General features: G+C 41.6%; 3 protein-coding genes across 4 annotated transcripts; 2 read left to right on the forward strand and 1 right to left on the reverse strand.

The window, feature by feature from the left end:
- Nucleotides 1-7,259: 7,259 nt before the first annotated feature.
- On the forward strand, nucleotides 7,260-13,558 carry nr2e1 (nuclear receptor subfamily 2, group E, member 1; the record flags this gene model as incomplete). 2 transcript variants are annotated; one of them, XM_079180833.1, is made up of 9 exons in its annotated part: nucleotides 7,260-7,317; nucleotides 9,941-10,086; nucleotides 10,806-10,893; nucleotides 11,283-11,518; nucleotides 11,988-12,134; nucleotides 12,471-12,567; nucleotides 12,678-12,827; nucleotides 13,038-13,143; nucleotides 13,396-13,558. In XM_079180833.1, 9 exons carry the CDS (start codon nucleotides 7,260-7,262, stop codon nucleotides 13,556-13,558), a joined length of 1,191 nt encoding a protein of 396 aa, XP_079036959.1. The 2 variants fall into 2 exon arrangements, with proteins under 2 accessions (XP_079036959.1, XP_079036960.1); XM_079180834.1 differs by having other exon boundaries at nucleotides 7,260-7,284.
- A 1,546-nt stretch (nucleotides 13,559-15,104) lies between these two features.
- snx3 (sorting nexin 3) lies at nucleotides 15,105-26,428 on the reverse strand. The gene is made up of 4 exons (XM_079179813.1): nucleotides 26,232-26,428; nucleotides 18,810-18,905; nucleotides 18,392-18,516; nucleotides 15,105-15,932 (listed from the first exon to the last, which is right to left on the reverse strand). The coding sequence occupies exons 1-4, from the start codon at nucleotides 26,391-26,393 to the stop codon at nucleotides 15,827-15,829; spliced, it is 489 nt and encodes a 162-aa protein (XP_079035939.1). The 5' UTR covers nucleotides 26,394-26,428; the 3' UTR covers nucleotides 15,105-15,826.
- A 4,670-nt stretch (nucleotides 26,429-31,098) lies between these two features.
- Nucleotides 31,099-52,116, forward strand: afg1lb (AFG1 like ATPase b). Its single transcript, XM_079180826.1, has 10 exons — nucleotides 31,099-31,189; nucleotides 31,447-31,574; nucleotides 35,287-35,386; nucleotides 38,136-38,194; nucleotides 46,924-47,006; nucleotides 47,807-47,877; nucleotides 48,264-48,364; nucleotides 49,168-49,308; nucleotides 50,640-50,747; nucleotides 51,111-52,116. The coding sequence occupies exons 1-10, from the start codon at nucleotides 31,102-31,104 to the stop codon at nucleotides 51,255-51,257; spliced, it is 1,026 nt and encodes a 341-aa protein (XP_079036952.1). The 5' UTR covers nucleotides 31,099-31,101; the 3' UTR covers nucleotides 51,258-52,116.
- The last annotated feature ends 2,769 nt before the right edge of the window (nucleotides 52,117-54,885 follow it).

Raw genomic sequence — 54,885 nt, forward strand, 5'->3', positions numbered from 1 at the left:
GAGTGACTCCAGGTGAAGTGCTGCTGACGACAGCCATTCTGTGGTTAATCTGTCTGACGGCCGAGACCACTGTTCACACCGCTGCTGCTTTTTAAAGACATTTAGAAACTGTGTGTGCATGGAAGGCACATATACATGAAACTCTCTTTTTGTGTGCCACTGACAGGCAGCAAACTGTTAAAGTACCCCTCCAATCAAAAATGTTTTATTTGCCTATCTCCACTTGGATGTTTGACCTTTGACCACTATGCAGAGTTTTAGGTTTTACACTGATCAATGGTGTCACAAAATGGTGTGCTTTAGATAAAGTTGATAAATGTGAGGTATTTATGTTTAAATATCTAATACAATAAAGGAAAAAAGTGATAAATTGCCTGTTCGGGTTAGAGTTTTGAAGTTACTCCAACATTAATATTCAAAGCAAGAGCTTAATGAGCGTCCATGTTCTACTGAACATGTATAAATAATGTAATTATGTGCATGCAGACGTAGAAAAGTATGAATAAGTTTGAATAAAGTAACATTACAATGTGTTGTATTTGCTTTATCGTACGCTGTTCTTAAGTTTACCCATTGTTTACCTTCTGGCACTGTAGATTAACCCTTGTTGTGTAAATTGTAACAAAAGTTGTTGTTGTGAAATATTATCATCATTATTGGAGGGTGTGATGGAAACAACATTTAAGAGGATTACCAAGAAAAGACATAAAACATGTAACATGAAATTGACCTGTAGTCTTAAAACTCAAACTCCACCAGTGCAAATAAAATAGACACACCAATTTACATAAAATAATGGATTAATAGCCCAAGTAAGTGTCACCTCACTCCATACATAAACTAACCTGACCCCGAAATATAAATGTTGTTTTCGTCAACTTCATTGTCAATGAAAATGAAAGCTTTCGCTACCTTATGCACATTTCACCTACACATCTAGTCAACATAGTCACCTCTGCAAGAATAAAACCTGTTTTTTCAACTCTGGCCAATCCTGGCATTTTCACACACCACTTGCAGGCAGAATATTAAATGAACTGTAGATACATTGATCACATTGCAGGCTCCTTGGCTCTCACAAGTTTGTCTTTGCAGTGTGAACAGACTAAGCCCCTCTACTCAGCTGTCATAATTTGTTAACGAGCCTTTTCAGGGAGGGAAAAAAGAAAAAGAGAAGACAGAAAAAAAAGAAAAGAAGGCTCTTCACGAGTGACTGAAAGCAGAGGTCCATCCAGAGGGAACCCAGGGGCGACATCAGACCGATTTCAGACCAGCCCGTGATGGCATCTCTGTATATTTTAATATTAATGATCCCGGCCGCAAAGCCGCCTCTAAGCCTCCAACAGGTGCCCCAGTCCCACTCGAGTCTGAAAAACCGGGATCATTCAACACCCCACTATCCGCCACCACCACCGGGAATCAAAGACTGCAAATGAGGAGGATGACGGCGCAGAAGAGGGGAAAACACATTAAAAAGTGGAAGAGCAGTTAGAGAGTCAGCCATCTCTTGCAAATAAGTTTTTGAGTCACTTTCCCCAGCTGAAACACCGGTCGATATTCCCCCCACCCCTTGAGAAAGAGATTGACTTTTGTTTGGAGTTTGTGAGAAGTGGGAATCAGAAGCGGGACAATGGGACTCCCCACAGTGAGAGGCTGAGAGGAGCCATCTCAAATCAGTCAGCCAGAGGACTGACTAATCCGTCCATTGTCCCTCCCCAGCCACCGGCCGCACATCAACACATTCGCCCCCCATTGTCCCCCACCCTCATGCAGCGGGATTTGCTCTCCCCAACAGCCAGTTTTGTCCACGGCAGTTCGAGCGGAAGTTTCTCACTGACAATTTGCCCCAAATAGATTTGTCAGAGCGTCCAACTGCACCGCACCGACTTGTGGGTTTCTGGGTTTGGGTTCTGGGTCTGTGTTTTATTGGTGGAACTCTTCCACGGAGAGGCCTTGGCGTGTGTGTACATGTGCACGAGTTTGCATGTGTGCGTGCAGAGGTGTGTCTGGGCGTAGATTACGCCCAGAGATGGTGGGACTGGGGTAAAGTCACTGTGGTGTTCCTGAGGGACCGGGATCTCTCCTCACTGGGTGCACTGGGATTACTAAGAACATCTGACACCTCTGTAAACTTCTGTATGGCATTCAACAGCCACTGGGCCACCAGCAGCGTTGGGAGAAGTTTTACAATCTTTTATTGAAGTAAAAGTATAAAATCACACACTGAAAATATTCCATTAAAAGTCATGCATTCAAAATCATAAGTGAAGTGTGAAAGTATAACCAGGAGAATGAACTTAATGTATCACAAGTAAAATGTGAGATTTGTATTGTTATATATCACATCATTAGATTATTATACCTCTTGCATTCAAATTGCATCTGTAGCTGCTTGAAGGGGGGGCTATGCATTTCGGACTTAAGCTAATGATTATTGTCATTATGGATCAATTATTTTCTTGATTTGTTAGCTGATTCATTTTTGGTTTTGTAAAAAAATCTGAACATAGTGAACAATTACAATGCTTGTATTTTCCAACCAAATAGTCCAAACCTCAAAATCAGTAAGAATACATCAGAATTGAAATAATCAAAACCTCAAATTTGAGAAGAACCATGAAATGTTTGAACTGGAATAATTGAGTAAGAACGTAGTTATACCACCACAGGCCACCAGAACTAAAAAAAAATGAAAGGCCATTCATCAGTGAAAGCATGTAATCACACATATGTGTTATCATCAGGTGTGACTGCTGCTTATGACTTGAAAGTAAACAGTTGAAATGTTTATACTGGACAATGTAGTCTGAGTTATTTCTTGGGTTGACTTAAATGCATTTGTTTATTCACTAAAGCCAGAGTGTAAAGACAAAAAACAACACGTTCCACTTGTTTATCTTAACTCAGTGGAAGGTAGGTAAATGAAAAACAAACATTCAATGATACATCTTTTTTTTTATTATTGGATCCAATTAAAGTCAACTTACTTTATTTCACATGGTCAATCCACCCAGTTAATACTGCTTTCCATTGAGTCCTACACATAACAAACAATAAACACATCAAAAGGTCAGTACAGTCTGTTGATGGTGTCCAGATTTCAGGTTCCATCTGAAAGCCAGTAGTTTACTTTGTTTCCTTGTCGAACAAATGTCTGATATATGTTCATGATTTAGCTTTCAAGTAAAGGCTCCAATTGAGGAGAGTTCATCTTAAAGTTTTGATTAGTCTTATGTAGTTAAAGGCTTATTATGTTGCATGGGAGAGCAGTCACCAAAAGAGCGATTACTGGATTAGGAGACTAAGTCAAGATCACACCCAAGACACATTTCTCCTGAGGGAGAAATAATAAAGGCTCATCTATCTATCAGCTCTGCAACACTGACTGCATGAGGCAAAGATGGATTGATTAAAATACAATGATTTTACATATAGACTCATGTAAACATAACACAATTTGAACTGCATCGTCACTGAATATCTTTGAAGAACATTTTGAATAAGCACGCGGACAGTTAATTGAATGACATTTTGAATAAGCACGCGGACAGGTAACCTGCAATGACTCCTGTTGTAGAACTGTCCGTGGTGCTGAAATCAGGCTGCCTATCTTCCACTTATTTGGAAAGAGTAATCATATTTTAAGACTGTCAAGTATTCGTATTATGTTGGAGAAGTTGTTTCTGTTATTTTGTTGTAGCTTTGTTGAACAAGACTCTGCGCACTCACGTGTTTCTTATCTGTCATCAAAACAGCTGACGGAATGATTCTGAAGACAATTACCACCTGAGCTAAACAGCAGCGGTCTGTGCGCTATAAAATGACTGACTATGATCCCCCCGGTCAGTTTTAAAGGATGCATGGCTGCGTGGGTCTTTGGTCGCCTTGAATTCTCCCCATTATTTGCTCTATGGAGCTTAGTGACTTCTCACTAAAGCCAATTGGTTTACGCCTGGTCGGTTAGGGGCCTGATAGCGGTGCATAAAAAAGATGGTAAAACTCGGAGACGACTATAGGAACAACAAGATCGTACTGTAAATAGCAAAACTGGTGTTTATCATCTTAATGGACGAGCGCTATTGTTATTATAATTTTCACATCATTAAAATGTCAGCCCGAGTTGGAAAAATAAGAAGCAAAAGGTGAGCAACATGTTGTTTACACCGCAGTTGTGTTTCTACAGGTGTTTCTCATTGTTCAAAGACCACAACGGATGTCAAGACATTTAGAGCCCACGTATTGTTTTGGAGTGACTTGTTGGACTCTCACTCGTTTCTCGTTGTTTAAGTCTATCCCATAGCATGTCAAGTATCTGCATACTGATGCTGAGCTCCCCAAAAAAACAGATACACAATCCACTGGCCCCTTTGTTAACGTCATTTCATTGACTGTTGGAGGAGAAGAGAGTCACTAATACAAAAAAGTGAAAGAAGGCAACCCCGGCAACCATGATGTTGGTTATATTTGTGTAAAGGCTATCAGTGAATGAGGAGGATTAGGACGAGTTAAGGAGATTATGTCACACATTCACCATTCACCCCACCCCGGCAGCCACCCACACACATGCGCACACTTAGAAATAACTAGAAATGGTATTGATCTGTGAGAATGTACACACGATTTCCAGTGCTAAAATTTAAGACACGTTGATTCTGCCTTTTGGCATGTGTAGTGTTTGATTTCTTAAATTAATTACCAGCAAAAGAAGTGGTCGTTAAGTATGATAAATAATCCTTAAATCCGGAAAATGGTCACTTTGGAACAACACACTCCTCTCCACTTGCTTTCTATTTATTAACAACGTTTCGGTCACTACACTTTCATCAGCTTGCTTTTTTTGTGGCCCCATAATAAAGGTGTATTGTAGCCTTTATTGTGTGAACTATTTATAAAAGGCATAAAAACACGATATGTGGCCATAAACTTCTAATGGAGGACGAGGCTCTCCGTGGGTCCCTGCAGGGAAATCAAAGGAATATTATAGAGATTTCTCCTCAGGCTTGTTAGTCTCCAGCCTCGGCTGTTCGGCTAAAGGGAAGGCTGAAAGACACAACAATAGCTGATTGCAATTAACTACGCCTCTCCGCCTCGCCCCTGTCCGCTTAAATCGACACTTTGTGAGTCCATATGGCCTTTAGTGTACCGTGGGAATGAACACAATTAAAAGCAGAATATGGATTTCTGGAGTTACCCGGCGAAAGCACAGCAAGCTGTCAAGGTCAGGGTGTCAGTGAGCGGGGCCCTGCAGCCCGGCCCGGCCCCGACCCACCGGACCGCCGGGCACGGGTATGGGAGGTGTGCACCATTAGTAACTGTAACCATTTTCCTCAAGACAGTTGGTAAATTGATTGCTTGATGTGAAGGCATCATTACAAAAGAGATTCGTATGTAATTATTTATTTTATTAATACTACTTATTAGTAATATTATAATATTGTGTATTATCAAAGTGATTTTTTCTGCACAAGATGTTATCTTTTGTTATCTTGTTGGTGGCCAAAGTGTGAAGAGTGTTAAAACAACAGCATAGGTCTATGCAGGAGAGAAGTCAAATGGATAAACAATAAGTAAAATATTAGGTGTGATGATGTTAGAACTGAAATTCACTTACTATCTTTATAACTGCTAAGTAAGAGGTTATTATGAGTGTTGTTGTATCGTCACTTCTAAAGGCAGGATTATTTATTTATTTATGTATATATGTACTGTATATGTATTTTAGTTAACGTTTCCTTAAGCCATAATGTTTAAAACGCAGAAGAGAGAGTGCATTTTCTGTTTGGATATAGATTGTTTTTTAACTATATTGAATAAATTGCGTCTCTCGCGCAAAAAAAGCTTTTTATTTATCATTACATCACATGCAGGAGCCTCAGGTTTAACACGTGCAGGTTGAAAAACACTGTGATTAGCGAAGCTAGAAATGAGCTTTAAATTAACACATTGACAAAGGGAAAGACAAATTGCTGACATGCAGCAACCTTAGAAAATTAAAATTGAAAAGTATTCTTTATCAGTTATATGTATGTAGCAATATGTTATTATAACAAACATTCAATTAATCATTAATGTAGCCAAAAGAAAAACAATTTATTCCTCAGCTATTTGACAGTTGTGACTGATCAGTGTCTAGTGGGCCAACACATTCCCAAGCACTTAGCCATGAATCTTAAGGACTGCATGTGTAACCAGACACACTTATGGAGGAAATGAGGAGCACTGACACTTTTCTATTATTTCTGAGCCCCATAACCACCCCACCCCTCTAGTAGCCTCTTAGTAATCAAACAATATAACTCAGCATTCCTGATATTGTTTATGGTCATAACTGCAACTTGTCTGAAGCAACGTCTTGAATTCAGCTCCATTTGTGCTTTTATTTCGAATAGACCATGCATACTGTGATATTTAGAATTGTGTTTTTAGATACGGTTTATATTGGCATTATTAATGCTCAAGTCTTTTGAGTTGGTTATTGGGAGAAGTGCCCCCTAAATGAATGAATCTGGAGCTAAAACAAATCTAAATGTAGCAGAAATGATGCGTGCAACACGTGTTTTTTTGCTTGCAATGCCTCTTGATCCATGAGCAAGGCACTGCCCATAACTTGCAAGCGCATTCACACGATCACTCACACATACACAGACACACTCGCTCACACGCCAGTGACGTCAGGCTGGAGTTTGGAGTAGAAAGCCAAGTGGATGAAGGAAGTGGAGATCTCCACCCTCCAGCCTCCCCCTGACACTTCTCATAAATATTACCGAGGCTTATTTGAGGATCTCGTACCACAAAGTCACACCGTGTCCTGGTTTTAGCAAGCTTGCGCCCGTCAGAATATCCAAAAATTGCTTTTTCTTTCTCCACATCGGGTTGGCACCGTCGGAAGCGCTCCGGGCTGCGTTTTTCCAACTCCAACTTTATGCACCGGCTGTTGCTCCCAGAGCTGGAGGGCTACTGTCGCCGTTAACCGGTCGCTACAGTCCGGTTCTCCTTCCGTACAGGGACCCTGCACATCGGAGGCGAAGATTGTCTGATACAATGTGCAATCGTGTGTCTTAATTTGGGCTCGGCGTTCGGCGATCTACTTTGTCAAGTTGGGCAATTCGGGACATTGACTTGCCGATCTCATCGCCGCCGGTAAAGACGTCAAGGAAAGTGCTGTGGTCTCACGAGTTTGATTGTTTTTGTCAGCAAGAACAAGAAGAGAAAGAGGACATTTTTCATTCTCAACTTTGTTATTAAGTCGAGTGTTCACGATGAGCAAACCCGCGGGCTCAACAAGTGGCTGTCTGGATATTCTGAATGTCAAATCAAGTAAGTGTTCTCTTTCCTGATGCTCCTGTAGAATATTGAGTAGCCCGGTGTGTTAGAACAAGTGGTCTATAATGGACCTCTCTCTGACATGTAAAACATGAACATAAAGCATGCTGCACACTGACTGCACGCACCCGAGCTTCACTACAATAATGAAGTCGGCTCGTTCCTCACGGTGTTGCAGAAATGCGAGAAGTGATCCGTGGGGAATAGCTGTTTCTTTTCCCGAGTAGGCTACATACACAGTTGGCTGCGTAAACTCTGTGTCCATGACCGATAATTACATCACTTAAGATGGAAACATACTTTTTGTGAAGTTGACCAAGTTTTCAGAAGGAAAAGAAATAATAGCCATGCTCCAAGATGCCACTTGTTGCCGGTAACCTAATTGAGCAACTTCTATAAAAGAGTATAAAAAGCGAGATATTTAATCACTGATAATATACGATTTTAAAGCCTGTAGATTCTTCTCTTACTGCATTGCTGGTTTGCTATTTTAGATAACTTAATCAACTGCGCTTATCTGTCTGCTACCGTGCATTTCTGTACTACTATAAAAACAAACGTATCTATATATTAATCACAAATGCGTTCAGTGGTTTTTAATGCAATTGTTGTTGCAATTTTTTTGTGGTATTGAAGATTTTCTAGTGGTTTAAGGTTTGACATTAAATGTAAGGTTTTTTTCTTAACCTTTGCAGTCTCTGTTAGGCCTCACAATACATCTCAAATTAAATTGCAGTTAGCTATAGGCCTAAAGTATAGATTATTCTTGTGTTTCAAAAGATAGGGCATTTCTATAAATTGCACATTTGCCTGTGTGTCTCTTTCAGTATCGTTTACCTTGTTCACACGTGTTATTCACGTCAAACTGTTGCTTCTGTGCTTTGTATCCTGCAAGTGGTTAAATGTGTTCAGATTTGGCTGATCATAACCAAAATGTTTAAAATTTCAATAAAAGAAAGAAAACTACAACATTACAACCACTGTCATCTCAGTTCTCACCCACATTATGGGTGGTCAGTAAAAACATTTCCTTCAAACTTTATTTCCAGTTCTTTTGGCCATGATGGTGATTACGTTAATAGAATATGCCATATATCTTCTAGCAATTACTCAACACAATGGAGACGAATTGGACCCCCACAGCGGGAAATTAAATACATTTCCCCCCTTCACAACAAAATTATGCGCCATTTTATTTAATTGACTCTCAGCAATCTACAGTTTAAATAAAAGAAAATCTTTTGAATTTACATTTTGGGCACGTTCATTTATCTTCAATTTGAATACGTTTAAAACTTTTATTTTGGGGGTGCGCAAATGAACTTGACTTGCTGAGCTTTGGTTCATTAAATATCTGTTAATCTGAAATTTACTCCAATAGTCAACATTTTTATCATTCATTTATTCAATTATGGATTCTACTTGGCCTATCGACAACTACAAGTGGGGATATAACTTATTCAAGCCTACAGCAGTTGATTTTTTATAATTACTCCCGTGATGAAAAGATGACTTTTAACATGCCAAATAAACTCTTTCGAGGCATAAATGCTACATAAAAAGGTTCTTTATATCTTATTGCAATTACACGGCTGTGGCCAACAGTTAAATAGCCAACATGGCCTTCTGATTCTTAATAATCTGGCAATTGAAGCCCTATAACTCTCCTCCTGAAGTCATTGTTTTTGCTGCTCAGTAGTTATTCCCATGCTACCCTTTTTGACGGGTCACTGGTGAATCAATGAGCAGGTGGCAAAACGTCAGTGTAATTACATAGACGGCTTTTCCCTCCAGAATAAAAAAAGACTCTCTCATTTGCATACAAATATACTTCTTTTTAATAGATTTGAATACAAAATCTTCACACAAAAAAATCACATTTTTTCATCTACACCGGGGTCGATTTACATACACTTCATTTGAGTTGGTGAAACGAGTTGGTGCGCATTATTCTCATGGTGCAGTGTCACTCCCTAATCCTGGGGCCTATAGACCTGCGGAATAAAGCAGCTGTCGAGTCCCATTATGAAGGGGAGTTGGCAGCTTGTCGAGATCCAGGCAGTCAGACGAGGTTCAATGGGGGAAAATCATTAAGTTAACACTTTCCCCTAATGTCTCCATTGTGCGCCCTGGGGCCATTGTTTTAGAGAGCTCAGATATGACGCTTCCCACCGGACTTTATTCTTGAAATGTGCGCCGTGAATTCCCATGCTCGGCCGAAGTGCGGGGCGCTGTCCAGTGTGTGTGTGTGTGTGTGTGTGTGTGTGTATGTGTGTGTGCGTCAGACAAAAAAAAGTAATTTGTAGGGCGATTTGTCCATAGCTCCACAGTGAAAAGTCTAAAACGAGTTCATTTTGTGGGATTACTGTATACGTCCACAGGGCCAATTTAAGCAGCTGGTCTCACTTTACTGAACTACAGAACTCAACTCCAAAACTCTGTAAAGCAACCACCTTCTCAAGTTTTGTATCAACTTTAGAAATTGTTCTTGCAATTTATCCAGATGTTTAATATTCACTATAAGCAATAGTCACAATTTGACATGACATTTTATTCATTTAAATGTAAGGTTTTGTTCAGGGAATGGTGTCTTATTTAAAGTTTGGGCCTTTCTCAGGTCGGATTTTGGACATCCCATGCAAAGTGTGCGGAGACCGCAGCTCGGGGAAACACTATGGTGTTTACGCCTGTGACGGCTGCTCGGGATTCTTCAAGAGGAGCATCCGCAGAAACAGGACGTACGTCTGTAAATCTGGCTCTCAGGTGAGGCCTCCTCCTTATTTCTTATATATCCTAATGTATGTCCTATAGGCTGCGTTATCCTCCTTTCCATGTATGTGCGACAAAGGTGCAGACTTTATAAGTTAGTACATTTTTGATTGTGTCGTTATGCACTATTTTGGGGAGAATCAAGCAAGTTGAGATGGAAGCAATCACAGACAATTGTAGTGATCTATGCCTATTAATACACTCAGTGATATTTAATCAGAAATCTACATCCACTGCACTTGTACCAAGATATAATTGTATTCTCACTGTTATCAGAAGCAGGATTTAAGTGACTGGACGTTCCTGATCCTCATCACAAAAAAAACATTACGAGCTTTACGCACGGAATGCGTATTTTACGCGCATATTCTATTTGCTTTTCCCTTCTGGTGCCGTATTAAGTCTCATTTGGTGAGCCTAATTGTGTCATGCCTGGACCATTAAGTATTGGGCTAAACATCGCGCTGCTATAATATAACAGATGTAATCCAATCTAATGTGATGACTCGAAGGCGAGGATTTAGGCAGCAGAGGGCGGGATAGAGTACTTATCCTCCGGGATGAGGCCGCACTGGAGCCGCAGGGGAGCAGGTCGATAATAGCTCGATCTCTCACCTGGAGATTGGCCTCCCAGGAAGATAATAGCAAGAAGCCTTCGGTCGTGCAAGATGAGAGAAATTCAACTGATGGATATTTCTCCCTTTCTCTCTCAGGGTGGCTGTCCCGTGGACAAAACTCACAGAAACCAGTGCCGAGCGTGCCGTTTGAAAAAGTGTCTAGAAGTGAACATGAATAAAGACGGTAAATGGGTGTAATTGAATTATCACTTTGGCCATTGACACGCCATGCAGTGACCTTTGGTTTGGAGTCGGGCAACCCGCATGGAAAAGTGTATTAATGCTGTTTATGAAGGCTAAAAATAAGTAACAGGTTGATAATTAGGCTACCTTATCTTGTTATCTTGTTTTAAACGGAATGTTATTACACGCTGTATTGATAGATTACATCTTTCAAGCAAACAAAACATGCAATTTAACTCCCTAATTTCAGGAACACTTATATTTAGTTAAATAAAATAAACTAGTCACTATAGTTTTTGAAAATATATATAAAATATAAAATTCAAACAAGCCATTCACTCTAGCAGAGGTCATTCCTTCACGTTGTGTCCTCGCTGTCCCGTTTCACAGCTGTTCAACACGAGAGGGGCCCCCGGACGTCCACCATCCGCAAACAAGTCGCCCTATATTTCCGAGGCCACAAAGAGGTGAACGGATCATCGACCCATTTCCCGGGATCCTCTCTGGCCGGCCCTCCCTTCTTCACCACGGTCACGCAACTGGAGCCTCACAACCTGGAGATGAGCGGAGTAGCCACCACACCGGAAAGACAAGCCATCGTGGGTCTGGCACAGCCCACCCCGAAGGTATATTTTGTACGTTTTTTTCTTTCCTTCCAGTTTTACATAGCTATACGTTATAAGTAGCTTTCTACCTCCAAATATTTAGTTGCAGTGTACCAATAAATCTGTGCTTTCTTTAGAGTTTTCACTTGAAATGTAAAGCATTTCATGTAATGTTTTGAATTATCAGAATATAACATTCCTTTAATAATTTTTCATGCTCCGTGGATATTTGTTTTATAGCCTTCCAAAATGTTATTATAGGATTACAGTTTTCTCCGTCAGGGTTAGAAGTTGAAATTCTTGTCCTGATTTAGCAGCAAATCCGCCTATTTCGTATTTAGTAATCCACCACAAGTAACACTAATGATTATAAAACCAGGTGCTGGGGCTTGGAATTTGACCTTTGTTGTTCACCACTCTGTAAACTGTGTTTCATTCTAACATAAACTGATGATGGTGATGATGACAATCTCTGTTTTACTTCCTCCAGTATCCCCATGAAGTCAGCGGCACCCCCCTGTACCTCTACGAGGTGGCGACGGAGTCTGTGTGCGAGTCAGCGGCGCGCCTCCTTTTCATGAGCATCAAGTGGGCAAAGAGTGTTCCCGCATTCTCCACTCTCCCCTTATCTGACCAGGTACGCTTTGGAGCCCACATATTATTCCGTAGGGCCTTTTAACACGAGCCACAGCCAAGACAAAAAAAACTGGCAGGAGTCGATTCGGTCCCCAACTGACGTTTAAGATATTTTGATTTGATTACATTTCAGTTTCAAATATTTTACGTAAAATGATGTTAAAAGCTGGGGTATTCCCAAGCATTACCAAACGAACTATCCTATGCGCAACATAAATAAATACCCATCATTACGCACAAGTTACTACTGCATTGGTACCTTATAAGAAAGGCTTGACATCTATAATCAATATCTTCATTGTGGTGTGCAGTTTAACACAACTATTCCTCTCTGCAGCTGATTCTGTTGGAGGACGCTTGGAGGGAATTGTTTGTTCTGGGTATCGCGCAATGGGCCATTCCGGTGGACTCTACTACTCTTCTTGCCGTTTCAGGTAAGGTTATCAAGGCACAAAGCTTATCCGACTACAGATCACTGACAGGTCTCACTGACTGCATATCATTTTGTCCTGCATAATGACATTGTCTCCATATTTATTCGTAGGAATGAACACCGAAAACACAGAGTCTCAGCGGATGAATAAGATCATATCTGAGATACAAGCACTTCAAGAGGTGGTAACCAGATTCAGACAGATGCGTCTCGATGCCACAGAGTTCGCCTGTTTGAAATGTATCGTGACATTTAAAGCCGGTGAGTGCTGCTGTCTTAACGGGCATTTTACCATTTTCTCATTTACCGGAAGTTGTTATTTCCACTCAAATGCCCTGAAGCTTCTGCTGCCTAAACTCAACTCTGGAGAAGGAAGAGGAATTGGAGCAAAAGTTATTTTAGCAATTAATGCATGTCACTATTCGTGTAATACACCTTTTTGATAGCCAAAACCCTTCCTCTGTCTTATAGTTCCGACCCATGGCAACACAGAGTTAAGAAGTTTCCGCAACGCCAGCGCCATTGCTGCACTACAAGACGAGGCACAGCTCACTCTCAACAGTTACATACACACCAGGTAAAATCAATCAATCAATCAATCATGTCAGGCCTATGTTGAACCGCCTCCTGCAAGTATTAGCAGCCAGAGTCATTATGAAGAGAATAAGGCAATAAGCCACTGTAATTGTGAACAGGTGCGACGGCTGAACATCGTTTTTAATTAGCAGCCATTTGTCACAGGTGTGCGTTAATTGGATAGGCTTTATCATATACTCTGCTTATAGAACCGGAGAGAGGCGCTGTTCTTGACCCCAGTAATGTGTTTCAGATACCCGACTCAGCCGTGCCGCTTCGGAAAGCTGCTCCTGCTCCTGCCGGCGCTCCGCTCGGTGGGTCCGTCCACCATAGAGGAGGTGTTCTTCAAGAAGACCATCGGCAACGTTCCCATCACCAGGCTCCTCTCCGACATGTACAAGTCCAGCGATATATGAATTCTCGCTACCTGGAAAAGACTTTAACTGAAGGCCCAGAGACCCACACAGCAGTCGGCAGAACGTCAAATCATGGCGGGTGTAACCGTGGGTTGAATTATTGCTGAGCACACAATCTATTAGGCTGTCTTAAAGTAGCCTATTGAGGCCTATGCTCTGACTGCAACACCGCCGGATTTCACCAAGTAGCCTGTTAACAGTCGCTCTAGTTAAAGAATAGCCTGTAACTTTCATTAGAATGACCTGTGTGAAACTCAACACGTGCAGTCTCCGGTGTGGGCACAGGCAGCCCGTCGTGTTTAAATATCGCCTAAAGACTCTGGAGAGTATCTGACAAGTATGTCTGACAAAGAAATGTTATATATTAAGAAGTTTTTCGAGTGTCTGTGAGACCAATGAGCTTGACGACCAATTCAGTCTTTTATTGCTGTGATCAATCCCAATGGAGGAAACCAAAAGAAAAGGAAAAAAAAAGATGACGCATGCGTAATGGGGGATGTGAATCGCTGTCCCTCGATCTGGTGCTGAAACCAAATGCACGGGGCAAAGAAGAACTCTATGAAGATTTAGGGGGAAAAGACGTTTACAAGACATGCTTGCATTGCCTCCCGACTGTAAGACTACATTCATCTGAAGATGGTGTTTGTATTTAAGTGGTAACTGTCCTTTATGTGTTGGTGTGTCCTGTTTGAGGCTGTTTTAGGTCGAATTTCTGAAGTTAGGCACTAACACTGGATAAAAATATTCAGCACTTGGAAATGTTTTTGTGGCCTGTGATGTTTTTATTCTGTTGTAAATATTTGGAGTTAACACCATTTAGAGTTGTAACCGAGAGAATAAAAACACTGAACTAAACTGCTCTTAAATAACCTAGATATAAAACTACCAGCTGAAACGTAATGGTGATGCTCCTCTCAGATCTACATTTTGTTATTAATGTAATTTTCAAAAGATGTGTTGATAAATAAATTTATCTACCACCAAATTAGCTGGAACCAAGTTACAAAAAAAAGGCATTTCAGAGCCATGCATTTGATCAGCCTCAATGTTGACTGTCACATTTATAAGCTTTAGGGTGGCACACAAATTAAGTGATTACAGAGTGTAAATAGTTCATGTAAATTCACCAAAAGTATTAGTATGAAGAAGTACAGATCAAGTACTGTTTTGCTTTCAGAGAGGCTAATCAGGCCCTCAGGGTACAAGCGAACAATCACTATATATTATCAGTAAAGTCTGACTTGATCATAATAAATCTTGCATTAAACAATCAAGTCATTCATTACATAGGGATTACCTGTGCATGTGTTTAGCACCCTTATTATAAAGGGTTACTGATTCCCCTTTAGAAGTAGCCTACTCTATTCTAAACACTCAGGACAGTTTAAATAAACTCTGGTCATATAACTTTTTTTTGATTAAAATGACAGATTATGTATTCATTAAAAAAGTAATGTAACAATACATTTGGGGTTAGCTGTAATGGTTGTGGCAGCTTGTTTGAAAGGTCAACAGTCCAAATCAACATATGTAATTTTGCAATGGAGACATTTCACCTATTTTATTGGAAAATCTTCAAAATAAACAAAAATGGCACAGCAGTATACAAATCTCAAAATGCATATAACCAGTAGAAATACTGCAGTTCCCTCTGTGTAAATTACTTCTTTCGTACTAGAAAATCATTGTGATAACTGGGCAGGTGCTGGTCGATACACACACACATGCTTCCTTTTTGAGAGAGGATCAACCAAGTGTGATTTGAGAGTAAAGGCCCATCAAATATATGTGCGTGTGTGTGTGTGTTTAGTTGCTAATTATGGTGCGCAACATGCCAGTATTGGATATATATATGATAGGAAACTCTGTGGGTTTGACTCAAGAGCTTTGCATACACAGAACGCTCATTAAATGTTTTTATATAAATGAATATATTCAAGACATAGCTAAATGATAAATACATAATATATCCATGTTAGTGGCATTTCCAGACATAAAAAGAAATCACGATAAATTACTGTCAACCACAGTTATGTGTCGAACATTCTTGACTCCAATTAGAAAGTGAAAACAAACACCAATAAGGGTCACTAATTTAACTAAAGGACGTGAACAATAGTATGTTGGAGGGCGGGGAGGGGACGTTGTCATTGAAATGTTTATTGTCAGAGAAACCTGGAGCAGTGAAGAGCGCTTTGGGTTGTGGGGCCAAGCTGGACTGAGTAGGGCCGAGTCAGACCATGCCAAGCAGAGCCATCTTTGTTTCTTTCAGGCTTGTCTGATTTTGGATGGGGTGTAGTTCTTGTCCACAGACTCGTCCTGTAGAAACATGTGCAGGCATCGTTCGTTCTGAGCTAGAGGGTGACCTGCCACTCTGAAACACAGAAGAGCAAAAGGCAGGTTTGGAACCCGAGTGACAAGTTCAAAGATGAGGCTTGGTGACATGAATGTACCTTTGGACACAGATGAACAGACATAACGAGCGGGGACTGACGGGGGCATTGGACTGCTGGATTCAAAGATCAGAGTCTAGATTCAGCATTTATTGTCTATATTGGCTAACGGTGTTAGCAGCGCTAACAGTGTAAACAACAGCAACAGTGCTGAATAGAGCTAACAGTGTAACCGGAGGGCGGGCTGTTGGTAGGGCCTGCGTTAATCAGCTGTAACAAGATGCACTAAAAAAGGTACGCACAGCAGGTCAGAAGTCAACAAAGCACAGAGAAGCTTGGATTAGCCACCTCAAACATCTTCCAATGTTTCAAATCTACATGACACTATAAATACACCTACCTGCACAACTTGTTGCTCTGATGCAAGTTCTAATTTATATGTATATACACACCGTGTCCAAATTCCATACTAAGTGTTAACAGTCTGTACTGCATACTTCTCTTTATAGCATGCTGCTTTTGCAGTCAATATACAATACATCAACAGGAAATTAAACTGCCAATTAATGTTGCTCCAAAACTGAAAGTTATTTTTTTATTATCTGAGAACTATTATCTTTATTTTCTCCATTTCCTTTGTGCAAAGCATTGTGGGAGAATAGCGGGGTCACTCTGTTTCTATAATAACATGAAAGACTACTAGACATGAAAAACTCAAAGCCCGCTGAGAGTTGGTGTTTAGAATGGATTTTGGACATAAACATAAAAGGTCTCTAGCTGGACAGGGGATGTACATGGTATTCATCTTGACCACTCGTCTACAATGAAACTTCAGGCTTCTATCTTACAATCATTGCACTAATCAGTAATCAATATGCTATGAATAAATCTAGTTAACGGTGATAAAGCCTGCATGGTGGTCTGAGTCACCGTGTTACTGATGAAGAGTTTCACTGACATTCTGAAAACTTTGACCATAAATACGGATTAGCAGTACAGGGCCTGTAGATTTTCACACTATTTAAGGTAAGTTTATCTTGAGGCTTTGGTGAATGCGTCTTTCCCCACATCTTTATTATCCTGTGATTTACCTAAATGAATCTGCATTTTTTATGCCCTTCATTACCAGTCATAGAGAAAATGCTGTATGACTGGGACTGTGTCTTCCTCTGTTAAAGTCACTTTGACATTTAGGCTTCCCCGAATGTCCCTTGACGCAAAAGGAGCTTAACGAGAACAAGCCAGTGCACCTGAGACCCTAAAAACATCCCATTTTTTTTAAAACGGTAAATTTCTCAGAACAGATCAACATGATGACATTGTACGTATGCATCCATCTTAACCTCTAACGGGAAATATTTCAGACAAATTAAGCGGGGGAAGCATTGACTGTGGTCTAATACCGGGGCAATCACTGGAGAGATCATGCCTGCTCCCCAACATACCCTGTTTAATGGGTTTTGGAAATGGAGACGTTGACATTGAGGACAAGGTGCAGCTGAAGCATGTTAAAATGTCACGGCACTGCTTGCTTTTTGAAGTAGGGATGTAAGCCCTTCCTCTGTACCTGAAGCATGAATTATGTTTGACTAGCCTAATCAAAAACTGATGGTTATCTCCTCTCCTCCCTCTCACTTGTTTACCATTCCAGAAGATTCCCTCTTCACAATGCTCTCAATCACAGATTAAACAATGCTGCCAGCCACATCGGGCAGTATTAAAGTCTGAACAATGATATGATCAACAGCAGTGTTTCATTCATAGGAAGCAAGGGGGGGGGGGGGGGGGGGGGGTCTTAATTACCAACACATTCTCATCTTCTTTAAAAAAAAAACATATTTATGGATTTTAATTTCCTCAACTGTCTTTGAGCACTTAATATTCCGAAAGGAAACATTGAGGCATTTGCACATGAAACAAAGATAATGGCCAAGTCTGCAATCAAAGCAAATAATTACAATCACACTGTAACTTTTATTGTTCCGCAGCTGAAAATGAGGACATGCTGGATCAAAAATAAGCAGAGGTACACACACGATCCAACGGAACCACGCGCTGTAATTTGAGCTGCAATTATCATAAATTACACGTCAACAATAAAACAAATGTGGGGAAAATGATGTTGTGGGGGTGCACACTTGAGTCCTCTTTGGTTGTTCTTGTCCTTTGCAAGGTAATTATACCGGGGAATTAAGGAGGATAGGGAGGAAAAAGACCCGTCTGTCTCTGCCGGTTCAGTTTGTTAACAATATGGAGAGAAGTGAAAAAGTTGAATCCACTTATTGCACAAAGTGTTTTATTGTTCTTGAGAGTTAAAATAATACCTCACTAAAAGGCCAGAGCTGCAAACAACTGCAGCAACAAAGAAAACAACTTTAAGGAATAAATTATTTGAGGCTCATGGCAAAGTAGCCATGGAGGAAGATGTGGAAAGGCTTACTTATTGAGAAACTGCTCCAGAGCCTGTCGCCGCTCTTCTATGAAAGAGTCGTCGAATATCCCATCATCCCCTCGAAACGGAAGCTGCCGGAAAAGAGCTTTTCCTGGGAGAGGTGGGACGACCACCTGCGATAAAGGAGCATCCACAGAAAATCATACAACAGCAGTTAAAAGAGGCATACACGACTTATTAATTAGAGCTTATAAGCTCACTAAACTATGAGCCTGTAGTGATCATGTACTGTTTGATGTGACAGGACAAAGAGCACAGACCACATTCAGATCTTCTTTAAAACAAAGATCTATGAACGACTTTCTCTCACGTACACAAACATTGCACATGTGATCAATGTCTAATGCTGGTTTAATAAGCCAAGTACTCAAGAACCTTCGTGCCGAGTTCACCTCAAAAGGCTCACCTTGCTTTCCCTCTCCAGCTCTGCTCTGAGCCACTCAAAGTCGCTGTACCGCCTCCGTACACTAGACTCCTTCAGCTTGAAGATTGGTAGGTTGGTCTGAGGACACACAAACACACACAAAGTTGGCAAATTGCTGTATAGCCGTCTCCTTTAAGTGTTGCCTGGATTTACGGACAAATTCTCCCTTTGCCTGCAGATGGAAGAAGACGTTTTCAAGAAATGACAGAGATGGTTTTCATTTCTGGGACCCCACGTTTAGCCAGCGCTTTAAATCCCATTCAGAGTGTCTGTGCACACTTTAAATCTACCGTAGTGCATGTATGACTACAATGAAGCTATTAGGACTTCACTGTTAATTATTTCATCCTAAGACATAAAATAATGTTGCTTGTTTTGTCTGACACCTAAATATTTTTTCTTCACAAAAGAGAAACTTGATGGCTGTTTTATGTAAGCGATAACGCACCACATGGTGTGTCAATATATAATAAAATGATCAATACTTCCCTTTAGAGCTGAAACAATTATTTGCTCACATGATCAACAAACCACTAATAAGTAACTATTTTGATAATCCGTTCAATGTTCACGTCATTTTATTCAACATCAGTTGTTCCCACTTTCTGAAACCTTAAAAAAAAAATTAAAACAAAAAAAATTGAAAAGTTCACTCTTGTTTTGCTCACCAAGAGCCATTGTGCCATTTCTGTGTGTGTTCTTGTACACCGAAGCACAGATGTGTGCATAATTCTAAGCTGCTGTTGACGAGCACTTGAGAGTAAATTTCATATTAGAAGGGCAAGATGTTTGAGCAAACGGCACATTGCAGCACAATGCCAAACCTCTTCAATAGTCCCAACAGCACATGGCCATCCCGTGACAAAGCACAAACAAGGGCAGTGAATGAGCATTTCATTGGCAGGCCACATTCACAGAAGGTCAGGATTCATGGAAGAAGGAATCACAAGAGCAACGCAATCGAGCAAGTAAGGTGCAGCATGAACGCACAGTGTGATCGATAAGCAGGCGACTGACTGTGTGCAGTAGCGGGGACGGAGAGTTAACTGGAAGGCTGAACAAAAGGAGAGAGGGAGGCGCTGTACGTGGTCATAAAGGAAGAGCAGAGAAACTAGAGGGGTTCAGGAGCTTCATCTGGTCTGTGCAGGACTAATTGAGGAGGAGGGAGAGCAGGAGTGGTCTTTTCACTCTCATGGTCTCTCCCATTCAGTCTTTTTCTTCTTTATTTCCCCTGCTCTGCGATAATAAGTCACATTTTCTGCCCTTGAGACTCCTCTTGTGGCGTTTCAATGGGGAAAATGCCGGCATTTGTTTTATTCCCTCTTTGCTCCGTCCTCTCTTCAGAAATTCAAAAATGATGCGATCCTACCCAGATTTGGTAGGAAAGAAAATGAGCGCTGCCTTTCAACCGACTCATTTCATGTTTGACTGTAAAACCAATCTTAAATCATTGAAAGAGAACCCTGGTTTATGTCACAGCATACACTCGGGTCTGTTATAAACACCTCGCTAAAACTAATGCAGTGCAACAGTCCTGCAATACATATATATCATTTGGAGGACGTAGTTTGTGGGGCTCTTAACTTGCATTGCGTCGTTTCTATTATTTGTTCCACTCCATTTTGTCAATGAGGGTATCTCTGTAAGTGTTTGTTTTTAAACATTGTACATTTAGTTTCTATGAGATTGAATTTGTCTGTGACAGAGAAAGAGGTGCGAGTGTGAATACGAAGTGTAGTTTGCTACCCTGTCCCTTCATAACTCCTGTGTTTCACTGTTATTTACTTTTGTTGTGCTTTGTGTGTTTTGAAAGCTGATCATTACGTTACCCTTGTATGTGATACCACCTGATTTCAAAATCTGCTTTACAAACTCTTTGGTTAATGAGGCCCTAACTTCAGCGCTTACTGTAACACGAAAGCTGTTCCACTCTGACCCCATGACGCCAGCTTTGTTTCTAACCACCACCACTAGCCTCAAAGCTATGTTTCTAATCAAACTCATTATTTTGTATCTGGTGTCTTTTTGTGTTTTCATGCGACTCTACCAGCGCTGGAAACGTCCCTTTCCCCACTTGTTTCAGGGTTCTCCCCAGGTGAAGCTGTCAGCGAGCCCCTCACTCCTTCTCTTTCTCAGATCACAGGAGAAGTGGATTATCTTAGCTTTATCACCCCAGTGCTCCGGCATTAACTCCACTCTCCTCTCTCTCGCCCGTCCCCGCTGCGTCATGTTACCTCACAGCATGGAGCGCCGCAAAGTTAATCCCCACCACAACAGATCACAGTTACAGGTAATCTGCCACCGCCGTGACTCTAATCCCATCATGTGCACACAGAAAACACTCAACCGCGCACGCGCGCACACGCACACACACACGCACACACACACACACACACACACACACACACACACACACACACACACACACACACACACACACACACACACACACACACACACACACACACACACACGAAGAATGCACGCACGCACAGGTGTTAAGTATGAGGTTTGACCAGTCACACAGTTAACAATGTAAATATAATAGCTATGGCATTCAAGCCGTGTTTATGCACACAGTCAAACCCGGCCTACTCTCGTCCGCACAATGAAGCTAGCAGTGAGAGTGTAAGGAAAGAAAGTCACCTGGCCTTTCAATCCCCTCACCCTCTCAAACCCGGTGATTAAGAGATTGGCCTGGCAGGACAAGGGGAGGAACGAAAATGACAGAACTGAAAAATGAGAGGTCTCACTCACTCTCTTTCTCTCACTCACACACACACTGAAAGAGGCGGTGCGTGAGAGCTCTACGAGTCAAAGATAAGGTTTCCATGGCGGGTGTTTTTCTCTTCACGGCTGGTTAAAGGTGAGGGCCCGGGTGTCTCAACTTACTGGCCCCTGCAGTGATTGGGAGGTGGGACCAGCCCACATCCAGCCGGGTGTTAGCATTACATTAAATGTCTAAAAAGGCACACTTCATCTCTCTCACTTTCTACAGGAGAGAATAAAACATAAAAGAGGAAGGACAGGACAGTGAAAGACATGAAGTTAGCCATTAATGTTCATGTTAAAAGCATTTCTTTTTTTTTTTCTAAAAAGGGACCATAAAGCTAGATGTACCTCCTTCAAAGTAAACCTTCTAGCTTCACTTTCCATTAGGAGGGTACAGGGTGCAATCTACGCTCCATAGGAAGAGCATGTGATTCATAATGTGTGGGATACAATACCTTCGGCTCATTGAAACTGGGCTGAAAAGAGACCCTTAAAAACAGCAAGACAGAGAAAGAGGGAGAGATGGGACAAAGATCACTCATCTCCTGAGAGAACAGTTCAAGGCCACCATGCATTAGCTTTTAGCAGGATGGATTAAGTCAAGTTTGAGTGTGTGCGTCCTAAACCTCCCCCATGCCCTCTTCTTACCCCTCCCATATACTCTGCTTTCCAGAAGAATAGCATAAAGAAAAAAATGGCAACATAATACCGTCTCATTGCATCATATTCCAAAATGGGGGAGAAGAAAAAAAAGACCGGGAACAAAAGCGCTGGGGCTTGGTCTTTTGCTCTCGCCTTTCCATATACCCTCTCACTCGTTCACTCGCTCGCCGGCTCCTGCGGCCTGACAGCCTACCCTCTCTCTCTCTCTCTCTCTCTCTCTCTCTCCGACTCGCCGAGCTGGCAAAAAGCTGCTTTGTTGCCATAGTATCAACTCCCACTTTTGATACTGTCATTTCAAGTAGGATATGGTAGCCTTGATACAATATGTTCCCTATTTCCATTAAAATAGTTGTCGAAGAGGATGCTGTAGACTTTGGATTACACTTGACTGTGCCTGACAAGCCCCCCCCCCCCCCCCCCTCCCCGAAACACACACACACACACACACACACCCCATCTTATTAATGACCAAAGGCGCCCGCCCCATAGCCCAAATGGAAAAGAGAAAGAAAGAGAGAGGGAGAAGAGAAGAGGAGGGGTAGGAGACTGAGTGAGCGACAGAGCTATAAGAGGGCTTTTATGTACTCCAATCCATAAACAAAGTGAGATCCCAAAGTTTGCTCCCCTGAATGTGCTCTCTGGATGAGATGGGAACCAACTAAAGACAAGACATTTTGATAATACCCAACAACCCCTCCTCCCACTCACACACACACACACCAACCCCCTGTTTGTTGAGGGTCCAAACAAATACAGTATGCTGCTTCAGGGGGTCCTCTCAAACCAGAAACCACCACAAAAAAAATACATTAAAGTGGTATGATAGGACTCTGCAGAATAACTCCATTAGAAACATGACAGACATGTGCAACGGCAGAAAAGAAAGCGCACCAAATACACCGGCTTCCTGTGGTCTACAAACCATTTCAGGAACTATGCTTAAAAAGAAGGGATTTAGGTGAGAACAAAAATCCATTGTTTCCGCACGACTCTGGACATTACAAGTCTGCTCAGGCAAAAGGAGATATCCGCCTCCTTTCACGACGAACTTAGCTTCCACTTCTTTGAAAACCTGACTGAAATAAGTGGATTAATCCCATTGATTTTAAACACCAGATGCAAGCCTGGATGTCAACAAGTGACGGTGTAACCTGCCTCACAGTTAACTGCTCACACGATAACCCAAACTTTAGACGGATTGTTTCACCACTAACTTGATGAACATTCAAACGTTGCCAATGAGTCACGAGCCAAATGCATAGGCTGACATTGGAATTAAATATAGTCAAACTAAACTTTATAATCTCACAGCAGGAATGAGCCTCTGCTGTGGTGTCTCCACTATACATTCAACCACATACAGTTATCAAAGGGGGCTTCAGTAACACATTATGAACGAGGCAAGTGACTGCGCACAGCTGGGAGTGAAATGGGATAAGTGGGCAATGGGATGAAGGCTGGTGAGGGGGTGGCTTTCTGCCCTCCCATGGGTGGGGGGCGGGGGGGGGTAAGGATGGGGAATAAACTCCAGCTCCCCCACACCCTGGCCTGTTTCATTCTTCTCTTCTCTCAATGAGGGGATTAGAGAGACTCTCTCAGTGCGGCCACAAGGGCTCTCTCGATCTTGAGGTGGATAGCAGGACAGCAGTGGGAACAGGAGACAAGGGAACGAGTTATAAACAGAGACTGTCGAGCATAATGCCGTGATAGAATTAAAAGTTTCTAAATATTATAAGTAAAGCAAAGTCTATGCATTCCAGGCCGAGGCATTGTGGCTAACACTCTTAGCGTGCTGGCGATGGAGTAAAACGCTTCTAAAGAAAGCTGAAGAAAGGAGAAGGAGAGATGCAAAGCAAAGTTGACACCACGTTTGTTGAGAAGTGAGGGATGCGCCGCTTCTTCTGTGGTCTTATGCAAAGCAGGGTCACACAGGGCTACGAGGTGCACAATAATGGTGATTACACGCATATGCTAATTATTACACGCTAATCAAGTACAGTAGCCTTATATTCAAGGCTAATGCCTGGAGACGGCTTCTCTTCCCTCAACCCGTTTCTTTAAGGTAAAGCGAAACTATAAATACTTTAGAACGGCTCACCGATCTAAATACTTCAGGCCACTAACTACAGGGGTGTCAGTCAACTGAAATGACAACTTAAAGATAAGAGATTGGGCAATCAGATGTGATGACTGCCTGACAATTTCAGACAATACAGCATTAAAAGTGCACAGAGTAGAGTCCTGGAACGGCTACATTTATGAAACATTATATTTGGTGACAGACATGATGGAAAAATAAATCTTTTTTTTGTCAAGTCCTGAAAATGGTGCCATTATAAAAGGTAATCACACCACTTCCTCGTATGTTTGTGTTGGGAACCTATTGGATAAAGACTCTTACAGCTGATCATATCATAACTGAGCGCTGAAACAATACCTAATTTAAGCAGGATGTCTTCTTCATGTAGGTTTCGTTTGAACATCTAGATTTTGATGCCAACTGAGGAAACTGCTATCCGCTAATAATGGCTGTGTGATATGTTTTTTTTGGTGAATTATTTAGTATGATCATTGACACGTGAAACCACCAACAAATACACAGGATCTGTGTTTTGCAATAGTCTAACCGTTATTCTCCTCCCCGATTGCTCAATAATGACAAACTTCTAGAGAGTGTGAGCCAATAGTCTAACGCATACACAAGCATTTATACCCACATGCTTCCTTACAGGAAGGTACATGCAGACACCAGCAGTAATGCTACTGCACTGTAACACTACTACATTATTACTTCCCCCAGCTTTTACTCCATGTTTTGATCCTTATCTTTTTGTATGTGGATTTGGTAGAGTTCTTTTTCTTGTTTCTATGCATATTGTAAACGTTTTTACAAGTCTTATTTGTCCACTGCCCACATTTAGTTCCTCGTGGAAATTTAAGTATTTTGAGTTAAACTATGGATGGTAGGAGCTAAGAAGAAAAGCAATTGTTCTCCACGACAAGTTCTTCAGAAGAGTAGGAGGAAGGAAATGTGTTTAGGGGGGTGGGAGAGACTGGAAATGATCCGGCAGCATGCTACATCCTGCCTACAGTTCCAGAAAAGCTGACTTGCTAAGTTATGTTCCCCTTTGGCCCACTACTTTGGATGACTTTCGATGAATAACCAGTAAAGTCAGGACACACTAAAGCATTCTTAAACCTACCAACATCTCCTATAAAATAACATTAGTATATGTATATGGAAGGAGCAAGCAGGGCATTTGGTCATACAGGCCTTTTAGGATTGGTCAGGATTGGTAGGATGAGTGTAACAATTCTGTTATCTATTCTTTGCAGTCAGAAAATCGGGTGTGGCTGTAGTTCAACTCTGAACTGCTCAGGAAGGCTTCAACTTTTAGGAGGAGTCATTTCATCATCGTTTATTCAGCTTGCTGCACGGGTTATATAACTTTTATTTGTAGACATGTGACTTGTGTGAACTGGTAAAACAGCTGCACTTTGAAAAAACACTTGAGGCCAATGTAAACAAAATCCCTTCATCAGCAGAGCGACAACAACATGTCTGTTACCAGTAAAAATAACTATAGTTGAGTATTTATACTTGTTAACATTGTTGTCTAAATATCTCGATTACCTAAAACGTTTAGTCAAATAAGTTCGAACCATCGCTAACATCAGTAACTAACGTTAACTCGTTAATGTCAGCGAGCTAACCAGTGCTAGCTAGCTTAACGAGCTACTAGCCCGCTTGCTAACGTTGGCTAACTCGTTTCGCACTAAACGCCGACTTTTCGTAGATAATCATTCACATATTTAAATATCGATATCGTTATTACGTGCACGTCTTTTTGACAGCAGTGAACCTGATGTCAAGAAGTCATTACTTTTTTTGACTGCAGGAAAAACGTTAGGTAGCTCAGGTAGCTATCTTACGGCTAACGTCATTAGCACTTGTTACTGCAGGCTCACCTTCAGTCTGACTTCATACGTAGTGTATCTGGTCCTGCCGACCCCGGTGGTATCAGGGTTGCTCACATCAATCTCTAGAAAGTTACTTGGGGGTCCATAAGCATCATTTAAGTTCTGAGGCTTAGAGAAGAGCCGTCTTGTGTCAGCTATGGTATCAGCCATTTCTCCCCTGTCTTTCGAGCAGCTGGAATAGTCAGTTAAGTTAGCCAGAATACAAATAAATACATCCCGTTGGTGACCTTCAAATTAAAATATTTGGTGGATGATATTTCCGCGTAATAGGAAATAAAGACGGTAAAGCGCATAATATCATACAAGTGTCTGTATTTATAGATACCATATATTATATATGTACTTTTCAACGTGATTAAAACGCTAACACATCTAAAAAGTATAAGAGTACCTTTGATGCTGAAGGCAAATGAGGAGACTTCCGGTATTATTCTGTGCCTCACTATCGCGAGCTTGAAAGGCCAGGGCGCTGCACTTCCGATCAGCTGAGGTTCAGCTGACGCTCCTCGGCCAACAGACACTCGGTTTGTTTACAACCTGCCAGCCAGCACATTGGCCATAATCACGTTTTTATATAACATATATATAACATAACTGCAATTGTTTTAATTGTATAATCGGACAAAGCGTGCGTTGCAATGTAAAGTTATTGCTTCTAAGATCAACATAATTTAAGTGCTTCTGGACTTAATACTCAAAATATTGATTATTATAACAAACGTTACTTAGAAAACGACAATCAGAATATATATTCGTAATAATAAACAAGTACATAGTATATTAACCTGCCCATTTATGGGTGATTTTATAAGTAAGGCTTTTATTTCTACATGTCTTACTTTATTATTTAATTTATTTACCATTTACCAGTCCTTTATTTACTTATTATATAGCGGATTTATTCCTCATAGTTTACATGCCTGAATTTCAATAAATCAGTCGGAAAAGTGTTATCTCTGATTAAACGTATTCAAGACATGCCATGCTTGTCATCTGTCAAATGATTGTCAATAAAGTTGTGAGCGTTTTGAAACATCATGGCGGCGTACACGGCCACCGCAGCCGTCAGACACTCAATGTTTGTTTTTCTAAGAGACAGTTTTCTGACCTCAAAGAAAATGTGCCGACTGTCAGTCACTTGCTCTGGAAACGGTGCGTGTCTTTCCGTTATGTTGTAGGTGCATGGTATTCAGAATGTGGGAGATATCGTGTATTAAACCCTGTCTGCTTAGGTAACTACATCGCCCATAACCTTCGGATCACACTTCACTGTAGCGCCTTCTCTTTCCAATCGCGGTTGCATTGCATCTAACTGTGTATATAGAATCAAGGTGTGTTTGTAAGCTTTGTGTAAGGGTTAACAGGGAATGCTTTTGCTGTAATGCTTCAAGGTTTCGCTGGTTGGAGGACCTGCAGTTCATCCTCCGGCTCCCCTGAGTGTATATATAACTGTGTATATAGAATCAAGGTGTGTTTGTAAACTTTGTGTAAGGGTTAACAGGGAATGCTTTTGCTGTAATGCTTCAAGGTTTCGCTGGTTGGAGGACCTGCAGTTCATCCTCCGGCTCCCCTGAGTCTCCAGCAGCAGATAGTTGTGCCTTCAGTGGACACTATGGTCGCCTAGTTCAGAGTGGCTCCCTGAGGAAAGATGATCAGCAAAGACACATTCTCCAGCAGCTGTCTCAGCTGCAGCGCACCCTGAAGAACTACAGTAACAGCATCTACTTGAACTCTAAAGATGATAAAGACCCCCACTTTACAACAGCTGAAAACAAAGGTGGTGGATCTGTTACCAAGGTGAAGGAGTTATGGTAACACCTTCAATGAAGCCCATGTCTATAATGCATTATAAACATACTGATAATGCATTATAATGTCATAAGTTACTCTGAGTGGTCATTGTTTGCTTTAAGTAATGGGAAACATATCTATGCAAGAACAACACACATAATGTACAATACATGTGTAGTTAACTTAAAGCTAACAATGTCCACTATAAGTAACGTATAATCACATTGTAATGCATTATAATCACTGTTATAATGCATTATAAAAAGATTATAATGTATTACAACTATGGAAATTATAATACACGATGATCCTTGTCAGTGAGTGACTGACATTGGTGTTTTATTATGATACTTAGTCATAATAAAACACTTTATTTTGTGTTATGATAATTGATATAAAGCATTATGCATATTTCTCAGTTCTTATAACTATAATCAAACAGTGTTATAAGCAGACTATAACGCATGATAAGTATGTATTACATGAACTCATGCCGACGAATTATATTCCACAAAATACAATGAACAATGAATTTTTTTCTTTTATGGGATTTTGACTATTAATCCTGACACAGTAAACTGTTGAAAGGTGAACATATTGGACACCAGGTAGAAAATAGTGAGTGATTACAACATGTTCATAATTTGCACGACAGCATGAATTTGTTTCAAGTCCTTTACAGTGTGGCTTCTGGACTCTCTTTCTGTTCTAAAGTCTCGTTGACGTCCAACATATGAAGGGTCTTCACAGAGTCCACTGTACTCCAGTTGTATCACTGATGGTGGCCATGGGGCTCAGGTCAAAGGGAGGGTAGGGGTCTGGGAAGTGTATTGTGCATGTGAGTTTTGGAACGGCGTAATGTAGGGGGCTGTTGTTGTTTTTAGGTCAGGGGAGCTGACTGTCTAGTATTTGGTGGTGGGAGTTGTTTTGTTGGTTGGCTGGCACAGACAAATAGGGTTAGGCAGAGATTTTGGAAGGCAGCAGGGCAGACCTCCCGCTGGGCCCGTCCCGGCACTCCTCTCAGTCTCTCACCATCTCCATGCAGTAATGAGGGGATCCCCATTGTCTGGGCCATTCTTGTCCTTTTTGCTTTTGATTCGGGACTCTGACAAATACTTTGGTGTTAGGCTATCAACACCACCGCCCCCCTCCCACTTGCACCTTATTTCTTGCTCTGTCTCTCTCACACACACACACACACACACACACACACACACACTGACTGGAGGACTTATGCAATTAATGTGGTTTGAATCAGGTCATACCAATGTCCTTTCGGTGTCTCTTCTCTCTTTGGAAGTGCCGCCATTGTCCTCACTAACTGACCAAGTCTGTGAGGAGAGTACAATTGACTTAATATTGACCCAAAGTGGCGTGGTTTTGCGGATGGTCGGCTAACAATGGGCCATTGTTTAGAGGGAGCCACTCTCTACAAGTCAGACCTGCGTCACAGAGTCCTCCTGTACACTGGAGGTCTCCAGCAGGACAGTTGTACCACTTAGACCTATAGACTCCTACGATCACTCCTTTAACCTTCTTAGTGAGAGACATGGCGTCTCTGGCTGTAGGTAAACATGTTCCTGAAGTCATTTCAAAGCCAAAGTGACCATGTCCTGCATGTGAACTTTCCACTCAGTCTGTATCCTCCTCCAGGAGGTGAGACAAGGCCACAGAGCTCAGCTAGACAGAGTGGCTGTGGGACAGCCTTGTCCTTCTCCACTCTTCCGTGGCAGAATGGCTTCCAGCCACCACTGACAATTACCCCGCCATGCCAGAGGGCAGCTTGGGAAGTCAGGGAGAAGTCACACAGTGTTATGCCAGAGCAGACAGGAAAGGCTTGTTGCTCTTCCAGTATTTCACTCCAGCACAGAACAGGCGACGTGGAGGGATGGGGGGGGGGGGGTGTTAAGGGGAGGAGCGGGGAGAGGGCAGAGAGAGAGAGAGAGAGAGAGAGAGAGAGAGGATGGGTAACAAGTTTGTTTTTTTCATTTGGTTTTCAATTGGCCATTGTCTGCATTTACCAGAGTCAAGTGCTCCTTGTGCAGTGGACCCTGGGTACCGTCTCCATAAAATAGTTGCTAAATTGAATTTTAAGAGGACGAACCTTTCTATTTAGTGCTTAGTTAATTCCAAAGCTATTTGGCGTTGCCCGGTTACAGAGATGGACAATCCTCAACCCCACTGTTGTTAGACCCTGTATTAAGCATCTATAATTGGTCCTCCTACATACAAATATGCTCCAAGTTATCATTACATGTCATGATTAAACTGATGACATGCCTTAGAGATATTTGGCTTTACTTGATTTTCTCAGCTTGGTCACACAGAAGACGCTTTTTTTTTTTTTTTTAAAGCAAGGACCTTTTGATGATAGGAGGCAGGCAGCACAATGACTTCCAGCAGCACCTCAATGCAACAGTACCGTATCACAATTAGCAGCGCTAAACAGGCTGCACAGACAAGTCCACTCCATCTCGTATGGAGCCTCATCCAGTCCTCTCCGTTTTGTCTGACAAATCCCCCCATTGTTCCTCTGATGATGCTTTTCTTTCGTGGGAACCCTGGCTTGTCTTGTTGATTAGATCCCCTTTGTCTTCCTCCCCTGCAGTGGGCTAGTCTGGAGAATGTGAAACCTCACACTGTAGTGGTGGCTTAATGCCTCAGCATACTTTGTTTATTAAACGATGGATAAGTCTTTTATGTTAATGAATATAACGAAGTTTATGTAGGTCACCAGCTATAGTGTTTTGTGCTTTGTTGATCAGGAATTCATTTTGGAGTGATTTATGGTTAACTGCTGTGCATTATTGTTTACGATGACAAGCAGCTGTTAAAAGATTTGATGTAGAGCAAACATACTTTAGTCACATCCTCATTTTTCCTCTTTCTCCCCAAAAGGAGGAACCCTCTCCACCATCACCCAAAGGCTTCTACATCTACGGAGATGTTGGTAGGATCACAAAAGAAATAAATATTACCGCAGTATTTTTTTTTCTATGGTGCTAAATTCTACAAGAAGTTAGAATAATTGCTTTTTCTTTAATCCCTCTCAGGCACAGGGAAGACCATGCTCATGGATATGTTTTATTCCCACGTGGAGAACACTCGTAAAAAGAGAGTCCACTTCAATGGCTTCATGCTGGACATCCACAAAAGTACGTATTATCCTCCCACTCCACAGCGCTAACTGCTGAAGATTTGCTGGCTTGACTTTCTGGAAGTTAATGACTCCTCGAGCGCTGGAGATCCTATATTTATATCCCTGTGTTTGTCCTGAAGCCCTCCTGCTAATTGTCTACCATTATGCATACAAGTGAAATTACCGCTTTATTCAGTATTGTCATTGGGGGTTTTGGGGTTGCCGATGCAGGTGTGCTTTAAGATGTGCCTGACGTTTGTGTACTGCTTAAAGGGATCCATCGGAGGAAACAAAGCCTGCCAAAACGCGAGCTAGGGAAAATGTTCACCTACGACCCCATATCACCGGTTGCCATGGAGATCAGCAAGGAAACTTGCCTGTTGTGTTTTGATGAGTTTCAGGTGAGCGAGTTTGTTACTGTGTGTGTGTGTGTGTGTGTGTGTGTGTGTGTGTGTGTGTGTTCCTAAAACCTGCTTGAACATTATTTGCAAGTATAGCAAACCATATATCAACTGCATACATTTGATTACTCAGTACTACTCTGACACTAGTACTGAGTAATGAGTGATACTATTAAATATACTGCTAGTACAACTCTATATACAAATGTCATGCTGATGCTTAGGAAGGTTTTAGTAAAAAAAAATAATACCAATTGGCTGGGATGATTAAATAAATATAGTCTTTAAAATGTGCCAATGATTTAAGGTAAATACGTCTTTTGGAGCATATTGTGTGTATGGGATATATAATATCATTTTAAAGGATTAAAGAATTAGAAAAGAAATGACCATGATGCTGCACAAACATTCAAACTTAAAACTTAATATGTCAAATAATGTTCCAGATAAACAGACAGTCTGAAGTCATTATTTGTACATTGCACTGAGGGGAAAGGCGAGCCGACAGCAGATATGTTACAGATTAAAACACAAAGCCAGAATCAGTAGGCAGCCACAGGAATTGAGACTGGCATGTATAACTCACAGATCAGATCATTTTGAAATCTAAAAAGAAAGAAACAGAGTGACGTTTTATCACTTTGTTTCTTTTGTGCGTCTTAGTAGCTGCTTTATGGTTTACTTTTCTTTCTTACTATATCAGAAACAGAAAAAAACATGTTACATTTTGCACTCTTTGTATTCTGAGTTAAGAAGTGAGTGTTCAATCTATTCGTGTTCATTTAAAGCCAGCGTCTTTCCTGTCTGAACAACTGGATGCTTCAGACCTTGATACCCCCACAAAAACAGAACTGGGGACACCTAGTGGCCTTTTTGAATATAACATAATTGTAAATGACTTCCAGTAGCGATGAAACCTTCTCTCTCCTTACTATGGTACTAATACAGTAGCGGTAAATACATCGAGAATGTCACATGTATTGATGTATAACATTTCCTTGTCACTGCGTTGAAACTGCAGCAGTCAGTTGAGTCAATGATCTGCTCCTGTTGCTTGTTTATGCTCTCACACCGTTAGTTTGCTCCCGAACCATTAAAACCAAGTCACCCATAGTTTTTGAAAACTGGATTTACAGAACTGAGAGGCACTGTGAGCCATTAGTGCTGCAGAACTTCAACATCATTTTGCTCTCTGGTGTCAAAGGAGAGAGCCACGACTGAAGCTCTCTGTCTTCTCTGTAAGGTAGTTAGCCATTCACTGAGTAGAGGAAGATGTGTGCTTCTGTCTTCATCATTAGCCAGCCAAACACATCTGTTAGCAGCACAATGTCGTCCCTCTTACCGATATCATTACAGTTAATGCCAGCAGGTCAAGGGTCACAGAAGGTGCGCTTGCTCTCTCTAATCACTCTCTATGCATCTGTGAGGATCAAGAGCTGCTCCTTTCATCCACCCGTCTTTCACATTTTAAACTGCGGCGCTGTTTGTGCATTCTCATTGATTTGTTTTGTTTGCTGTCGCCAGCTTTGCTGTTTTCGCGTGTCGACTGTTGCTACCGGTGAATGGGAGGGGAAACAAGCAGACATGTGCACGTTGTTTGTGATGCATAAACAAGAGGTTGCGAGGTTGGGAGAGTTGGGGTGGGTGGGGGGTGTCGGGGGGGTGGGTGGGAGCCTATACCAATCAGCATCCTCCTCCACTCACCCAGAGCCTCATTTGCATGGCTATCAGTCGCACTCTCCCGCTTCCTTAAGTGAGTGGAGCTAGAAAGCGACTGGCGGCGGCGGGTCAGATGGATCTTATCCTCTTAAATGCTAATGACATTTCTCCATTCTCTTCATTAGCGCCGTGCCATTATCAGTAATTTGTAGCCCCCCTCCCTCCTTTTACAGCCCCCACCCGGCTCCCCTAATGAATACTCGCCATTGAGAGGTCCGAGATGGAAAGATGGGAAGAGAGCGAGGAAGTAAGGCGAAGAGTGAGAAGAAAACGCTTGAGCGTCATTGTCTCAGGGCCTCAGTCGCTGTGCAGCCTCGGTGAAATTGCTCATAGGTTGTGTACATAAAGAGGTGTAACATCAAAAGAGGTTTAATTTGGCACCCGTGTGCCTCGCTGTAAACTGACAGCCGCTTGAGTAATTGGATGCTCATTTAAATATCGGCATTGGCTGACGGAGATTGCGCCATTATTTTTGTGTTCCACAAGTGCTACATCAGTCCCCTCCACCTTTTCTCATTCTGTGGGTACCCATTCTCTTTCCCTCTCCCCCGACTCATTCAGCAATCAATATTGCCCCTCATACTATGCCCATGTTGAGGGCACATGAATAAACAAATCCAGGTTGTATAAAAGGTCATTTTTAAATGATTCTTTTGAAATGAAAATAAAATCCTGCGGTCGGAGGAAATGGGGGCCCCTTCAGAGAAACACAGAGCCTTGGCTTTCTGTTGATTCTCATTACCCGCACACACAATCACTCACACACACACTAATTTGATGCCCCCAGCCACCTCTCCTTAGCGAAATCAAGGCTTTAACACAAATGTTAATCAAGTATTGGCAAGGGCAGTGGGGCTAATATGCAAAAGCAGAAGACTCTCCAGAGGATGAAAAGAGGCATATGCCATGGGTATGGCCATCAGGAGTGCCTGTTATGTACAGGAAAGTAGGTAAGAGGGAGTAAAAGGAGAGGGCGGGACAGAAGTCTTCCTTTTTTATTCAAGACATCCCAGTTCTTAAGAGGTTTCATGTCCTTTCTTTAAGATAATAGCTATGTAATGTATCTCAATTTACTTAAAATATGGATGGTATTCTGTGAAATGTTTCTCCTCAAAATGTCTTTGTACTTTCTAAAGGAAGGTTAGTTTATTTGTGTGTCATATTGGAATCAAACTTTATTTATTTATGTCTTTTAATATACATGACAATTAGCATGCAGTTAATTCTATTCTTTTACAATATACCCATCTCGTATCATACATCATGTTTAATCTGTCGTGTTATACGATGTACTTGCTGCTTTGACTACTGTGCAAAAGAACAACAGAGGTGAAAGAGAGAGAGAGAGAACAAACAAAAGTGAGAGCACTGGATCACTACTAGAAAGGTCAGAGCTCTTCATGTAGCGGCCAGCGACTCATGAACGTCCTTGCTTCAGTGTTGTCGTCCACTGTTTATTGTGGACTGAAATAATGTAGATGAAAAAGGCAGTGGACAGTTGAATTGGATTTATGTATGACAGCCTTGTGTAGTTCATACAACACACACCTTTTATGTGGTCATTTGGATAAAAGCTTTGACTGCCATCGTGACCCCAGTCTGGATTCACATTGCTCCATCTTCATCACTTTCCTTCTTCGTTTTCTTGCTTGCGTTCAGTCGTTCTCACGTCCGCGCTGCCTTGTCTCAGCTACTTGTCCTCAGCAGAAAGCCTTCATGACCTTCATGACCATTTGCAGTCACTTCAAGTGGTTTAGGTGTGTGTATGTGTATGTGTATGTGTAGGCCTGTGCGTGGATGCGTGTCAGTGTGAATGGGCATGACCAGACACAAAGGATTGAATGAGCACACCTGAATGACCCTAATCAACATGGAGTGTTGATGGCATGGTTTAACCTGAGAGGCACACGCACACACACACGTGTTGTGGCTCGAAAAGGTACAATATACAGTTCATGAATGTCTCTCTTCTTCTCTGGTTCTGTTCTGTCAGGTGACCGACATTGCCGATGCCATGATCCTGAAGCAGCTCTTTGAGACGCTGTTGAAGACCGGAGTGGTGGTGGTGGCCACTTCCAACAGACCCCCTGATGGTACGACGACTCGTGTCTTAAGCACATTCATTGTACCTTTTTATGTGTGCTTTTAGCTACTGTTTATTAATTATATTCTTGTTACCAAACACACAGTTCAGTTAACAGGTAGGATGGTTTAGTGCAAGATTGCTGTCATCAGAGTAACACTGTCGTAGCACTCTTTTCTTTTCAAGTTGTAAAAGTAAAGGAGCATCTTTGTTACAGAAACTACCACAGCAGTAATAGTAACGACAGCAAATATGAAATTCTACTCATTGCAGGAACAAATAACACATTTACATAATGTTGCAGAATTTGTGAAAAATAACGTTCAAATATGGACTTGCATTTAATCGAGCGCCTTTCTAGTCTCCCGACTACTCAAAGCGTTTTACGCTACATGCCAACATTCACAAGGTGCAAGCCGTCATCAGGATGTAAACTAATGCTCATTCACACACACTCGCACACCGATGGCCAGAGCCTTCGAAGGCATTCTGGGGTTCAGCATCTTGCCCGAGGACACTTTGACATGCGGACTGGAAGAACCGGGGATCAAACAGCCGATCTTCAGATTAGTGGACAACCCAAAATACTTTTAACATACCTTCATCCAGGTGGTCTCTGAAGTTGTTCCCAGTTTCTTGAGTTGCAGTACATCAGTTCATTATGTGACTTATAAATCATAATAACATTGAGCATGGTATGTTGGAGAAGCGTTTGGCAACGGCTTACTGCCGAGACTTGTCAGCTTTTACCACTTCAATATTGAAAGCAACTCTATCTTCTATAGAAAGCTCAGCTCAGACTGACAGTGAAACATTGTCAATCTGGAAGGGCCCTCTGAGAGCGCAGACCTCCGCCAAGGCCAATCTGCTCTAAAATGTAATCGGTGTTTTATTGGCCCATGTTACACCCTTCCACCAATATTCATAAAAATCAGGCCAGTAGTTTTTTCCGTAATCCTGCTAACAAACAAACAAACCAAAAACATAACCTCCTTGGAGGAGGTAACAATGCCTGAAGGTCCTCTTAATGACACAATACACCGTCTATCTGCAGCTGAAATAGTAAGTACTATTCCTGGAACATCAATGTTTGCCTCGCTTCCTCTTGAACCAGCACATTATTCACCTATACATCTATTATTCACTCAATGTTCACTTAATACTCCAGCAAGGATTAATTGTGCTTTACAAGACCCACCCACACCTACGTCCTGTTAACAGCAAACAATCAGAGGAAAAGGTGAGGAACATTTGAAACAGCTCTCACTTATAGAGACCCTGACAACAACCTTTAAACAAGCTTTGATGTTGCATTTACTGCCAGTGGAGCAAGGTTGGCGGAAGAATGAGCAAGGCGGCGATCAAGGTGGAGATAAATGCACGATGTGCTATCTGACGTCTTTCTTTCTCGGGGAAGACGTTGATGTCTCAAAGTCTTGAGTGGGTAGGAAGTGGATGGCAGCAAGATGGCTCTCGTAGACAAAGACGCTGTCTCTGATATTTACTAGCTATTAAGAACAAAGCGCCAAACCATGCAAACTTGATAGAGAGGCTACTTGGTATTAATTACATGGTTAATGGAACACTGAAAGCCATAAGAGACAACTGGACATGAAAGGCATACATTTTCCATCTTTATTGATGTGGAGATCCTGGTATCAAACAGCCCTAGATGTGTTTGGAGGGGATATTTAGAAAAGAGGATTTTGTTAGAACGGCTAAAGTAGTGTTTTATTGTTTTTATACACTGAAGGAGTTTAATGAGATTGACGAGGGTTAGATGGATAAATGGTGTGTTCTTTTGGAGTGGAACCCCCTCAGTGCAGTGGATCACATGCAGTTTACATTAAAGGACTTGAGTCCATTAAATTATTTAGTAATTTAACAAGTAATAAGTGTCCTTGTCAGCAGCATTGGTTACATATATCTCTAGCAATCAACCATACAATATTATAAATAGTCCTTTAAAATGAAAAATAATTGGCACATGGTATGATTTAGCAGATTAACACACAATATATAACATGTTAATTAGTGAATTTAGAGGTAACTTATACCTATTTACACCTTTTTTTCAGTGTTTGTGCTAAGCTAAGCTAACTGTCCTCTTTCTCCAACTTCCTATTTACTGTACAGACATGAAAGCGGTCTCCTAAATAAAACAACTCGCCAACGATGCAAATAAGGTTTTGTCCCAAAGTATTTAACTATTCCTTGGCAATAAGTCTCATAGACGGCACAGTCCATCACAGTATAGGAGTTACTTAGCGAGTGCGTCGGGTCCAAGGCTACTGTAATAAGCTCAAGCCCAAACATCAACATCAACTGCTTGTTTACGTTCGCAGCTGGAGAAAGATTAAGCCTCGCCATGTGTCTGTGGGTGTGTGTCTTTGTCCGTGTTTGTGTGTGAATCCCTATCTGTTTTATCTGTCTATCAGGGATGCTACTTCAGATGTAATTTGTTCCAGCCGAGCTAATTGAAACATCTATTCAGAGAGCTGCTGTGGACATTGTCCGCGCTGAAAAGGCGACAGTCCTTTCTCTCGCCACCATTGTTTGGGAATGTAATGAATTTTATGTTGCTGCCGCTGCCGGTAGAGAAATCCATTTTTCTCTCCTGGTCCCAGTCCTTTTGTCGTGCCTCCCCACCCATCCTTCAGTTCATCAAAAGCCACTTTATCTGCCAATCTGCGGCGAGGGAATGACATTATTAGGAGGCTAAACAGCAGCTCTAATACAAGCCCTCCCTCCTCTTTCAGATCTGTACAAAAACGGACTTCAGAGGGACACCTTCCTACCTTTCATCGACGTGCTAAAGGTAGAGACAAAGTCATCCCTCTCTCTTGTCTTGTTAATTAATTCATTTGTTTATCACAAACACACACACACACACACACACACACACACTTGCGTGTGCGCCTCATCCCTCCGTGTCCGTCTTGTTTTGCAAGTTGCTCTTTAGTGGTTTGATGTTTTCTGCTTCCTGGATGCCTCGCACAGTGTCACAAAGCTGTCTTTGATCATACCAGGGCACGGTGAAAGACTCACAGAGAGAAAGGTAGGGGGAGATGGAAAGAGCGTGAGGGAGCACAGGTAATGTGAATGAGAGACGGGCGGATGAGCTGAGTGACTGACCCAGACTGCTTGCATTTCAAAAGTAAGGGGGGGGGGGGGGGGGGGCGAGAGGAGAGGAGAGGAGCGATGCGGTGGTTAGCATTTCCAGCGAAAAATCTACTTTGCAATTTAAGCAGGTAGCACCATTATCCTGCCTGCATCTCAGATGATCATTGATGTGTTTGGAGTGATCATGATCATAAATAATTGCATGATAATTTCTTGTCATGCATTTTGCAACAGAGGAGGGCAGCATTCTTGCACCTTTTATTGGTATTTAGTCTAAATTAAATAGTAATGGCAAGCAATGTCCAACTGTAGTGTGTCAGGCCACAAATGTACGATCTATATTTAGACTATTCATAAGAAAAAAACACAACCTAATGTATGTGCAGACTACACTTTACATACAGACTTGTAAGTTCTCAGCAAAGGTCTGGCTGAATTACACTCACAGCCGATATAATGGAGCAGAAAAACACTCTTGTGACTGAAGTTCACTCAAAGTGCTACTTGAAATTCATGGCTTGATGAGGCAAACAGTTTTCAAACTCTCATTACTTTTTATAGATAATAGACACATGTAAACATGTTTATCAAACACTGGTATTAGAATTGTATAAACACAATAGTTATAGCCCTACCAACATATTGGTATATCGGTCTTGGGTTAGAATATTCCCTAAACAAAATATCACTGCTATAATGGTACTTAATATGTACTAGTCATTAATATGGTAAATAAATATACAGTACAAAATGAATTAAAAAGTTCTTCGCATTACTTAGAAAGCAACATTTTTACATAAATCAACCTACAGCGCAAAAATAAGTTTAGCACAGCATCACATCTGGTAAGAGTAATACTTTATCTGGTTTTATTTATAATAAGTATGTTGTTGCAAGATTAGAATGCACCCATCACATGTACCTGTTACCAGTTACATCACAAACCTCACTGTGAGTGCTGTTGTGTACAAAATAAGAAAATAATGGCAGTAAAGCGCAACGCAGGTGCTTTAACAAAATCTACATGGTCTGTAATTGATCTGTAATGCCAGTTTCTCGGCCACCAGAGCTCCACCGTATCTTTAAACACACACACACACACACACACACACACACACACACATACAAACGTAAACGCACTGCAACCGGGGAGGCCTTGGAGTCACCCTGCTCCCCACCCACTCTTCCGGCAGCACCCTTGCCCTCTCTAATCCACCCTTATCAAGGTCCTGAATGCCTGTTGTCCCTCTCTGCCCCCGTACTACCTCCTCTCTTTCAGGGTTCCATGTTCCCCTTTGTGAGGCCATCTGGTTTTTGGGGTCGGGGGTTTTTCGGGGTTGCACGGCGCCCTCTATAGCAGACCGTTCTGTGAAGTTAAAGCGTGTTTTAGCGAGGTCACGCTGCTAACTAGCTGACCCTTGATAGATTGAATTAATGCTTGCAGTGCCCGGTGGTGCGGGTCCTCCTCCCTGATGCAGCTCGCTCTCGTATGTGCGTGCCTGAGTGTGTTTCTATAGCGGGAGAGGGAGTGAATGAGGGTGTTAAAAAATAAAAAATAGCCTCTGACCTCTCCTCCCTATCACCTGAGCTGGAGTGGAAGAGGTTAATCCATCGCTTCTGTCCGCCTGGGTTGACGTCTTTATTTAACTATTGACTTCTGATTAGTTGGGACCCCCTTTTCCCCTCAAACACCCCCCAAGTTATCCAGCTTCCTTGTCTTACAAATAAGCAAAGATCAAATCATTATATCAAGTAAAAACTTTCTAGTAGATCAACTTGCCAGACATGGAACGCATATAACTTCCCTGAAACTAAAAGTCTTTGACTGCTTTTTCGATTTTTAGTATGTTTTCTAGTTTTTCCATCCACTCAGTCATTTGTAATTTCTTGTCCTTTTAGTGTCTCTGTAGACTACATCAGAAAAACCTATTCAGTTGTTAAGGCTTCTTTTTCTTTGTAGCCATGGCAAAGCTCAGAGTTCTGAAAAATACAGGGTTTAAGGGCTTTTTTTTTAATGGATACTGCCAGTATTGTAACCAAGACACTCTTTCTCTCTCACAAACTGTCCTCCCTCTCCACTCCACTTCTCATCGCCCATCCTCTCTCGAGCCCTCCATCCCCGCTCTTTATTCTATTACTATCTCTCTCTGCTCGCTGGCTTTACTTACCCAAGGTCAGGTCTCTGTATTTTGGTAGCAGAATAGTGACTTTACAATGCTACCGAGGGGAGGAAAACATGACAACAACCCTGAGGCAACTTTGAGTATCTCTGTGTTTCCGGCTGTTTTTAACCCTTCTTTTGATCCCCTCTCCTTCTCTCTTTTTGTGTGTCATTGTTAATAATTGCTGCTGTGTGTGCTGTGCAGTTGCTGATGAGAGAAAAAATAAATATATATATAAAAACGGGACGATAGAGAAAGAAAAATGAAGAATGAGAGGGCTGTGGTCCTCCAGTGAAGACCTTGGTGAGAAGGACTGCCTGTGAAGAGCCGGCAGCCTGCCAGTTCAAATCAAATGGATGTTTGATGACTCTCATTGTCTTCCAGAGCATTTAATGGCAGGGCAGTGCCACTCACCGTATGCCTCGAGGGCGTACCTCACTTTTTTCATATTAGTGTCTCGCTTCTACAAAACTGAACAATTACTAAAAAGAACAAATTCATTTTTCTCCTTTTGAACTCAAGGAATTAATTCCGGCTCTGTATTTCTCGCCTAATTTTGAATCGATCACCTTACCTGCTGCCTAACGGATGTTTTCCACCGGTTTATTATAAGTGTGTGCACGTGAAATGTGTCTGATCCAGCATGCATGCATACACAGGTGCATTATTCTGTCTAGTATGTGTTCATTTGTAAAGCAGACCACCTGCAATCTGCAGGCAACACTTAATTCAGAAATGTCGCCGTCACTTAACTTCATTAACATGTATATTTAAAACCATTTCTACAGCTCAGCCTCTGTTCGACTCTTGATCAACCCGCTCGCCTCTAGATGTTCTGCCTTGTTTTCAAATTTGTAACATCATGAAGATGAAAAGACGAACGTTTTTTAGATGTTATGAATGCAAAGAGGTGCTCTTTTTATGACGATATGGTAACTTGTTTACTGGAGCACAAGCAGGTTCTTATACCTCAGTAATACATTGTTGGTGATATTAGTGCTCACAGAAGGCAAGACAACTGTATATGGTAAAAGTCAAACTGCTTCACATAAAAAAATCCAAGATTCAACACCAGAGTCATTTACATGAAATGAATAATAGTGGCAGACTAAAACACAAATCAGATTTAAACAGATTTAAAGTGCACATTATTAAATAGCGTAGTGAAGATAGTAAAGATAATCACTTAATTAACAGAGTTAATTGACATCACGCGCTTCGCTAGATAGAAGATGTATCTCTCTGTTGTACAGTGTTGTTACAGAATGAAGCTCATAAACAATCTTTGGCTGAGTACAGAAACCAACCATCAAGTAATAAAACACAATTTATGCCAAGTAGTGACACCGGATTAATGCCGCCGCCATTTATCTTCTTAACCGGTGAAAGCGACAGTATTATTATTATTAATATTATAATAAAATAACATCCCCTGGGGGCTTTCAGCTCTCTCCAAACCATTACTGCGACTACAAAATAAACTGGGGTCTGGTCGCTGCATGGGTCGTCATTTCAACCTCCAAAATTGAAACAAGATCAAAGCAGTTTGATGCGCCTCATACGCTTTTGGTGTTCAGCCATTTAAAACAATAGGTGTACTTTATCAACGCGTGCGTTTGGGCCTGATGAGCTTTAAAATGAAAAAGATCTGGAGGTGCTCATGTCTGCTGGAGGCTAGCGGCTCTACATTAGCCGCTACTATAACTATTTCCAACAGAACTGTTGGCAGTCACGTTGCATTGTGGGTAGTGTAGGCGGCAGGTTGTTTCGACAAGGACAGCGTGGAATTAAAGAGATACTATCTTTAGTTCTGCTGCATTTTTAAACAGTCCATCGTTATAGGAGTGAAATGCTGAACTGGTGAAGAAGTCTGGTGAGTTGATGTTCTACTAGATGAAACTATTTCAGATCAAAAGCGATCTCCAGATAGTGTGTTGCTCCCAACGCATGGAGCCTCTGTTGGCCAGGTGCGGGTAGCACAGACTCCACAGAGATTTGGAGCGGTTTGGTTTTGGGCCTCATCAGAGCTGGAGAGGGGTTGAGGGTGGGGGGTCCAGTGGGGTCCTGGATCACGAAAGGTGGGGCCTACAACTCAAAAGATGTTTCCCCAAGAGGAGCAGCCGAGGCAGGGGGAGGTTGTGAGAACGACCCCTCAGAACAAACCATCGCTGGCCCAAGGCGGTCACACTTTAAGGGAATAGATCATTAGGTGTAATTAGGGTGTTCACATTGTCACGTACCCCCCCCCCCCCCGACTGCCAAAGAATGAATAAAATCACCAGATACACCCCCACTCACACACTCTCACACACACTCACACACACACAGCAGCTCCCCAGTTACTGAAAACACTTTGATGTCAGAAGAGTCGTCCACAACTTGCCAGCATAAAGGCAGTGTTTTAAGCTTTCTCTCTTTTCTCCCCCGTCTCTCTCTCTCTCTCTCTCTCGACCCCTCCATCCCTCCCTCCCTCTTTTCTTCTGTCCCTCCACACAAGGCTGTAAGACACACACGGTTGAATGGACGACAACCTTTCCCCTCCTCCCTCTCCCCCCCCCCCCCCCCCCCCCCCCCCTTCGTCTCTTTTTCAGCCTTCCCACCCCGCATTTCTTTGAGGCCTGGTCAATTCTCTGGGCCAAACAAAAAAAGCATCAAATGTTTTCTGCTGCTGGGTAATGAGGGAGTGGACCTCATCAGGGCCCAATAGTCAGCTATCCTTGGCTTTTGTTGCAGCTCAATAGCACCGCGCTCTTTGAAAAACTCAAAAGCAACTTTTTGAGGAGTAAAGGATAGAGAAAGATATGGCGTAGAGGGAGCGGGCGCAGAGGGGAGGCAGCGACCAAAAAAAAAAAAAAAAAAAAAAAAGCCACTCTGTTTTTATGCTAAACGGCTGTCCAGAGAGAGCAGTGGACAGATTGGACAATGACATGATTGGAGCTACATGTGTTTGGGTGACTTTCTTCTAAAGAGACTCTGATTCTCATGTCTGTCATCTCTCTCTCTTCAGTCTCTCCCTCCCCTCTTGTGTCCGGGAGTTTGTGAATGCACCCGAGCAAGTAGTGGAACTCTTAATTTGCAGCGCCGCTGCTTTCATGCTGCTTTCCTGTGGGTCGGCTACATGTGGGACTAGTTTTCACACCGCTAGTACAAAAAGCTAATATTATGGGATGACTCATGGTGAAAATTAAACCAGCAACTATTGATTTACTTCTTTTATCAATTTAATCTGTCAACTTTTTTTGTTTTATTAAGAGTTGAGTTTGACGATAATTAAGAAATGCACCTCACAAATGCCCAACGTGACAACTACAGATCGCTTCAAAAACCCAATATATATTCCATTTACTATCATCATATTTTAGATCCTTTTGAGAAGCAGAAACAAGTAAACTAGCCAGTTTCCACTGCAGTTTTCCCACGGGTCCAGGAACATTGAATATTTTTGGGCCATTTTTACTTGATAAATGACAATTAGTCAATTATAAAATTGCTGTCAATTAATGTTACGTTGATCAACTCATCAATTATTCCTCTAACCGTTTAAAATGAAGACACAATATGACTTCAATTGCACTGCAGTTCAACTTTGCTATTATTTGTTTTGAGCCAATGCTGAGACAGGAAAGTCTTTGTGCAACAACAAAAGTCCTCACAAAGGAAGGTCAGAGATGCTGTCACATATAGAAGGAATTGGAATTGGTAATTTGACCATTGTAATATAAAAACAGATCCCTTATGCCAACTAATTTTGCCTCACTAATACCCCAGTATTTTGGCATTAATAGTATCCATGATATTTTGTTAATTAAGCATATATGTAATTTAGAGTAAGTGAACATACTGAGCGATGTTTAGATTTTACGTAGGTCAACTAAACAGAGTGACAGAGAAATAATGACTTTAACATAAATGTATGTATGTATGTATGTGTATATATATATATATATATCTTATACATCAGATTGTTGTTGTCCAGCTGTCCAGCACGATATACAGAATAAGCTAAGTGGGAGATGAGACTGTAAGTGGCCAAGTAGCCTGACGAGGATTTGAGTCTGTGAGAGGAGCGTGATGGAGGAGGGGGGAGTCCACAATGTGTAGGCGGATGAAATCTTGGAGGAGTGAGAACTTGACAATCCCCTCAAGATGGATAATCAAGTAATGACCCGCAAAGGCCTCAGCCTTATCTGATTATAAATAACCAATGGAATCATCACCACTGATTGTGTTTCCATTCCTCCCTTCTTTCCTCTCTCTTATTTGTACCTCCGCTTCTCCGCCAAGCAAAATGCATCCGCCGCCTTTAGCACAGGTAGAGACGGTTGATAAAGGGAGGGAGTGGAAGATGGCAGGAGAAAAGACAAACTGAGACGTTAATGATGTGGCGGCGATAGTGACAAGTTTTTTTTCTTCTTTTTTTTTTCCATTTTGGAGGGACTATTTACCCGTTGGTGGGGTCACAGTAGGTTGATGAAATGACACCTCCCTTTTGTGCATGGGGGAGGGCGAGTTTGTCAGGTTGTTATTAAGCCTGATTCAGCCAATTGGCTCAGAGTGGGAACCCCGTTTGTGTGAGCGGACATGGAGATAAAAAGTTGACAGCGGAGAAGAATAGAGTATTTCCGTCCCCTTGCTTTGTGATGATTACTAATTATCCTGCAGCTTAAGGGGGCCAGTGGTAGAAATTCACTGATTTCATAATTTCCCTGAGCTGTCGGTGAATACTCAGTCAGCCGGCAATGGCTTGGATGGGATGATATGCAATTCCTTTCTTTTCTTTGATAGAATGGTGGAGATGATGATTATAGTTTGTGGTGCACTCCCTGACATGAATCCTGTTGACGTTTTACACTATCTGGAAAAGTTTGAACTCTGCATCACAAGTTCAACCCTTGCTGTAACACACTTGAATAGCTGCAGGAACAATAGAGCGGCTCAATAAACCATGAAGAAGTGTCACAAAACCCCGGCGCTGTCAGAGGAGAGGAAGATGTCTCCTGCCTTCTGTGTTGCCCTGCTGATTAAATTGTTCACTTGTTTCATATTTGCTCTTTGTCCGTGACAGATGAGCAGTACAGAACTGTTATAATGTTGGCACATACTATAGCATCGCATGGGAAGAATAACTAAATGGACACCTCCGCACAAACTCTGTTATCTCAGAGATTTCAATGAGATGATCAATCTGGACTGAAAAAATAGCATCTAGCCTCCTGAGGTTTATTCCATTTATATGGTACACAATTTCAGTATTTCCTTTCTATATTTTCAATACTTCTCACACATTGTATTTAGTTAGATTACAAAGTTTTTAAATATATATTACTACAAGAAATGAAAAAATAAAAAATAAAAACGAGAAACCCTAATCCAAAATCTGAAAAACCTCTAAAACTGAATTTGAAATCACTACATTTTAAGGAAATTTGATGCCATACTGAATTTACACAAACTACTTAAAAGGACAAGTTGGTGGTATTGCTTATTTCCTAATATTTCCTGCCCATATGAAAAGACCAAATTGATCGTATACCTACAGGTAGTCTCTGTAACAAAAGCCTGATATTTTATATTCCTCTGTGCCATAGAGCTCCACTGTTGAACAAAAACAATTGAAAACACATCAATACACACACACACACACACACACACACACACACACACACACACACACACTGTAGTTTATCTGCGTCAATCACACGTACACTGTTCTGCTGCTGTAAATACTTGTTAGCAAAAAGGAATCCGCAGCCTAACAAATGCATTATTACATGTGTTTGAGTTTAGTAACGAATACAGTCTGCAGCTGTTTTAGGAAATGATTTAGCCTTTTCTTTATAAATGAGACTACAGTAAATATTTGTGACCTGTTTTTCAAGATGTCCATCTTCAGTGGGAACCAATGGGTTTACAGCTGAGTACCACAGGCGAGGTCGGGAAGTCGCAAAGTATTAAGAATACGCTGTAGCTCCGACAGAATAAACAAAGAGTATTTATCATTTAAAGAAACTATAACCTACTCCTAAAAGAAAACAAATCAAAAATCTAACTATAGTGTGCAAGTGTATCCTAAAATATCTAATTTTTATTTAGGTTATAATAGTATAATTATAACCCTACTGTTACGTTTTGCCACTACATTAAAAATACAGAATTTTGAAAGGTTTTTCACTTTAAACATAAACTGGCCTACTTTGAATATTTGACCGTTGAGGGACTTTTCATTCATTCTATCGTATGCTGTGTGTTTATGTTTGTGCAGGAGTACTGCCACACCATCTGCCTAGACTCTGGGATCGACTACAGGAGGCTGGACAACGCTGGTGCGGGGAAGCTCTACTCCCTGTAATACACACACACACGCACGCACACACACACACACACACACACACACACACACACACACACACACACACACACACACACTAATAATGGTCACATTTGTTCTGCAGTCCAACTCAGCTCTAAGGCTGTGCGAATATCTGGTAAAGAGTCAACATTAACCTGCATCCACAACATGCACACAAGCATTCACATACACACACACACACACTCAGGAATATGTTTTTGCACATCATCAAGCTTGATTTTTCTTTTTTTAAAGGACAGAAAGAGAAAACAGATGGATAAATGAGGAGAAACAAACTGGGAGATTTATAAAGACCTTCATTACCATGAATGTTCCATGGAAAGAAGGAAAGAGGAATCAATAGAATATGAGGAAATGGTAGAGCTTTAAAAGCTAGTTTTCTATTTTCGTCATTACATATACGCTGCTAGGAACACATACACACGCAGACAAAAAAAAGGTATGAATGGCACTGCTGTTGCTCATCGCTGTATTGGAGCTTTCAAGTGCTTTCGTCTTTTCACTGTATGTAAATAGAACACAACACACGCTTTTACATCGAGTTAAAACACAAGCACAAACACGCACACTTTACAATCACATTTGGCGTGCATTCACAGGCTAATGCTCAGGTTTAGAGCCTAACATCCTCTATTTTTTACCGATGGAGTGAAAAGCTAAGTACCCACCCTCCGGTGCACTCCTTTCTGCCATCGTTTGATGTGGCCACTTCACCATTATTAATTTCATTTCCTATTTTGTCTTCTCTGTTTTGTTGCCTGTGTGTCTTGTTCAGCACGGGGGAGCCTGGTGCGGAGGCCTTCTTGGATGTGCTGTTTGAGGAGCTGGCCTTAAGACAAAAGAGTGGTAAGGAAGTTAAAGGGGAACACCGTCTTTAAATTGTGTATACTGTATGCCCCGTGTAAATAATTTAAACTGATGCTGCATGATAACACTTTTGGCATAAACCTTATTGAGTGATAGTAAACATATAGCATAATCCAATGAATATAAGGTTTTTTTCTTGTATTATTTTATCTAAAAACTCTCTTTTAATAGCACTTGTGGACACAGTGTAGAGAAATCTGCTTTGTAAGTTAATAAGTTGAAATGAGGAGGATTTGACTTCTGTTGTCTAAAATGGATTAATTTCTCAGTAGACTTTTTTTTTTACTACCATTCAACTGTAAATGTGATGATAAAAGCTGTATCATATGAGGATCAGTTACATCTTTGGGTGTGTGTTCCCGTAGTTACAGGCCCTCGGGTGCTCACAGTTCTGGGCAGAGACGTGACTCTGGAAAAGACCTGTGGCTCCATCGCTGACTGTAGTTTTGATGAGCTGTGTGCCAGAGTGAGTGTTTTATCCTGGTGTGATTTGTCTTATAATTCTGTAATTGTAAAAGAGAAACTGATAATCACCATATTTAGCTACATATATCATTTTTCTCAACGTGTTTACAACAAATATAAGAAAAAGACAACATAAATGACTAGTTAAAAGTATAGTTACAATGCAGGAGGGGAGCACAGATTTTACTCACACACACACACACACACACGCACACACAATTCATTCTCACACACAAGATCCACTCACCACTAATCAAAACTGCTCAAATTCAAAGCACTTCTCTTGCCTCTTTATTATTCCGTTTCTTCCCACCTCTGTGTACTTATTGTCCAAGCCAATGCTCTCAAACTGAATCACCTTCCCTCAATCTCAGTCCTATTTTCTGCTCAATGTCAAAAAGCAGTCTATTGACGATTTAGTGAATAGTTGAGCCTGTTGTGCCTCAAATAAAGCAGTGTGTGTAAAGTCTCAAGCCTGATGGACAGCGGTGAGCTTTTTCAGGCATCTAAGCTTCAAGGCTTCCTCTTCCATCTGACTATATACTGTATGTAGGCATGTCCACTTTCATTTTGAGAGCAATCATCCTGAATGGCAAAGAACCAAGGACGGGGACTGAACATCAGCCTGAGCCTTTTGCACAAGGTGCCCCATCATACAGTTGACATTTTTTCATAGTGTGTGTGTGTGTGTGTGTCTCTACAAGGGTGCCGTGCATGTGTGCTATACTGAAACTATTTACTCTCCGTTTTGTGATGTGCTGCTGTAGTTTAGAAGCTCATGTAACATGCTCACTTGTTTTGCAGCCCATGGGTGCCAGTGACTACCTGGAAATGGCACGTCTCTTTGACACCGTATTCATTCGCCATGTTCCCATTCTGACACTGACCCTGAAGGACCAGGCCAGACGCTTCACCACCCTCATAGACAACTTCTACGACAACAAGGTGCTCCATCTAATTGGAAAAACTAAAATTGGGCTTAAAGTAGACAAAAGCAATAAATCATATCACAAATGCATTAATGTGTGAAGGTTTGAAGCTCAAGAAAGTGGTGTCGCAGCGATTTTGTATTTCTATATTATTCCGAGTGCAATGCACACTTCAATTGAGAGGATGTTGATCAAGATGGTGCTTTGGATGGCAGCCTCGGTGTTGCGTTTTTTGCAAATTCACCCAGCTCACTGTGCCAGCAAGTGAGGCTCATGAAAATCACATCCAGCACCCAGACAATCAGCACTGGGAACCCCCTAAGGATGTGTGCGCTCCCCCACTGCTGTTTTCCCTTTACACCAACGACTGCACCTGAGGAGGCCCGTCTGGTAAATTCCTGAAAGACACAACGACACAACGGTCATCGACCTCATCTGGAACGGTGACACGTCTGCATACAGATGGTAGGTTGAACAGCTGGCCCTGTGGTGCGATCAGAACAACATGGAGCTGAACGCTCTTAAGACTGTGGAGATGACAGTGCCCCCCATCACCACTCTGAACAACACCATCCCTTTATTTCTAGCGCCGTCTGCTGTAACTCTCCAACATCGCAGCTGCAGTTACACTGTGCATGCTATACCCCATAGCTCAAGACCTTGTCCCAACCTTCATTCAACAGCCTTGCCAGTATCAGGAAAATGGGCTGCTAACATCACTGCAGGCCCTTCACACCCTGGTGGCTAAGGGATCTAAGCGCCGACCATTAAACACAACGTGCCCAATGTGACGGTGCATCGGGCTGGGGAGTTTTGTTCTATGTCATTGTCCATCTCTCTCTCCCCATCCATCCATTATCCGTAACCGCTTATCCTGTTCAGGGTCACTGGAGCCGATCTCAGGTGACATTGGGCGAAAACAGGGTACGCCCTGGACAGGTCACCAGACTATCACACATAGCGACAGACAACCATTCACGAAATTGAAGTAGTAAATCACTACACTATTCACTGCAAAAAGTACTATTACTGCATTATATAACCACTACAGTCTTTAGTTAGAAGCCAGCCTCATATTGGCTCACTTCCTATAAACTGTATATATATATATACTCTATATTTGATTTTGCAAGATAAAGTCAATATGTACATAAATCCTCTAAGGGATGCAATACAACACATCAAATTGACCAGAAATACAAGTACTGTCATTTTAAGGAGGCAATGAATGAATGGGTTAACTGCTCTCATTTAATATTGATCACTCAATCATTAATAATAGAGGACGTAACCTTCATAAATAAAGTGGACATTCCTGTGTCTCTTTTATTCCCCTTTGTGTCCCAGGTGAGAGTGGTGCTGCTGGCAGCTTCTCCTTTAGAACGGCTGTTTGTCCACACTGGAGGGGACGACGAGAGGGACAGACAACTGCTGGATGACCTGGGCCTCAGCGGGGTAAAACTATAACCAACTCTTCCTATCAGCAATGAATGAAAATCTAAATATGATTACTCATTAAATGATAGTTCAGTTCACCTCATAGTACTGCAAGAAGGATACAAGTCAAACGAACTTGGAGAATTAGGTGTTAAGGGATGTTTTTCATCCACAATACAGTTTTTCTTTTTTTACGTTTTCATGACACATAGTGAGTGTGAAGATGGTCTTGCTCTCACACAGATTGGTCCTGCATGTCCAGGAATCAAACAACCAACCTTCTGCAGACTTAATCCTGTTTCTCTAACCAAAATAACTTTAATGTTTTCGTTGGATTCGAGTTAATCAGCCGTTAACCTTGGTGTTGGCTCCTCTCTTCAGGAGGCAGCCGAGCGCCTCACACTGTTCACAGCCGAGGAGGAGATCTTTGCCTTCCAGAGGACCGTCTCCAGACTGATGGAGATGCAAACCGAGTCATACTGGATGAAAGGAGACCGCAGTCACAGCAAGAAAGCCATGAACACCTAACATCCGCTGCTGACCGCCTGATAAACATGTATACCTCCAGACAACACAGTACCTCACTAACTACTGACACTACTCAAGAGAAGTTCAGAATTAGCAGAAAAAGAAAAGACTTGATATCCGCAGTAAATGTATAACAAAACTCGATACCTGTTTTTGATTTTGATCTGACTTCCCTTCATCTCATGCATGTGTGTTATACGGTTTTACTGTTTGGTCCTCTTCTAAGAGGTGTGCTCTCTCCCCCTTGTGGACTATTTACTTTCAAGAATATGGAAACCTCCCCAACATGTGTGAACCACAAGGCAAACAGGCGCTCACTTCAGAGAGACAAAGTGTCCCTCAGAGTAGTTGGCTACCTCCCTCTAGTGGGCGAATGTGAGAAGGGTTAAACAATTCTCAAGCCGTTCCTGTTTTTAAGAACAATATTGGTCTCTGTGCAGTTTCTGTATAAAATCTGGTATGAATTTAAAATGTTATGCATGATATTAATCCATATATTCCACCCATGAAGCCCAGTAGCTGTTAGATTGACATTGATGTATTCCAGATTCCAAATCTTGATTTTGGTCTTTACCAAGAGGGTTTGACTACAGACTTTTCAATATGTGGTGTCATGCAGGTGTGTAGATAAGATCAACAGTCCAATCTGATTTTAAAGCGTGCACATTCACACGAAATGCACAAAAGACGGACACAAAAACACCACTTCAGTTACAAAAAGTAAATGTATGTTTTAAGTGTAAAAGTTGACAAAATTGTCACATTTGGCTTTTGGCACACTGAATGAAATGTATTCTTTTGCATCTGAGGAGCCTCTTCTACTTTTATTTCTATGTCATGGTACAAAAAATAAATAAATCCTGGAGCCATGCAAACATATTTGATATTACACAATTTGATATAAAGGTAAAGGTATGTTCATTTCTGTGTTTTTTATGATTTCAAATTCATATGAAAAAGACCACAACATTTAAGCAGTAATATAATTGAAAGGACAACGGACAAACTATAAACACCTTCCGAGTTTTTCATTTATAGTTACAATTAAAGGGCAGATATGTTGTTGTGGAAGTTCTTCCTGAGTGCCTGTAGGTGGCAGCAGAGGGCAACCAATTGCTACAAGGTTTGTTATTGCGTCCATCTAAAGATGAGGTCATTCTAGTGCACCATTCCAGCCTGGACCAGCCCATCACAACTACAGTCAGAACAGCGAGCAGCACCTACAGCATCCAATCCAAGAGCATTATAGAAGATACTGTGTTTGCACCAAGCAACTAAAGTGCAAACACACCAGAGTAACTATAAAATCGCATTATATTTAAGGGACAGTAATTGGCTCAGTATGCAGGTGTGTGCACGGATGCATGAGCATGATGTGTATCATTAAAAAACGCTTGAGTCGGTAACAAGGCCCCAAGTCTATCCCACCATAACTCTCAATTAAAGGAAAATCAATCACCCCCTATGCCTAGGCCCCTAATCCAATCAGAGCATTTTGCTGTTTGGGGGAAACATCAGACACAAACAGCGATGGCCACCGCGCTTTATGATTGTCTTAATTGGATGATTCATGCTGGCTTAAAGGGGTGGTCGCTGTCTCCATCCTCTCTGGGCCACAGTTTTATGCTGATGGAGGGGAAATGGGAAATGGTTCACCTTTTGTCTATTTCTCATTGTTGTTAAAAGGTCTGTTAAACATTATTTTGAGAGCGCACGTTGACGATACTATCTATGTTACGTTGATCCAACCCGAAAGACCTTATAAAGTGTTGGGTTAAATGAGTCCCATGTACTGAAAACAGTAATAATACAAATTGTCCAGGGTTGCATGTGTGTGTGTTTGCTGTACATGAATGTGTCCTTGTGCAACATGTAGCTCATTCCACCTTTGAGTGGCTCTCAAAGGGGCATCTAAGGTAGAGCTATTTTATCTTGGTGCAGAATAAAGTGGCTAAATGCCAGAGATACTGCAGCAGGGTATCAAGGGTACACGTCTGACTTTGCTTTACATGACGACACACAGCGGGAAAAATATTTACAACAGTCTACTATTTTAAATGTGCAGGTAGGTACAAATCTAAAAAAATCCCAACAGTCTGTAGGGCTCAGACGATGATGGTGCGCTCAATGGGATGCACTCAACAATCGAATGCTGGTGCTCTTGAAGGAAAGGGGTTGAACTAAACCCAAAGTACTCCAGGCAGTCCCATGTACAGACAGGAGTAGTGTGATTTAAAGTTGTTATTAGTTACATGGATTGGTCATGAGACAATAAAAAAAAAAAAAGATTAAAACTCTGCAGGTCTGCTTATCGTGTGTTAAAAAGGAAACAAAAGAAATGCAATGCTTTACTGAATAATTAGCAATAACAAAATATCAAAAACACAAAGTTATCTTTAAATGTACTGAGAATATCCCAGCCTGATACAGCTGGCTACTGAATTTCTGCACACACACACACACACAAACACACACTCAGACATCATGACCTCCCGCTGTACATCCAGGGAACAGTTAACTCTATAGTTCTCTGCGGGAGCCAAACTGCTGAATCAGGTATTCTCTTTGATGTGAAGGGAACAAAAACCATCACACAATATGTGGTACATGCACTGACTATCTGCCTGTAATCCTGTACAGTACAGATTCCAGACTGCAGCTGTATATGAGCGTGTGTGTTCTGTACCAATCTGCCTGGTTGAATTTAAGTCAGTGAACACAATTACAATAATGTTCAACCTATTGAGAGGGCATGTCTGACAGTTTTGGAAATAAGGACATAAGGAGCCCAAAACATACAATAACACTATTAAATTAATACTATATATCATTGTGATGTCAAATAAATATGAAACATATAAAAAATATGCATTTAAGTATCATATACATATAACAAATCAATGCAGTAATTTTGAAGTGATATTTTGTTATGGTCAGCTGTGAGCGCGCATTCCAGCACAGGCAGACGCGAGCACGCGCAGCTGGACGCGCACCTTGCATGGCAGGCAGCCCTCGAAACAAAGAAGACCTGGACCAGGCTGTTTTGATCCGCAGGACGAGGAGTGGGAGAGGGGGAGGGGCGGAGAGGGGTCCAGAGCATCACTTACAGGATGGAGAACCATCTAGGATTTCTTCCCTTATCTCTTGCTAATAAACGGGATGACATCATCCTGAACAAGGTGGAATGAGCTACTGAAAGGGGGGCGTGGTCTGAGCGCCGTGACAGACATGATTGACAAACTGGTGCGCTGATTAAAGGCACAATCATCCATTACCAACGAAGCAACAAGAGGGTGATGTGAACAAAAAAATGCATAGGTTAAAGATAAAATCAGAGCATGTGATATTATCAAATCTTTAAATTGTTTTAATTTTAAAGCACCATCATGTCAGTAATATATAATAATACAATGCACATTTGTGTACATAGCAATATATGCTAAATGCACATACAAATACATTGTAAATTACAGATTTAGACCAAAAATCACAAGCGATATTATGAATTGTCAGTATCCTTGTTCAACGTGAGCTCTGGGAAACTGTTATGGACATGTTTTTATTGTTTTCCAATTATTTATTGATTAATTGATAATGAAAGATATTCTTAGTAACAGCCTTCAGCAGC

This window comes from Pholis gunnellus (genome assembly GCF_910591455.1).
Source record: "Pholis gunnellus genome assembly, chromosome: 19".
In the NCBI taxonomy this organism is placed as follows: Eukaryota; Metazoa; Chordata; class Actinopteri; order Perciformes; family Pholidae; genus Pholis; species Pholis gunnellus.

Bases quoted from the DNA above. Each gene is read 5' to 3' on its own strand.
- snx3 (XM_079179813.1), bottom strand. From the start codon at position 26,393: ATGGCTGATACCATAGCTGACACAAGACGGCTCTTCTCTAAGCCTCAG. The intron at 18,906-26,231 runs GTGAGCCTGCAG...GTGTGTCCTCAG, and splicing joins CGTATGAAGTCAGACTGAAG to ACCAACCTACCAATCTTCAA. The intron at 18,517-18,809 runs GTGAGCCTTTTG...CCTTTATCGCAG, and splicing joins AGCTGGAGAGGGAAAGCAAG to GTGGTCGTCCCACCTCTCCC.
- afg1lb (XM_079180826.1), top strand. From the start codon at position 31,102: ATGCTCATGGATATGTTTTATTCCCACGTGGAGAACACTCGTAAAAAG. The intron at 49,309-50,639 runs GTGCTCCATCTA...TTTGTGTCCCAG, and splicing joins ACAACTTCTACGACAACAAG to GTGAGAGTGGTGCTGCTGGC. The intron at 50,748-51,110 runs GTAAAACTATAA...TCCTCTCTTCAG, and splicing joins ATGACCTGGGCCTCAGCGGG to GAGGCAGCCGAGCGCCTCAC.